Source organism: Saccostrea echinata, unplaced genomic scaffold, assembly GCF_033153115.1.
Source record: "Saccostrea echinata isolate AGI-Se365-2 ecotype Australia unplaced genomic scaffold, CSIRO_AGI_Sech_v1 ptg000056l, whole genome shotgun sequence".
In the NCBI taxonomy this organism is placed as follows: domain Eukaryota; kingdom Metazoa; phylum Mollusca; class Bivalvia; order Ostreida; family Ostreidae; genus Saccostrea; species Saccostrea echinata.
The window spans coordinates 4,250,715-4,322,803 of record NW_026889805.1 but is presented as its reverse complement, the minus strand read 5'-3'; the positions used below and the strand labels follow the sequence as shown (position 1 = coordinate 4,322,803).

The following is a 72,089-nucleotide window of genomic DNA, read 5'->3' as shown; positions in this document are numbered from 1 at the left end:
GAAGAAAATTGAGCTTAAGGACATACGCAACATAGTTTGAACTTTATTGTCTTTTTCCCTGGAGTTGAAGAGTTCCAATACTTAAAGGAATTGGGTGCTACATTTGTATGTCTATATATGCTGTTGTACACTTCTTCTAAAACAATTTTGGATAAACAAAACATCTAGAATATGTGTTTAGTAATTTTTGTGTATTTTTCTTTGAATTATACAAGAATTTTCATCAATTGATATTTTTTCAAAACCCCTGGTAATGCATGCTGATTTTTTGTCGACGAACATCTGATGGCACTGTAATCTTAGATTAAGAATATCTTGAAAAATTATCAGTAGGTAAGGTACGTTGCGTATGTCCTTAATATTTGTAATGAAATTATAAATTTACAGAGGATTAGAGTTCATCAAGGAATTCCTACAAGAAATAGTGAACAATCAACAGGACATGTCACTGGCTGCAGGAAACGCTTACAGTAAATCACTGAGGCCTTACCATGGCTGGGTTGTCAGGGGCGTGTTTGCTGTAAATATAGTTTATCATAATAAGGCTGCCATTTTAATACATGTAGTAAAAAGATATATTTTTTATTCACAGTAAGAAATGCCAAGGACAAAAAATTTTGATTTGTTATAAACACAATTCTTTATAGCTGATAAGCCTATAATTAAGAAATAAATAACAAGTTTAAAAACTTCAATGGGAATTGAAGTGGGTCGGTCACGTGATCAAATCTTGTGAAGGTCGAAGGCCTTCTCAGAAGATTTGATCACGTACCGAACCACTTCAATTCCCATTGAAGTTTTTAAACTTGTTATTTATTACTTATATATACATTTGAGACAGACAATCGAATGTAATCGAATATAAATATAGCACTAACTGTGCGTCGTAGATTTTGACAAATTACGCTAGGTGTAAATCGGCTTGAAAAGCGGTTACGCTTCAAATTCATCTGGCAAAGGATCCTGTTTTGAAGGGAATATTCTGTGAAAGGCTACTTGTGATCAATTATAGTTAGCAACTGAGCATATTGGTGTCTGGGAATTTTTGTATTCATGAGAACCCATATTCGATGTTAAAAAACACAAGAAACACGTCGGATGTTGGATAATAAAAAGGAGTGCGGGACGGTTCGCCCCGAAAGACCATTCGCGCTGAGACGTTTCGCCCCCAGACGGTTCGCGCCTCAGATCAATTATCTTGACATGGAGAGTCTCCAAATGATAATTATAACACTTAATTACAATACTGAATCAGACAATTATGATTGCTGAATAAACATAATTATATCTGCACATGGATAATTATACCTTTAATTATGGTATAAGCCTATTTTCAACAATTTAAACAGTCATGAAAGTTTTTTTAGTAACTTTAGAACTTTTTTTTAATAGAGTCAATATTAACCTTATATGTAAACATTTATCTTAAAACATATCGTATTTGTATCGTTATAGATTAAATTCGGTGCGAAACGTCTCGGCGCGAACCGTCAATAGGGGCGAAACGTCCCGTTACCATAAAAAGTTGGAGGAATTTCGGTCGGAAAGGGATGGATGGAGACACTTGTCCGGACCAGATAACTTGAAATCAAGTACAAAATTTGATCAAAAACATAAAATCTACGATTTCAGTAAGGCATATTTGTTAATTTATGATGTTGGGAGACACTGGCGACAGCTTACATTGTTAAGACAACGTCACAAAGATCTTGATGATGGAGGTGTGCCTACCGAACTTCCAAAGTGCAGTGTTTGTCAGCTGTTTGTGGCGTGATTGCATTACATTGATATTTTTCAACAGATTTTCAAATTTATTGTGAGTAAAGTTTAATGAAAAAAAATTTATAGCATTCAGAGGTCTGCGAGAAAAATAAGGGTAAACGTTGAGACAATGCAGCTAGACATGAAACTTATAACACGTAGTTTTCCATTCTCTATGTAAAATCGATCAAGAACTGTATTAAATACTCGTTTACATTGTAAATAAAATGATTATTATTTTACTTGCGTATTTTGTACATTTTTATGCATGAAAAACATGCTATATTGCTTAATATATACATTTGTGGTATCTCTCTATTATATAAACATGCAGAGAGCAAATATCTTCATACCTGTATGAAGTTTTTCGAAGGTCATAGGTCATTACGTGACCTAATCACACAGCACAGTAATATCTACATAAAAAGACTTACTCCACTAAGCAATATAGCATGTTTTTCATGCATAAAAATGTACAAAATACGCAAGTAAATTATAATAATCATTTTATTCACAATGTAAACGAGTATTTAATACAGTTTTTAATCGGTTTTACATAGAGAATAGAAAACTACATGTTACAAGTTCCATGTCTGAGCTGCATAGTCTCAACGTTTACCCTTATTTTTCTCGCAGACCTCTGAATGCTATAAATTTTTTTCATTAAACTTTACTCACAATAAATTTGAAAATCTGTTGAAAAATATCAATGTAATGCAATCACGCCACAAACAGCTGACAAACACTGCACTTTGGAAGTTCGGTAGGCACACCTCCATCATCGAGATCGTTGTGACGTTGTCTTAACAATGTAAGGCTAAAGCTGTCACCAGTGTCTCCATGTCAACATAATAAATTAATAAATATGCCTTACTGAAATCGTAGATTTTGTTTTTGATCAAATTTTGTACTTGATTTCAAGTTATCTGGTCCGGACAAGTGTCTCCATGATTCCATCCATCCCTTTCCGACCGAAATTCCTCCAACTTTTTATTATCAAACATCGGACGTGTTTCTTGTGTTTTTTAACATCGAATATGGGTTCTCATGAATACAAAAATTCCCAGACACCAATATGCTCACTATAATTGATCTCAAGTAGCCTTTCACAGAATATTCCCTTCAAAACAGAATCCTTTGCCAGATGAATTTGAAGCGTAACCGCTTTTCAAGCCGATTTACACCTAGCGTAATTTGTCAAAATCTACGACGTACAGTTAGTGCAATATTTATATTCGATTATATTCTATTGTCCGTCTCAAATGTATATATAAGTAATAAATAACAAGTTTAAAAACTTCAATGGGAATTGAAGTGGGTCGGTACGTGATCAAATCTTCTGAGAAGGCCTTCGGCCTTCACAGGATTTGATCACGTGACCGACCCACTTCAATTCCCATTGAAGTTTTTAAACTTGTTATTTATTTCTTAAGTGGAGTAAGTCTTTTTATGTAGATATTACTGCGCTGTGTGATTAGGTCACGTAATGACCTATGACCTTCGAAAAACTTCATACAGGTATGAAGATATTTGCTCTCTGCATGTTTATATAATAGAGAGATACCACAAATGTATATATTACATTATAAAACTACATGGTACGAAATTCACTGATGTAAGTGTGAATTCATTATAGGTGTATTTACTGTAACCAAGTTTTGCACTTTACTAAAAAAAAATAGCAGTTGAACTAGACTTAAATGTCCAAATATTTGACAGGTTGCAGTGAAAGCCTTACCCAGTCGTGATGTGTTCATCTCTCTACTAGCAGTCCCTGGAGAGGAAAATGAGGGGACAGACTTTATACATTCCTTGATGGTAGACATGGAGAATTACATCACTGCTGTTGGAGAAATCCTGCGCATTTTAAATGATTTCTATAAGGTGCATACCCTGGACAATGAGGAGCCAGTGTAATCCTGGGCTGCTGTTTTCCTGGACATTGAGGAGCCAGTATAAGCCCAGGCTGCTGTTTTCCTTTACAATGAGGAACAAGTGTAAGCCCGGGCTGCTGTTTTCCTGGACAATGAGGAGCCAGTGTAAGCCCGGGCTGCTGTTTCCCTGGACAATGAGGAGCCAGTGTAAGCCCGGGCTGCTGTTTCCCTGGACAATGAGGAGCCAGTGGGAGCCCAGGCTGCTCCTTTTTTTCTACTTATCATTTTTTACATTTCAAGTATATGACATGTAAATTAATGATTGTAAACTAATCAGACAAAGTAACTTATTATTTCAATCAAGATTTTCTTTTTAAATTAAAAAAAATATATTTGTTCAGGGCACAATGAACAGTTTATTGCAAACTCTTAATTTTGTTGATTCCATGAATCAGTACAAGAAGCCTAACAAATGCATATTGTATGTAGTCTTGTTTATTGCTGCCATTTTTATTTTGTCATTTAAATAATTAGTCTATGAAAAGAGAAATCTCCCTGGGGAACATGAAAATATGATAGAAGTAAAAGCAGCATATTTATTAAAAACTTGTGCCATTAGCCAGCTAAACAGCTAAGTATATAGTCCTGGAGACACTTAGCCTGTTGATTTTACTCTGTGGATGTTCAAAATGTATATTTCAGATTCAGGAATATAGTTCAAATCCTTATACTGTTTTGTCAAATTATCATGTGAATGAAATGTAAACTTAATATTCATATTGTATAACTTATTATAGAGGGAAATTATTTTATTTTTAAGTACAAGAAAGTTGGTTTAATGTGTACATACTGTCTGGCCCTGTGAGGGAGAACAATTCCTATGTATTGATTCTGTGTTAAGTTTATATAGAATTTCATTGCTGTTAAGATGTATAGATTTAGTTTAATTTATTTTGAATGATAATTGATTTGTATTTTTGGTACTGTATGCTAAACAGTGCAATATTGGTTATACAATTAAAGGTACAATATAAATTCATCTTGTATGTGTTTTTATTGCTTATGCATACTAGCATCAAGGATATTTTGCATTTGCGACATAGTCCCTCAAGCATGAAGACCGTTCACGGTAGCTCAGTCGGTAGAGCGCTCGCTCTGTGATTGGGAGGTCGTGAGTTCGAATCTCGGCCGCGACAGACCTAAGTCGATAAAAAATGGGTAGCAACAGTTCCTTCGCCATGTGTTCGGCACTTTGAAGTGAAAGTTGCGGGTCCTTTGGATGAGACCTTAAAAACCAAGGCCCCGTGTCACGGCAGGCGTTGGCACGATAAAGATCCCTCACTGCTCAATGGCCCTGAGTGCTGAGTAAAATTTGAAGCCCTTCACAGGTATATGGTGACGTCTCTATATGAGTGAAAAATTCTCGAATGGGACGTAAAACAGCATACAATCAATCAAGCATGAAGATGAAACACACACAGACTCACACCACATACAACAACCCTATATATATATATATATATATATATATATATATATATATATATATATATATATATATATATATATATATATATATATTCAACTCAAAATCTTCCTAACTAAAAATGCTTTTGTAAACTAATTAGATACACATCTAAAAAAATTTTTGCTACTAAACAACATCATCAGAATGCCAGGGGTCAGTATGGGGGTCCCATGGCAAGGTATTGACTCAGGACCCATGGCATTGCGAGGATGGCATTTATGGTTTGGGTTCAATTCCCAAGAAATCCTTTTTAGCTCACCTCAACGAAGTTGGGGTATCTTATGTAATACTGTCGGCATCCCAGGTTCAAGTTTTTGGAGCAGTTTTCTTTTCAAGTACTTCTATGCCCTATATTTATCAGAGATGCATGGAAGATGCTTCTAGTATGCTTCATTGTACCAGTCAAGGTTTAAGATGCTGCAATTTCAGCTAAAGAAATTGACCAGGTTAAAGTTTTTGGAGCATGTCTCATTTCTAAGTAACTTTAAGCTCTATATTGACCAAACTTGCATGGATGACGCATCTAAAGATACACACTACAGATCTTGCTTCAGATGCTGGATCTGACCTACATTTTCAGGATGAGTGACAAGGTTAATGTTTTTGAAGCAGGTCCATTCTTAAGTAACTATTCGCCCTACGTGCACCAAACTTGCGTGAGTGATACATCTAAGTGTGCACACTACTGGATTTGCTTCGGATGCTGGATCTGGCCTACATTTTCCAGATGAGTGACACGTTTAATGTTTTTGGAGTAGGTACATTCTAAAGTAACTATTCACGCTACCTGGACTTAACTTGCTTGGATGATACATCTAACGATGCACACTACCAGGCTTGCTTCGGATGCTGAATTTGACCTACATTTTCGAGACGAGCGATCAGATTAAACTTTTTGGAGCAGTTTCTTTCTAAAGTGATTATATGCCCTCTGCTAACCAACTTTGCACTGAAGATACATTTATTGATGCACACTACCGGGATTGCCATTAATGCAGGATTTGACCTACATTTTCCAGATGAGTGAACAGGTTAAAGTTTTTGGAAAACTATAAGGTCTATCTGAATCAAACTTTCATGAGGTGCACACTACTAGATTTTTAGTTTAGTTACTTTGCCTTACTTAAAGAAAACATTCGTTGAGGTGAGCTCTGTAATCTCCGATTACCTATATATGTTTTATTTTATTTAACCTTACAATTAATTTTGTCGAGATAGATTTTCCGGGACTGAAAAGTTCATCCCTTTCAATACATAGAACTTTGCTTTAAATACTTAGTTCATAAAATTTTGAATTTGATTTAAATTATACAGTTGAAGCTATAGGCAATTTACACGCCTTTTTCGTATCTTTGTACATTCATCGTTATGTTCATGACGCAAGTTCAATTTCAAGGGTGGGGCAGATATAAAGTTGATAAAAGCTTCAGAAATCTTTACAAATATATTACTGTGTAATTCAATAAATCTGACTCGTTTGCTGGATGAAATATATGGAGATAACGAGCAGTATTCAAGCTCAAAAGTCCATGAAACAATACAAAATAGGAGCAGAGCAAACACGTACCTCCAAAACATCAGAGGTGGGAACAGGTGCCATGGAGGAGTGAGCATTCTTTGCCGACCGGTCACACCCGCTGTGCTCCCTATCACTATCGGGAAATAACGGAAAAATCCGTCGACAATTCAGTGTGTAAATAACATGCAAAATTATACTTTACGATAATGACTTGAGTTACTAAAAATTAATAACTGAATGAAAATCCAGATATGGTCATTAAAACTTACAAAATCTAATAATGAATGCGTTTGTTTCTTATTTTTCCAAAGAAAATAATATAACAAATGATGCCCTTTGTTTCGGTCGATCTATAGAAATATCGACCTCACAGAAAAGCATAACGACTTCGCACTTCATGCTAGGTCGATATGTTTTTCTGTGAAGTCGATATATCTATGGATCGATCTCATAAATGGGCTATATTTGTATCATATCTAAACTGCAGATTCTTGCATTCTTAAAATCAGCAATTAACCACATGCTAAAATTATGAAATCATGTGTCCCTGGGTACGGGGTCAGGGCAAGTTCGTTTTGTACAAAAGCGAGTGTGTGTCTTTAAAAAGATCTTTAATCATAAACGTAATATATTTACACCACTAATGATTTTTCTCCTTTATTTCTTATGAAAACCACAGCAAACGCCAGTTAGAAAGATTTTCAAGCCACCTGTATAGATTTCCTATGCACTGAGTGTGCTTTTTATTTTATCAATGAAACGTACAAGACGCAAATTATAAAATATTTTTCTGCAAACAGCTGTACCATTAATTTCATACAAACAAAGAAAGCATTTTATTATTTATATTTATGTCTATACGAATACATAATTATATAAAGTAAGTTTAAGTACGTTTAATACTACGAGGGCCGTTCAAAAATTACGCGGACTCTGCTATTATTTACTCTTATAGACGTCATATAGAATTGAAATTTCACAGGAACATATTTCTTAAAGATTCCAATAAATCCTTGGTTAAATATTTTGATTTTATTTAATAACTCTTAAAATTATTGCTGTTTTGATGATGGTGATGTACGGAGCACGACAACAATGTTGAAATACAAAAATGCGGTATCCAATATTTTATTCATTTATTTTCCATATTTCACGATATTATTCAACAATTTTCTCTAAAATTTCTTTTTAATGTTGTATTATTAAGCATTTAGATTTCTGACGTAATATTTGAAGTACTAACAGAAATATTGCAATTTTTCTCCGATGTGCCCCTACGAAATCAATTTCAAAAATGACGTCTCGTAATTTGACGGAGCAGCGCACTTTTATCAAATCATGAATCGTGCTGGGAAAACGCCAACGGAGACCCAAAATAAGCTTGATGAAACATATAGTAAACCAGCGGAATTTCCGACACATCTCTACAAAATATAGAAAAGAATTTTAGACTGTTAGATCTTAGTCAAAAGACAGTCTGGGAGGGATGGAAGAAGTTCATCGACAAAACACTGATCTGGACTGTTAAGAATGTGATTGAGATCGACTGACGTCAAACTTTACTTCAGAAATATCTGCAGTTTTGTGGTTTAACACAAACTAGAACACACAATGCTAGTTTTATAGTTTTTAAGCTAGATCAGAAATGGTATGTGGATGTTTATTTTGAGTGGTTAAGGTAACCCAAACAAAACAGTATCATATACTAAGGGAAAATATTGAGAAAATGAAAACTCCCAATTTTTAAAATGCCCGTGACGTTGAAGGTTTTACTGCGCCGTGACTTCATGATATGTCCCGTTAAATCACCCGAAATTTATACTAATTTACAATATTTTTATATGAAATTTTGATGACCATATATAAAAAGATTCTTTTATATTATTTGTGACTTTTTGCTTGATTATGTCGTCAAATATATTTTCTGTGCAACAAGTCCGCGTAATTTTTGAACGGCCCTCGTATTTTATTGATATGTACATCATTGTATACTAGTATGTTTCATTATTCGATAGACATACTGCATAAGAAGTATTGTTTTTACACAGGCATAAAGAATCTGTTCTGTACCGAAATAGTAAAATTCAATCAGTTGTGGTCTCGTGGGAAAGAATATTTCTTGTGTGCTGAGAAACTTCTAATACTCGTGTGACGACCCACAGGCACTTGTTTCTGTAATAAATTTTTGACCCATAGTATAATAATAACACATGTACAAGGTATCCAACTACTTAGAGAGCCCCCCTCCCCCAGAATCGCACTCATTTACACTTTCAGAGGAAATGCACTGGCAAACTGTTTATACCCATGTCTACTACGATAATTTATCTACACAACCATATATGGCATGCTTGTCTTTATTTTCTTTTATCTCCGTGAACAGCGTCAAACTCTGCTTGCCGAGGTGAAAAGTCGAATTCAACCATGAAATGGTATGTGCTAATCCCGGGCAGAGAGCAAAATTAAAAAATGAGTGGGTTTAAAAATCCATACCAGTGTTTAAATATTGCAGTGAATAAATAAAATTTGTTTACCTCTCATTTTCCATAAAAAACACTGCGATATTTTTCCGATGTAATTTTAGAAACAGATTTTTAAGATCTCTGCCCGGGATTAGTACATACCATTCCATGGTTGAGTTCGACTTGTGTACTCGGCGAGCAGCGTTTTGACGCTGTTTATGGAGATACATGTAAAAGAAAATAAAGACAAGCATGCCATATATGGTTGTGTAGATAAATTATCGTAGAAGACAGTTTGCCAGTGCATTTCCTCTGAAAGTGTAAATGAGTGCGATTCTTGGGAAGGGGGTACTCCATGTAATTCGGAGTTGGACACCTTGTGTTATTATTATACTATGGGTCAAAAATTTATTACGGAATCAAGTGCCTGTGGATGGAACCCAGAGAAGGGTCTTGTCACAAGAAATACACGTGTGAAATATGAAGACCATAACTCCAACCAATCAAAAGTTATAGGCAAGGTTAAAGGTTTTGCGGACAAACAAAGTTAGACACACAGATGGACGGACAGGGCAAAAACTATATGCCTCCGAATCTTCGATTACGGGGATATAAAAACAAGATGTGTTTGTGAAACAATGATGTCCCCGTTTGGCAGCTCATGGCGAAGGTTTAACTTTCTCAAATGCAAGTTAAACTCCAAGGTCGAAAGATAAAAAATGTTGGTAACAAAATAAAGGTCTTGTTACAAGGAACACTTCTGTTTAATATGAAAGCTCTAATACCAAACGTTCAAAAGTTATGTTCAAGAATAAAGTTTTTAAAAGTACTATTAGGTCAAACTCAAAGGACGTAGGATCAAAATTAAATGTGCCTTAGGGAAGGTCTTGTCACAAGAAATATACACGTGAAATATATGAAAGCCCTAGCACCATGTATTCCAAAGTTATGGTTAAAGTTTTTTCAAAACTAGGCCGAACTCCAAGGTAGAGGAAAAAAGGAGGTAAAATGTGTTGTTTTGGTGCACAAGGGGAGGTCCTGTCGCAAGGAATACTTATATGAAATATGACAGCCCTAGTACCAACTGTTCAAAAGTTATGGCCATTGAAGTTTAAATTTTTTTCAAGAGTAGGTCAAACTCCAAGGTCAATGTCAAAGGGTAAAAAATTTTTGTTACACAGGGGGTATTGTCACAAGGAATACACTTGTGAAATATGCAAGTCCTCTTACTGAACATTCCAAAGTTATGGCCAAGGATAAAGTTTACAAAATTTAAAGTAGGTCTAAGTCAAATGTCAAGGTCAAAGGGTCAAAACAGTTGGTACACAAGGGAAGGTCTTGTCACAGGGAATACACATATTTAATATAAAAGCACTGTCTAGCTCCAACCATTCAAAAACTTATTGCCAAGGTTAGAGTTCTGGGAATCAGGTTTTTTTTCGACCACCGTTTGACTCCTAGCCTGAAAATAAAATGCATATATATCTACTGAGACAAGCAATCATCTTCCAAAATATAGTTTGGTTAACGCATAAAATTTAAGAGGAGTTCTGGGAACGAGGGTTTTTTCTTGTTTTTTTATTTGTAGAAAAAAAATTTTACGACTCCCTTTGACCCCTAGGGTGAAAATAAAAATTCCGAAACCGTATTGCACATCTACAGTATACCACAATTCATCTTCCAAAAGATGATTTGGCTACTGCATAAAATGTAAAAGGAGTTCTTGTAACCAGGTTTATGGTCATTTTCGACCCCCATTTGAACCCTAGGGTGAAAATGAAAAATCCGAAACATTATTGCACATCTACAGGACACCAGCAAGCCTACAAAATATGATTTGGCTACTGAATAAATGTATTTGGCTACTGCATAAAATGTAAGAGAAATTCTGGGAATCAGGGGTTTTTTTGCGACTCCCTTTGATCATTAGGGTGAAAAGAAAATTCCAAAACCTTATTGCACATCTACAGTACAACGCAATTCATTTTCCAAAAGATGATTTGACTACTGCATAAAATGTAAGAGAAGTTCTGGGAACCAGGTTTATGTAGAAAAACGTCATTTTCGGCCCCCATTTACAGGTGCTTAGACACAGATTTAAACTTAATATTTTCTCAAATTCTCTGTATAATATCACGACTTATATATTGCAATATAATTTCACACGAAAATATAATTAAAAACTTATTTCATCTGGAAATTATTGGAACTACGAATTCCGGGACGCGTTTGATTAACAAATCTTTGTACTTACACAGATTTTAACTTTATCCTTAATTTTTAAGAAAAGAAGCGATTTTGTTATGTATTAATGAAAAATATTACATCTATAATCCAGAAAATTCAGAGTAGAAATGTTCGAAAGCAAAACCAACTCACCAGTATTGTCAGTCCGTGCTCTGTGATGTGTTCAGAGTTTAACAAATTGAACACACCCGTGAAACGTAAACTGTTTTTGTAAACAGGGCACGAGCTATGTTATTGTTAATGTTTACGATTCACCGGGTGTGTTCAATTGTTAAACTCTGCACACACAACTGAGCACGGACTTACAATACTGTGAGTGGGTTTTGCTTTCTAACATTTCTACTCTGAATTTTCTTGGTTTATAGTTTTAATATTTTTCATTAATACACAACAAAATTGCCACTTTTCTTAAGTATTAAGAATAAAATTAAAATATGTGAAAGCGCAATGATGTGTCAATCCAACGCGTCCAGAAATTCCAAGTTTTAATAACTCCGAGATGAAATAAGATTTTTATTATATTTTAGTATGAAATGCTATAGCAACATATAAGTCATGAAATTATACAGAAAATTTTAACTTTAAATCTGTGTCCAAGCACCTTTAACCCCCAGGGTGAAAATAAAAATTACGAGACCTTATTGCATGTCCACAGGATACCACCGATCATCTTCAAGAGAAGAGTGATATGGCTACTGGGTTAAATGTTAGAGGAGTTCATGGAACCAGGTTTTTGTAGGGGAAAAAAAACATCATTTATGGCCCCCAGAGTAAAATTGAACATACCAAAACCTTATTGCGCATTTAAAGGACACCATCTATCCACAGGCACTTGTTTCTGTAATAAATTTTGGGTCAAAAATTTATTACAGAAACAAGTGCCTGTGCATCTATCATATTCCAAAAGAATAATTGACTACTGCTTAAAAAAAGGAGTAATTTGAGGAAGAAAGTGTGAAGGACAGACGGACCAGGGTAACAATAACATACCCGAACTTTCTTTAGAAAAGTGGTATAACAAACAGATTCTCGATCAACATTGACAGGATAAGCATGCCCCTTTAGCATCACAAAGTAAGAGGATTGGCGAACAAGGCGATCGAAATGCCTATGGTGCGACAAATTGATATTTAATCTAACATTAACGTATACTTTATGTAAAATCATACATGCACGCTACCACTACAAAACTTGCTTAGAATGCTGGATCTGACTTTCATATTCCGGGTGATTGAACAGTTAAAGTTTTTGGAGTAGTTTTTTGAATTCTTGGGAAGAAACCAAAGCGAACCTAATTAAGGCCATAAAAATTAATTAATAGTTTCTCAGGCCAAAAATCTCGAAATTCAATGCGGCAGGCAGTTTTTTTTTTTTTTTTTTTTTTTTTTTTTTTTTTTTTTTTTTTTTGAAGCAGATGTTATACCTTTTTTCATGTCAGTCGTTCACCAAAATGATGATATCAACTGATTCTTACTTTTTTTGTTCTCTCATTAATTATAATATGCATTCAACTTTAAATAATGTTATTCCAAACAAAGTTAATTTATAAAATACTGTATTAACAAGAAATGTATTGTTTATCTATTAAAAACGTCTACCTATTAAGCATTTATGAAAAGGGGAATGACTCAATTTTCTTTTTCAACTTGGAAAAATAGAAAATTGAGTTATTTCCCTTTTCAATATGTCAATAAAATTGATCAATGCAATAGTGTTTGACCTGATGCGGCGGTGTCTGAGAAACTATTGATTAATTTTTTGGCCTAATAATAAATTTTTTTTAGTAAGAACGTTACACTTTTAGTATCTTGTTATTTGTGCACATACTTTTTAGTATGGTGGTAACACAGGCACTTGTTTCTGTAATAAATTTTTGACCCATAGTATAATGATAACGCAAGGTATCCAACTCCGAATTACATGGAGTGGAAAAGTCGAATTCAACCATGAAATGGTATGTGCTAATCCCGGGCAGAGAGCAAAATTAGAAAATGAGTGGGTTTAAAAATTCAATACCAGTGTTTAAATATTGCAGTGAATAAATAAAATTTGTTTACCTCTCATTTTCCATAAAAACACTGCGATATTTTTCCGATGTAACTTTAGAAACAGATTTTTAGCCAATTAAAATCTCTGCCCGGGATTAGTACATACCAATCCATGGTTGAGTTTGACTTTTGCACCCGGCGAGCAGTTTTTTGACGCTGTTTACGGAGATAAAAGAAAACAAGAGCACCGCTAAGCGGAGCATCCCCTCGCGACAGGAACTTCACCTGTAATGGCAATGTCTCAATACGAGAGAAAAATTCTCAAGAGGGACGTTAAACAAGATACAATCATCTAGGCCTAGTAATCAAGGGTACCCAGTATTACTATATGAAGTTTAAAATAAGGTAAAGAAATTAAAATGTATTGCAACACTAATTGAATTTTTACAAAAGTCAAGGTGGATATCATGGGGGGGGGGGGGTGTCATAACAAGCATACGTGATTGGGCAGTTTCCCTTATTACTAGCAGAAACATATCACGTATGCTCTAAATTTCATTAATTTACCTATCTGAGTAAACCCCACCTGTAGTAGCACGCAATATGCATCAAATCTGAAAATACGCACGGAAGTAATATTTTTTTTGTAGCGAAAAAATGGCAATATACCGGTGTTGAGATGTCAATGCAACTTGTGAAACTTTATATTTATAGATTTCAAGAATTACGTTTCCCTCAAGGTTAAATTCCAAGGGCCCTATTGTAAACACACGCGTGTGGTAATTTGGTATCGAAACCGCGATGTTCATCAAATTATTTCAGTTACTCAGTGACATATATGACACTTTTAATTCTTTAATTCATACAAACTTTCTCAAGATACGCACAATAATGTGACAATACGCAAATACAAAGTAGAACTTACAGAAGCGGCTCTATCGAAACGACCCGAATTTTAACCTGTTACATTTACCGGAAGTGAGTATTGTCAACTCGTACATAAAATTGCAGGGTTTGAAGGTAGTAAAAACGCGATATTTTAAGAACTATTTCACCGATTAACTTGAAAATGAATAGGGTTCGTCCTTTTACAATGCTACTTAAGTAGGTAAAGGCTGAGAAATGATAGTGCAAAGGTTCTCTTTAAATCTTGCCCACAAGCTGTAACGGACACACTAACACACTAACACACACACATACGGTCAGTAGCGATGCTATATCCCCTCCGCAACTAGTTGCGCGAGGGGATAATAAAGACAAGCATGCCGTATATGGTTGTGTAGATAAATTATCGTAAAAGACATGGGTATAAACAGTTTGCCAGTGCATTTCCTTTGAAAGTGTAAATGAGTGCGATTCTGGGGGGAGGGGGTACTCCATGTAATTCGGAGTTGGACATCTTGTGTTATTATTATACTATGGGTCAAAAATCTATTACAGAAACAAGTGCCTGTGGTTCCATCGTATTTTTTTTCTTTTGACCTTGACCTTGAATTTTGACCCAGTTTTGCAAAATTTTACCGAACTTTAACCTTGGCCATAAATTTTGAACAGTTGATGATAGGGCTTTCGTACTTCACAAGTATAATCCTTGTGACAAGACCTTCCTTGGGATACCAACAACTTTAACCCTTTGATCGTGACCTAGGAGTTTGACCTACTTCTGAATAAATTTTAACCATCACCATTGTAACTTTTAAACGGTTGGCGCTATGGCTTTCATACTTCACATATGCAATCCTTGTGACAAGACCACCTTACTTTGGATACCAACAACTTTGACCTTGACCTTAGAATTGACCAACTTTTGAAAAATGGTTGCTGCCAGGGCTTTCATATTTCACAGGTATATTCCTCGAGACAATACCTTACTTTGGGTACCAATATATTTGATTTGCATTTGAGAAAGTTTAACCTTTTGTTCAAAATCTTATGCGTGAAAAGAAGGAAACACTTGCTGTGGCCTTCAACTTGACATTTAGATATATCGACGACGTATTGCCAATGTACATTGGTTATTTCTATTCTTATGTCGATATGATATATCCTGGTGAGCTTGAAATAAAAGATACCACAGAGTCTGACACATCTGTTTCATATTAGGATAATTTCACTAGAAAAAGACGTTAACGGTTATCTAACAACCAAGCTTTACAGTAAACGTGATGACTTTAACTTTACAATCATCAACTTCCATTACTTATGCAGCAATATACCTTCATCACCTGCATACGGGGTTTATACCTCTTAGTTGATTCGATACGCAAGAGCATGCTCTACGTATGAACAATTTCTAAAACGATGTAAGTTACTGACAAACAAGTTGATGAAACAAGAATATCAGCAGTCTCGTTTAAAGTCGTCATTTTGTAAGTTCTATGGTCGATACAATGTCCTTGTCAGCAAATACAATTCATCATTCAGTCAAATGCTGACTGACGTTTTTCATACATATTGTTAGGCAATTGTTTTCACACTGAATTGTCGACGTTTTTTTTTCCCTTATTTCCCGATCATGATAAGGAGCACACGGCGGGTGTGACCGGTCGGCGGGGGATGCTCACTCCTCCATGGCATATGATCCCATCTTTGATGTTTTAGAGGTCCGTGTTTGCTCTGATCCAAAATTTGTATTGTTTAATGGACTGTTGAGCTTGAATACTGTTCGTTATCTCCATACATTTCATATTTGTATTCTTTTGATTTCCGGAAATTTGAACAAAATGATTTCAGTAAGAAAACGTTTTATAGATGCATACATATACATTTAACTATATCTTCAAATTTTACAGATATAAAGTTAAAAATTTCAATCTTACTTACGAAGAACAACAGATTTTTTTTTCAACAAACACTTGAAATATAAATATATATATATATTAGACTTTCATCAAGCATCTTAATGATACAAATTAATAGGTTAATGGGTGTCTACAATAATGCATACCTCAGATATATAAGCAAATTATTTAAAAAAAAATAAACATTAAGGTATGTCATAGGGTGAGGTTTTGTTTGTTCTGAGGTAATACATTCTATATATCATGGAATCATTAACATAGAATCCCATCCTGTTGTCCTCCGGTGTGTTTGTATCTATTCCTTCCCCTGTTTTACATTGATCCAGAGTCCCGCATTCCCAGGCCTTAAACTTCTGATCGGAGAGGATGGATTCCGTGAAGAGTTCGTAAGCTCGAGAATGGCTACACGTAGCTGAAACTGGAGTAGATTATGACTAACAACAGAATGAACTTAAGATTATTAACAGATCGGATATATTAATTTGTTTAAGTAACTTACACAAGCATCCAGGCTGCTCTTGTCCACCGTTCGGATAAAAATCCAAATGACCCATCGCATTTAAATAACCAAATCCTAAAATTCAAACAGATTATCCTATGTTCACATCAAGAAGTACAAAATATAAATTAATATCTACATTTACTTATCAATGATTTAATGATTCACTTTCAAATATCTAGGTATCTGATAAAAACTTATCTTGAAGTGTAAGATAAAATCCAACTCTACGATTGTAACAAGTTTAATAAATATTATGAAAAAGAAATAGAATTTGCTGCTGTCATAATGTTTTAAGCTAGAAGGACCCTCTGGTAAGTATGTAATGGAGACCAATATATAGTCAGTTTATTCCAGAACAATATCAGACACAAACATTGACCTATATTTTCTTCTATCAATATTTCTGATAGATTTAATTATATATGACCTTAAATACTTGCACCCATTTTTTACAGTGAAAAATCGGGATATATCTATCTTCTTATAAACAAAACTGTACATTGTTAACGTCCCATTCGAGAATTTTTCACTCATATATAGACGTCACCGTATGCCGGTGAAGGGCTTCAAATTTAGACCTATACTCGACACTCAGGACATTGGGCAGTGAAGGTTATTTATCGTGTCACGCTTACCATGACACGGGACCTCGGTTTTTAATGTCTCATTTGAAAGACGCGCGACTTTCACATTTAGTACTGCGCAAAGGAACAGTTTACGTCTTAGATTTGACGCGGTGCATTGAACGAAAATCGAACCCGGGCCTCCCTATCACGAAGCGAGAGCCCTACCACTAGGTTACCGTGACCGGTTCTATTTTTGATGAAAATAAATGTTGGGAATTAAAAGAAAACGGTGAAATTTACAACAGAGGATCATTACCCCTGGAACTCTTAAATTCACTATTTGTTAGGAATAATTATGTTTTCCCCATGATTATGTAACAAGAGACCCCAGGGCCTTAACGGTCATATAAGTATAATACAATCCTGTAAAGGATCAGTAGAATGACAATAAATAACTAATAGTTACTATAAGGATGACGATATATTACTCATAAACGACAGAAATAGAATGGTTAAGTATTTGCAAAATAGTCTGGTAATCATCAACATCTATTTACTTGCCGGTATGTACCAGTGCATTGTTACTACTACAAAATTTAACAACACAATAGTGCCTGAGCATGAATAGTAAATCCAGCACAATCCCCATTCGACAGACCTTTCTTGGTATTTGAAAAACACTTAATGTACAAAACAAGGTATTTTTGTCTCATTTTTATTTATCTATTCTTAACATGTCTACCTGACCATTAATTTTTTTTTTTAATTATTACTTGTTTTCTACATTATATTTTCTGGCATAATTCTTTTATTCGATTGATATTTCGATTGCTTTTTACAGTGCTTTATTGCCATACGTGAATAAAAAAGGAATAACTTTTCTCGAAGTAGAGTATAAATTTCTATACATGATCAATGAAGCCCTGCCCAGCATCAGAAATATAGATCCAGTGGTCTAGAATTTCAAAAAAAAATCTGGTAAAAATACCCATTCCTTATTACAACTTTGTACTAAGCCTATTAAATTTCCCGGAGCAGAGAAGATTTTCAGAGAATTAGTGCATTTTCACTAAACCATCAATAGAGTCAGAGCCCCGCCCTAACCCCAGAACCCCATGAACCTGGGCTTATGCATTTCACAATTTTGGTAGAAGGCTCATTGCTTATTATGTATGCCAACAGTTTGATACTTGATGTCCAGGTATATATGAGGGGCTAGTTAGGGATGGCATAATCTATTGCCCTGCAATAGCACACATTCTTGTTATATATGAATTCTTTTTTTTTTTTTGCATTTTTTTTTTGCATTTTTTTTCAGAGAAAAATGTTTTATTTGCTAATGAAATGTCTTAGAATTTTATACTGTTAACAAATGCCTAATATGATTATCTAATAAAACATGTCAAGAAGGGTCGGAAAACATTTTAATTTTTATCTATTTTTTATACAGATAAACCTTCAATAACTACTTGTAGAAGTGACAAGAATACCCTCTACTTACATGCAAGTTTCAAATATGTGAAAGTCCAAGAGTGTTAAAATAACAATTAAGTGAAAATGATTCATAAATTTAAAAAAAAAAAAAAGAATGATACGCTCCTTTCATTTTCTGGAATGAATTGTCTATATCATAACACATTAGCGATGTGAAATAGTTATCACATAGAGGCAAAGTTATTTTTATACTTAAATTTAAAAATCTAAAGTCTCTTATTAGTTATTCATACTATGCTACAATGCATTTATTGACGATAAATTAAAAATTCTAAAGCATCTTATTTGCAAATAAAACTTATATTGTCTCTTGACAAATGCAATATAATGAAATAAACTCAGTATTTCAAAGAAAAAACCTTAGTTTAAAGCATTCCTCATTGTAATGTAATTTTAGAAAGACGATGCACTGAGTCTTGCCAAGAATCAGCACTAATTTATGACGAATGTCAGTTTTATAGAAACAATTCTTATGAAGTGCTGTTTTAAAAGCATACATACTAATATTTGTACACCTATTAAATATTTTAAATGATATGTATAGTCATCCTTCTTAGTTCAGTAAAAACGTGTAAAATTGGCTAAAATTTTCAGTAAATACATGAATTTCCTAGCCTAATCAGTAATTTCATGTATTTCCTAAACCATTCAGTAAATACTATATAATATACAATTATGGACTCTTTCGGTGGTGAATATGGTTTGTTATTCACCAGAAAAATATCAATATTGACCGAGGCGAAGCCGAGGTCAATATTGATATTTTTCTGGTGAATAACAAACCATATTCACCACCGAAAGAGTCTATAATTGTTTTATTATAGAGTCCGGATTTGAATAAATAAAACATTGAAGGCTGCATGATGATACCACTTCCATTTACGATCTTCTGTCGTGGAAAAATAAAAAAAATAATGTCCAGATTACAATTTATAACTTCCGTGTTTTCCTTTTGCTGTTTGTAAGACATCGAAATGTTTAGAAAATAGCAATAGGCTTGGCTAATGTTTTTTCCTGCTCAGAAACACAGCTGGCTCCGGCCGTTGCAACCATTGTTTACAACGTTGTTTGAGGTGTTGATTGTGACGTCACAATGCCGCTGCACGCGCACCGACCCTCCGGTGAATACGGCTTCAAAACCAGTGAATATGTAGTGTTATGAACCGTTTGCGTTTGTATAGATTATATAGGGACTATAAATAGTCTATTTATTATTTATTTATTAGTTTATTTTATAGACTATTTATAGTCTCTAAATAATCTATACAAACGCAAACAGTTCATAACACTACATATTCACTGGTTTTGAAGCCGTATTCACCGGAGGGTCGGTGCACGTGCAGCGGCACTGTGACGTCACAATCAACACCTCAAACAACGTTGTAAACAATGGTTGCAACGGCCGGAGCCAGCTGTGTTAATGAGCAGTAAAAAATTAGCCAAGTCTATCGCAGGATCATTTTCTAAACATTTCGATGTCTTACAAACAGCAAAAGGAAAACACGGAAGTTATAAATTGTAATCTGGACATTATTTTTTTATTTTTCCACGACAGAAGATCGTAAATGGAAGTGGTATCATCATGCAGCCTTCAATGTTTTATTTATTCAAATCCGGACTCTATAATAAAACAATTATGGACTCTTTCGGTGGTGAATATGGTTTGTTATTCACCAGAAAAATATCAATATTGACCTCGGCTTCGCCTCGGTCAATATTGATATTTTTCTGGTGAATAACAAACCATATTCACCACCGAAAGAGTCCATAATTGTATATTATATAGTATTTACTGAATGGTTTAGGAAATACATGAAATTACTGATTTCTTATATTTACTGTAACATATATATATATATATATATATATATATATATATATATATATATATATATATATATATATATATATATATATATATATATATATATATTTATTTATTTATTTATTTATTTACATTTGCAAATATTTTTCTTAGATGAACCTATTGAAAAGAAAATATGTTCAATTTTGTATGAACTTATTAGGGGGTCAGAGGTCAAGGCGTGACCGAATCACACAGCGAGATGATATCTTGTCTGCATATTTCTGTCCCGGTGACACTGGTTTCGGAACTTCTAAGCCGTTAAAGCGATGAAAAACTTAAAGATAAAATTATTGAAACATATATGTTTTTTTTCTTTCAACAAATGATCATTAGTTCTTTCTTCGGTGTGAAGAATGTTTTTAATTAGCCTAAAATCAGGCTTACCTTTTTAACCCGAAATTCCTTTGAAGGTATGTAAACTGAAGACGATACCACCGCATTTGACATCATATATAAAGAACTCATACAATAATAGTATGATTATTCTCAGTAGCGATCATTGTTTTTTTCATTATGAACAGATATTTCCTGAACTGGGCTGCTGAACATCAATGTAAGTATTCAAATGTTGGAGCGAGGCGAACTCTCAAGACCAAACAGCTTCTAGGTCATTGCGCGTCACAACATAGCAATACGGCGGGCCGTTCGTGTAATAAATGCAGTTCTTTTCAGAAAATTCGTCTCAAATGTAAATAAAAGTAATAAACAACAATGTTAAAAAGTTCACTAGGAAATGAACTTGGTTGGTACGTGATCAAATCTTCTGAGAAGCCCTTCGGGCTTCACAGGATTTGACCAACCAAGTTCATTTCCCACAGAACTTTTTAACATTATTGTTTATTTCTTTATTATATATATATATATATATATATATATATATATATATATATATATATATATATATATATATATATATATTCATGTGTTAACGCACGACAACGAACAAAAACGGAAAGCAATAGGTCACTTGAGTGACTCAGGTGAACTTAAAAACGTAATGAAACAAATAATTCTTATAATCCTCTGGAGATTTATTCATGGGTGGAGAGGTTCTCTAAAATTATAATGAATCTTCCATGCACAGCAAAGATACGAGTATGTACATGTCGACGTCTCTATGATTTCATAGGATATGTGGGTTCTGGTCTCGACCAAAAACCAAGAAGAGATTTAAGGCCATTTTTTGTAAGAATACCTTTTTTTCCCGTACATCTTTTAAAAATTCCAGGTTTGTATAGTCTTTAAATACAAACACGTGGGGAATGTTTTATTATATCGTAAATATGATTTCGAAATTTACATTGATCTGAAAATGTAGCCTGCTTGTTTGCAATTTATGGTCTTCAGACCTGAATCCCACCGCTGGTCCAAAAGTAATATATCACAGTGCTATAAAATCTTTAGTAATAGGAAGTTGTGAAATTCTGCTTCAGTTTATTTTGACTCATCTCAAAGATTCATTCAGATGTATAAATACTTTAAAATAATAATAAACACAGAGTTAAGTTGGATCGCGCCTTTTGCCGAACGACAACAACGTTTCAGGCGTCTTTAGGACGTTACTTTTAGGCACTCATTTTCAGTTCATTCACAAATTTATATTATATGAAACCTCTCACACGTGTTTTATTTGCACTACTTTTTAATAATCTTGACTGCCAGCTTACACTAAAGCAAAATCACTGCTTGGAATGATTAAACATAAGGAGTCAAAAATTAAGTGAAATAAACTTATAGATGTATATTCGCTACATAAAATTTCGTCACAAGTTTTGTCATTTTAAAATTTTGTTTTAAATGAATCAGCACCATAACCTATACATTTCAACAAAGTAAATCGGATCCACATTCGCAAAAAAAGCTTCGAGGTTAAGTTTATATAGGGGACCTACGGTATGAAAAAAGAAAACAGAAAACTGCATCCATGGGTTACTTACAAAATTAACACTGCATTGTGATAAAATATAAACACGTTAAAAACTGCATGAAAGCATCTTTTTGTCTCTTTAAAATTAGCCAATAATACAAAAGTCTATTGATTACAAAACCAAATAAACAAATAAAAAAAAAATTCACTTACCGCCACCGTCAGTATGAATCACGTCCACAAAATGGGCATCAGTTTCATCTAATCTCGCGTCACTTCCTTTTGTGTTGAAAAATGGTCCTGCAGGATCCATACCTACAATAGAAATGCTGAATGAGCTCTTTATTTCTTATAAATTCGAATATACATGTATTTTTCATTTATTGTCAGGTTCCTGCTTTTCTTTATATTGCTTTATGAATATTTGCATCTATTCCAAATATTGTGTTAAGGATGGAGTCTGATCCTGTGTACGTCATGTTTTCTTATATTACTTAGTATGCCAAATTAGTAAAACATCAAGTACAGAGTGATTGTTACACATGAAAATGAGCAAGAGGCTTAAATGCCTTAACATTCACCTGAGTAAAATAGAACAATGTTAGAAATATGACGAGATTTGGCAATTTCTGACAGAAGGGCTGTTCTTGTTATAGAAAATAACTTGCATGGCGAGAAATATAAGACTCGGAAAAATTTTTGGCTTCTGTGAACGGACCGCTACGGAGCATGTCACGTGAGCGCCTTGATCACGTGATTCGCGCATGGGCAGAACAATGGCAGATGTGCATTAAAATCGGTGAGGACTGCTTTAAAAAATAACAAACACTGAAACCTCATTTCATTTCTTTTAAGGAAATAATTCAATTAGTTCGCGAACTTTTTGATAACCCCTCGTAAAAACAACTAATTGAAAGAACAAGATATGTTACCCACTAGCAAGAGAAATATGATGATCAGGGATCAACAAAATAGATAATTTAGTACTCAGTTAAAACAAATATTAGCTTTCCTAAAAAGCTTGTCTGACTTGAGCAAATTTATTTTTAGGCGAAGAATCAAGAGAAAACAAGATGTGTTTGTGAAACATTGATGCCCCCGTATGGCAGCTTATGGCGAAGGTTAAAGTTTCTCAAATGCAAGTCAAAATCCAGGCCAAAAGATAAAAAATGTTGATACCCAAAGAAAGATCTTGTCTCGAGGAATACATCTGTGAAATTTGAAAGACCTAGATACAACTGTTCAAAAGTTATGGCGAAGGTTAAAGTTTTTTAAATAAAAGTCAAACGTCAAGGTCAAGGTCAAAGTGGTTGGTATCCAAAGGAAGATCTTGTCACAAGGATTACATATGTGAAGCGTGAAAGCCCTAGCACCAACCATTCAAAAGTTATGGCCAAGGTTAAAGTTTTTCAAAAGTAGGTCAAACTCCTAGGTAAAGGTCAAAGGGTCAAAGTGGTTGATATCCAAAGGAAGGTCTTGTCACAAGGATTACATATGTGAAGAATGAAAGCCCTAGCATCAATCATTCAAAAGTTATGGCCAAGGTTAAAGTTTTTCAAAAGTAGGTCAAACTCCTAGGTCAAGGTCAAAGGGTCAAAGTGGTTGATATCCAGAGGAAGGTCTTGTCACAAGGAATACACATCCTAAGCATCAACTGTTCAAAAGTTACGGCCAAGGTTAAAGTTTTTCAAAAGTAGGTCAAAGTCCAAGGTCAAGGTCAAAAGGTCAAAGTTGTTGGTATCCAAAGGAAGGTCTTGTCACAAAGAATACACATGTGAAGTTTGAAACCCCAAGCACCAACTGTTCAGAAGTTATGGCCAAGGTTAAAGTCTCATAAAATTTTGCAAAAGTGGGTCAAACTCCAAGGTCTAGGTCAAAAGGTCAAATATGATGGTACTCAAAGAAAGGTCTTGTCACAAGGAATACACATGTGAAATATGAAAGTCATAGCTCCAACCAATCAAAAGTTATGGGCAAGGTTAAAGTTGACAGACAAACAGACAAACGGACAAACAGACAAACAGACAAAGAAATAAACAGACAAACAGACAGACAGGACTAAAACAATATACCCCCGGGATCTTTCGATCCGGGGGCATAAAAATCTAGTGTAATCAACATGACTTTGAGTCATGAAATGAATTCTTTTGCTAAGAGACAAGAAAAGTTCAATTCAGTGACATCAACATAAAATAGAACTTGGACTTGAAATTATTCTATATAAACTAAATTACTTGTTATTTCTTTTTTCATGGACGTAGGGACCGGGAGAGGGGTGCCCCACTCAATAATTTTGCCGATTTATACATAGCTATTTCATGTTTGTATCCCCTAAATCATGTAAATATTAACTTCTGATAACTTTTTTTATGCTCTAGAAGGAATTTGATTTTCCTTGATAGTGTCCACCCTAAACTGAAAATTTCTGAAATTTCTTCCAATGGGCCTGTTCATGGATACAAAGATATAACCAATGCATTAGAAAGAAAAAGTTACAAACACATAAAATCTAAACATCAATTAGTGAACAATTTTGATAATTAAGAAATATTTTATTTAAAAAAAAGTGTTCCGAATGAGCTTACAACTTTGAGCAAATTTAAGCAAAAGAATATTCAATATCTATACTTCACTTTGTTTTTTTTTAACGAGGCTGAGTCATCAGACGTTTTTATTGAGGGGGCAAAGGCATATAGTATCTATGTTTTCATAGTAATCTATATATCGGCAAAATTATTGGGAGGCGGCGCCCCCCCCCCCCCCGGTTCCTACGGCCATGGACAGAGAATCAAAAGAAACATACCAAAAACAAGAGGCCCATGGGCCACAACGCTCACCTGAGTCAATATGGCCCTGCTGTTCTTCGTCAGCAGATTTCTTCTCCTAAATTTCTCCTATATATTCATATATAAAGCTTTGATCGCCTGTTCTAGGCATACCCTACCCCAAGGTGCCATATTTTGAATGAAATTGAATATAAACCTTCTGAGGATGCTTCTATCTTCATATAACTAATCATGATTTTGCTGTTCTTTAAAACAGAATTTTAAATATGTCTAACACCCTACCCTGGGGGGGGGGGGTGTCATGATTTGAACAAACTTGATTGTACACTACCTGAGGATGCTTCCATATCAATATGACTGATCATGGCTTTGTTGTTCTTGAGATTGAAGAAGATTTTTAAAGATATTTCCTGTATATGTTCTATTGTAAAACTTTGATCCCCCATTATGGCCCCACCCTACCACTGGAGGATGCCTTAAACTAGCTTGAATCTACAATATTTGGGGAAGATTCCATATCAATATGACTAATTGTGGCTTTGTTGTTCTTGAGAAGAAGATTTTTAAAGATTTTCCCTATATATTCCTATGTTAAACTTTGATCCCCCATTGTGGCCCCACCCTTCTCCTGGGGGTTATGATTTGAACAAATTTGAAGCTACACTACTTGAAGATGATTCCATATCAATATGACTAATTGTGGCTTTGTTGTTCTTAAGAAGAAGATTTTTAAAGATTTTCCCTATATATTTCTATGTAAAACTTTGATCCCCCATTGTGGCCCCACCCTACCCCCGGGGGTCATGATTTGAACAAACTTGAATCTACACTACTTGAGGATGATTCCATATCAATATGACTAATTGTGACTCTGTTGTTCTTGAGAAGAATATTTTTTTCTATATATTCCTATACAAAACTTTGATCCCTCATTGTGGCCCCACCCTACCCCCGGGGTTCATGATTTGAACAAATTTGAATCTACACTACCTGAGGATGATTCCATATCAATATGACTAATTGTGGCTCTGTTGTTCTTGAGAAGAAGATTTTTTAAGATTTTCCCTATATATTCCTATGTAAAACTTTGATCCCCATTGTGGCCCCGCCCTACCCCCGGGGGTCATGATTTGAACAAACTTAAATCTACACTACCTGAGGATGATTCCATATCAATATGACTAACTGTGGCTTTGTTGTTCTTGAGAAGAAGATTATTAAAGATTTTCCCTATATATTCCTATGTATAACTTTGATCCCCCATTGTGGCCCCACCACTACTTGAGGATGATTCCATATCAATATGACTAATTGTGACTCTGTTGTTCTTGAGAAGAAGATTTTTTTTCTATATATTCCTATACAAAACTTTGAACCCTCATTGTGGCCCCACCCTACCCCCGGGGGTCATGATTTGAACAAACTTGAATCTACACTACCTGAGGATAATTCCATATCAATATGACTAATTGTGGCTTTGTTGTTCTTGGGAAGAAGATTTTTAAAGAATTTTCCTTTATATTCCTATGTAAAAATTTGATCCCCCATTGTAGCCCCACCCTACCCCCAGGGGTCATGATTTGAACAAATTTGAATCTACACTACCTGAGGATGATTCCATATCAATATGACTAATTGTGGCTTTGTTGTTCTTGAGAAGAAGATTTTTAAAGATTTTCCCTATATACTCCTATGTAAAACTTTGATCCCCCATTGTTGCCCCACCCTTCTCCCGGGGGTCATGATTTGAACAAACTTAAATCTACACTACCTGAGGATGATTCCATATCAATATGACTAACTGTGGCTTTGTTGTTCTTGAGAAGAAGATTATTAAAGATTTTCCCTATATATTCCTATGTATAACTTTGATCCCCCATTGTGGCCCCACCCTACCCCCGGGGGTCATGATTTGAACAAACTTGAATCTACACTATGTAATGAAGGTTTCACATAAGTATAAACTTTTCTGGCTCAATGTTTCTTGAGAAGAAGATTTTTAAAAGATGACACCAAATTTTCACCAATTCTTAATTATCTCCCCTTGGAAGAGGGCGTGGCCTTTCATTTGAACAAACTTGAATCCCCTTCACTCAAGGATGCTTTGTGGCAAGTTTGGTTGAAATTGGCCCAGTGGTTCTGGAGAAGAAGTCGAAAATGTGTAAAGTTTACAGACGGACGGACAGACGGACAGACAGACAGACAGACAGACAGACGGACTACAGACAAAATGTGATCAGAAAAGCTCACTTGAGCTTTCAGCTCAGGTGAGCTAATTAAACATCGTTATTTTTTTTTACTAAAATAATTCATCTGCGCCGATAAATACAAAATGTATGCCGTAATATGGCAAATTTAGAGGTATTGGGCATTGGAAAAAATAAACTTTGTAATAATTCCTAGACCAAACCAGATGGTCAACTTTTTTGAAATTTCACAGTTTGGTGCCTTTTTACAATAACTTTTATGTATTTGACTGAAAAGGAAATCCCTAGGGCAGAAATACAAAAAATTTGGGGAAAATGTGATAATTTGGCGCTTTTCCAAAAAATTCCCATAGGGTCCATTAGTAAAAAAAACTGGGGGGATAAGCCGAGCCATATGCCTACATAACGATCGATAAAAAATCAATAAATTCATTTTACAAAAATTTCACTTTTTGTTGAATTAATGTAATGCTTATTACCATTTGCATACAAATTTGACAAAACCTGAATACTGTAACAGCGAAAATGATTCTGATTAACACAAAAAAATGGCATGACGCTCAATTTTCACAAAAACTGACATAAATTGGATGATATAACTACATTTTTTAAATAGAGTGGGTCATCGTACCATTTTTTTTGAGAACGATTAATGAAAGGCAATGGAAAGATGTTGCTTTTTACACTTGCAAATATTTGGTACGAAGACCCACTCTACAAAAAAAATTAAGTTAACTTACTTAAATTTTCACCGTGGTCTTAAAAAATTCCAAATACGCTTGCTAAATATAGAGAACTGTATGTTATTTAAATGGGTATGTATGTGTGACTCCGTGGTACAGTGGTTAGCGAGGAGCTCTTTAAAGGGACGTTTATTGAGGAAAGTGTTCGAGTCATGCTCTGATTTTTTGATTTTGTTTTTTGTTTTGTTTGTTTGTTTGTTTTTTTTTTTTTTGTTTGTTTTCTTTGGTTTTAATTTTTGTTTTACTTCATAAAAAAATGTCTATAGGAATAACATATTTAACATATTTTTCACTGGAAATAAAATATATACATGTAGTAATGAACTTATTTACAGTAAATTATCTAAAATGCCGGATAAAAATTATAATAGATATTTGAATACTTTTATTCCCGTTTTTATTTATTTTAAATAAAAGCGCTTCTAGATCACCATTATCATTATATACGATGTTAACATTTTTATAATATCTCCACAATAAGTGTAAACACTCAATATGCAGATTAATTAATAGAAGTCCTTACCCATGTTAGACATTTGTGACAGTAAATGAAAGTCAACTGTTTAGCTTGTTTAGAATATAAATATCATTTTGAAAACTACGGTAAACATTAAAATGCTTAAGTAAACTCGAACAATTGAGAGATTTTTTCCAATAAATGTTCTTGCATAGCCGAAAAATGGGCATGGGCACATGGCTCGTCTTATCCCCCCCAGATTCTTTGACAACTTTTGAGATGACCCCCTAAGAAATCGGGAGGGTAAACATTTGATTTTTATGCCCCGCCATGAATATGGCCGGGGCATATAGTGTTTGTCATGTCCGTCTTCCATCCTTCCGTCTGTCTTTCCGTCACGCTTTGCGTTCAGCTCTGTTCAAAGCTCAGTTTCAAAGAAACTATCCAAGATATTTTTATCAAACTTCATATGCTGATAGATATTGATGAGATCTATGCAACTGCATCAACATTTTTTTGACCTTGACCTTTCCTTTGACCTTGACCTCACTTTTCTTAAATTAGTGTTTAGCGCAGTTTTAAAGATACCATTCAAGGTAGTGTAATCAAACTTCATATGTTCATACATACTGATGTAAGCCATTCAACTGCATCAACATTTTTTACCTTGACCTTTCCTTTGACCTTGACCTCACTTTTCTTAAATTAGTGTTTAGCTCAGTTTTAAAGATACCAATCAAGATAGTGTAATCAAACTTCATATGTTCATACATACTGATGTAAGCTATTCAACTGCATCAACATTTTTTGACCTTGACACTTTCTTTTACCTTGACCTCACTTTTCCTAAATTAGTGTTTAGCTCAGTTTTAATGAAATCTTTCAAGATATTTTTATCAAACTTCATATGCTGATACATACTGATGAGAGCTATTCAAATGCATCAATATTTTATTACCTTGACATTTCCTTTGACCTTGTCCTCACTTTTCTTAATTTAGTGTTTAGCTCAGTTTTAAAGATAACATTCAATACAGTGTTATCAAACTTCATATGTTGATACATACTAGATGAGAGCTATTCAACTGCATCAACATGTTTTGACCTTGACCGTTCTTTTGACCTTGACCTCACTTTTCTCAATTTGTGTTAAACTCAGTTAAAGAAAACATTCATAATATTTTTCTCAAACTTCATATGCTAATACATACTGATGTAACCTTTTCAACTGCATCAACATTTTCTGACCTTGACCTTTCCTTTGACCTTAACTTCATTTATTATAAATTAGTTTTTAAGCTCAGTTTTGAATAAACCATTCAAAATATTTTTATCAAACTTAAATATGCTGATACGTATTAGTGAGAAGTATTCAACTGCATCAAAAACATTTGACCTTGAACTTTCTTGTGACCTTGACCTCACTTTTCTTAGATTTGCATTTTGCTTAATTTTAAAGAAACCATTTAAGATATATTTATGTAAGTTTATGCACTTATACATAATTTGGTGAGAATTTATCATCTATATCCAACTTTTTATATTTTAATTTTAAAGGAACTTTTCAAGATATTCTCATCAAATTTCATACACTAATACAAATTTTCATGTTGCATTACTAATATACCCTCGGCGAGGCATTCATGTCCTATGGACATATTTCTAGTTTTATCTTAAAATAATAAGTATAATAGTAAAAATTCATTTAAGAAATTTTATCAAAATATCTAGGGTAGAAGTAATTAGACTCGGCCTCGTTAAATCAAATGTTTTCAAGTTATGAATATGTATAGATTTATAAAAATTCTAAAGGTAGAGAGTTTAAGTATGCATTGAAAATAAACATCCATTTGTTGATCTGATAAAGATAATCGACAAGTGTTGACCTGACCAGCTTTATCCATTCCTTTTGTTTTGCTGGACATGAATGATGCATTCGGGAATGCATATTATTTTCCTACAGGTTGGGGAAAAATGATATAAATGATCTGACTTGTTGCGAAAAGTAAGCCGGAGACCTAATATCCGTGGCAGGATATTTGCGGGATGGCGTCGGTGTAAAAATGGTGATAATTTGACAGTTGATATGACGATTGCCTTTCGCAGCCTGCAAAGGCTTTATTGACATGGTAGTGAAAACAAATACGCAGCTGGAGATCATGGCCAAGTCTTTTTCGGGGATTCATTTTTGGTGCCACAGAGGTTTCTGGCAGGACTTGAGCTATCTTGGTCCAGATGGCGTACATCTTTGCTGCATTCCCTCGCACGACCAGCCCATACGGAAGTTTCTTCGAAGTATAAGGAATGCAGTGAATCAATCGTCTTACTTATTAAGGCCAGTATAACATTCTGTCTCATTATATATGTATTGTATAGTAGGGTTTTAGGTAGCAATTATTTACTAAGTATATGGACATGGTAACGGATTAATCAAAGTTTCCCATATTGTTTATTCTTGGTATTAAATGTAGGAAGCTATAGCACGGAGTATATATTCTACCTGTTTGTTTAAGACTGGTACCAAGTTAAGGCCTTATGTACTTATCGTGTGGAAGTAGACGTACAAAGTTTATTTATGAACCTACTTACGTTATTAACAATGGTACAGAGTTTAGGCCTTTTATGTACTTTTTGTGTGGGGGTATGGGTAAAAAGTGAATATGTGCCTACACATTTTTTAAGCAATGGTACAGAGTTAAGGCCTTATATGTACTTATTGTGTGGGAGTCTGGGTTCAGAGTTTTCATGTACCTATCCACGTATTAATGATAGTACAGAGTTTAGGCTTTATATGTACCAATTAAGCATTGAATCATTATTTTTTAGAAAGATATAGTCTCATAACTGCAACGGTGTGTGCAAACAAATTTTCATAACGCGCTAACGTTATGAAAATTTGTTTGCACACACCGTTGCAGTTATGAGACTATATCTTTCAAAAAATAATTATTTAATGCTTATATTTACATTTTTTAACTCTTTGCCTTGACTGCAAATGTGATTATATTTCAAAATCCCTGTATTATCCTTCGGGTAAGTTATAATTAATGGAAGAGCCGTTGCAACAGCTTCTGTTCACTGTGAGCGTGAATTTTGATTTTCGCTTATGACGTTGCACTTACACGGCGTTCAACGTTTGTGACGTCAAAATAAAACGCATACTTTAACCTTTTGACCCCTTGTCCGTGTTATGGTGTTTTGAATGCCGAAGCTTTCCTTACACTTTCTAAGCAAAATACATGTTGAATGTAAATATTTGTACATGGATTTTTCTAATTTGAGTTTATCAAGTTATATTTACTGTGTTTATATGAATGTACATGTACTTTACCTATGGAGCAATTGAGGTACTAATAATACATGTAGGTTATATTATGTACTGGCTTGTTATTGTTAATGATTGTGTTGAGAAAGTTTTATTTGCTGCTGCATTGTTTGCTTTAATTAAGTAGATGTAGATACATAACCCAGTAGTGAAGTTAAATCAAAGTTCTCATATATTCGCGCACATCGTAAGGTGACAAAATATATAATAAAAGTGAATGCTGGGTATTCTTTTAATGATTTGCCAATCATAATACCAGGTAAATATTATAGAATACAATTACCATTCTGGCATGTTTTACACGATTTAGGTATGTTTCCGGAACAATGCCTCCCACACAAGCTGGAAAAAAACGAGGAAAAAGAGGAGGATTCAGTCCCCGGGGAACACAGTGATAGAACCAAATACATATGTACCAACCCTGCCTTAGAATAACAGCACAGCAGAACCATCTGATGAAGCTCAAGGAGTCACACATCAACCTACAAGTCTAGAACCTCAGCCTGCTGTCACTCTGTTGTCAAATATGCTGTTTTTATCCGTCGTCGTTTGTCGTCAATCGGTTGAAAACTTTTGAACATTTTTAGCTTCTTCTCTGGAACCATTGAACCAGTATCATCCAGATTTGACATCTATGTGTGAAGGGGAGTGAAAGGGATTTATCTGCTAAATACCTTGGAGCGAAGATTTTCAAAGAATTAATGCAATTTCAATATATAAACAGAGCCCCGACTGTCAAAACACATCCTTTTTCTGAGTTTCCTCCTTTATGCCTTACATTGAAAGAAACCGATTTCATGTCAAAAAAGCCATTGGAATCTGTATGTCGGTAGGACATGCCTCATTGACCATCCATACATTTTTTTGCGTCTAAGTAGGTAACATAGTTGCTTGGTTGGCTCTGATCGTAATCTTCTACTTATGGATTATTTGCTTTTGCATATATATCTGTGATATCATGGAGATGTAATAGAGAGGAATATTAGATGTTTTAATAAGTCGATCATAAGTTTGATTGTCTCATAATGGTTGAAGACTTTTATCCAACGGAAATGTTATTTATTTCCAGTGGAAATAATAAAGTGAATGGGATAAACAGTTCCTTTTTCCTACCCAAACTCATAAAATGAGATTTCATTTAGGGTTCCAAACTTTGCAATCTCTTTCATCTGTACTGGAAATTGTATCTCTTTAAAATCCAGTTCATCAACGATTTTTTTTTTTAAACTCTATGTGGATTCTTTGCTTCAGGATGCAATGCAGCTCTACCCATTGAACAATTTCTGGTCATATTCTGCACATTAAGGACTACATTTTGGACCTTAATTTGATTGACAAAGGATTAAATCTAGATTCTTTTAAAGGTTGATACCTTGTGACATTTAGTGTCAACCTAATCACTTTTTCAAGTGTCCAGTTGCTTCCTTCTCTTTGGTATTCTATATTATTTTGTTGTTTTCTTGCAAGTTTTGTTTTAGGTCTTCAAGCTTCAAGGCCACATGACACCTCCCATAGAAATGATGTTCTTCAATTTCAGTTGCATCTTCGTTTCTTTGGTATGGAAGGCCATCGGAAGGCTCTCCTGTATTAACATTTTGGGAGGCTACTGTGCTCAATTTCTGGATTCCCCTACTCTTAAGGGGGCTCTCTACAACGTCATAACATGGCGTACTTCCGTTTGAAACGTCATTTTGGTCCGAAGTGAACTGATTCTGTCCTAAACAAATTCACAGAACACCGATAAATCACCGAGTATAACACAACTTGCGAGATGTATACTAGCTCTATTTTGAATGGAATCTGAGACTATCCCATCGAGGCGATGAGAGCGGTCAATTTAGCCTTTCATTAAACATGAATTGTTTGTCAATATATTCAGTTTCAACTTTTTTTTTAATAAACAATATAATTTAGAATAAAATATGATTTTAAGTAATAAAAAGTTAATATGATAAACCAAAGCCTTGTCACCATGATATTTGATTTTTGCGTGTCAAACCCACTCGTATGTTTCCATAAAGTCCTAATTGGTGCTTCTTTCCAAAAGCATATGCTTTCCAGCGAAATTTAGATGGTTTTCCATCGAGGTGATTTAAGCAAGAGTTATTTCGCCATGGCCGCCATACTGTAGGTCAACATCCTCAGATCCCTTCATTATTCAACCAAGTTCATTTTGTTATACTGGGCACTCAGGTGAAGATAACACTGTTTTTCGTATAAATATACGTTTGTTATAGCTTCTTTTAATTCATAATTTCAATACTGTAAATATTTTTTCCCATATATTTCTGGCATGCATGTTTAAATTTGGTTGCTCAAAGAGGAAAATTCACTACTTTGACCTACAAGATGGCGGCCAAGGGGAATAACTCAGAGGCAAAATACATCATAGGAAAACTATCTAAATCCAAATATGAAAATTTAAACAGATAAAGCATATGTATCACCTTCCCATCGCCTAGAGGAGACACCCTATTCCCAACACGTATACACCCCGCATGTGTGGTTATACCCGCTGAAACTGAAACTTTTCGTGAAATCACCAAAACGCTTCTATAATATAAGTGGAATTATATTAACTCAAACGTTTGATCAACATCGATTATTAGCTGTTTTGTATCGAAAACGTGCAGATTTGAAACAAAGTAGGAATTCGTTATACGAATTTCTTTAACCCGCTTTTGACCATTTACGTGTCATGTAATCCGTAGCACATGATAATATGTACATACAAGTTGGATGAAAACGGTAAGTAAATCTACCTTTCTCAATACTATGGTCGCCCGCGTGGCACAGTGGTTAGAGCGTCTGCTCTAGAGTCGCGAAGTAAGGAGTTGATCCTTACGTCGCGGGTTCGAATCCCACTGTGGGACGTAGAGACCGGTCCTTCGGATGAGACCGTATAAACCGAGGTCCCGTGTCGCAGTAGGTGCTGGCACGAAGAAGATCCCTCACTGCTCAATGGCCGTAAGTGCCGAGTATAGGACAAAATATGCAGCTCTCCACCGGCAATTGGTGGCGTCTCCATATGAGTGAAAAATTCTCGAGAGGGACGTTAAACAACATACAAACAAACAAAACAATACTATGGACTCCCTTTACATGTTTTGACTAGAAACGTGTAAATCTTCGCTTAAATTCATTCAAAAACAATACAATATGAACTTCTTTCGATGTCCTAGTTTGGCATGTACCTATTAATTCCTTTTTTCAATACCTGTGCAAGTTTTAGAAGAATTAGATTAAATATATTAGAACCCAAGATATTTGAGCCCACTCTCTAAACGGATCTTTGACACCTAAATTTTTGTGATGGTTAAAATTTTCGTCAATTTTTCAATTTCATTCAATTTCTTTTTTTTTTCATCCTTTTAACCCTTTGATATTATATTTATTTTAAGATTTTTCAGGAAATCCGAACAGTTCTTCTCATGAAAATGCTGTTTTAGTTTTTCTTTTATCTATTATTGTAAATTCAAATAAAAATTATGTAGATTTCATTTATAACTTTGTTGGTTTTCATTTCAAGATTTTATAAAATTAAACTTTGAATAGAAAATTAAAGCATAAGGCTTTTAAAAATAAAAAAAATCAAGAGGTTTCTACAAAATAAATTAAATATTTTAAATATTTCCAAAAAATAAAGTCAAATAGTTTGGAGCTTTATTTTTTTTGGATATTGAGTGTATTATTAGAAACAAATGCCTGAAACAAAAATCATTTATACTTCGTAGGTGTAGAGATCCTCCTTAAATCAACAAACAGTGTTCTATTCTAAAATATAGTTCCTTACAATTCAAAAGGATTATTGAAATTTCAAAACCTGATTTAGCTTAAAAACTCAAAACCCAAGGACATATATAGTCATGCTCTTTTTCCTCAGTTAACTCTTATCAACATCTCCGTCTTGCATGTTAAGCTACACGTTCACAGCAAATGAATTGTCAATTGTTACGTGACATACATTATTAACATCATATTTCTAATTTTTCCGCTAAATTTAATGTATCTGATTTTTGTTTTGGAAATTATCAACATTTTGTTTCTCCTGTGCATCGCTGCCCTTAGCTATCTACATGCATTTCGGATGTAATGTATGGAATACTTGATAAATCGATTTTTATGATAAATATCCAATTTAAAATGTATTAAGTACAAAATGGCCGACTAAATAAAATGTAGTTTTTATACAGTAAATTGTTTTTTTTTCTATCTCTATTATACACTAGACAAAATTGCTAACGCTCCACTTATTATTCTTATTTGTGAATTTCCTGATTGGTACTAGTATATAAAATATGCCATCTTTTCCAAAACAGTTGAATTGACAATTGTCTTGGTGTCACGTAAAGACCCTTAAAGGACCTTCTTGTCCGAAAACCGATTTCCCGACATGCACTGTGCACCGTTTTTGCCAAGATATGAAGTTGGTGATTACCGATGGTGGTCCGTGACGTTGCGACGGGAGCAGCCTCCCACTTAAAAATCAAATGATATACTCTTATTGACTACCATGTCGCTTAGTAGTCATCCAGTGCCTTGGTGTCCTTACCAAATCCACCCAACTTCCGGTTGCCCCAATTTTGAGGAACAATCTTGAAGTTATTGTGTGGTGCTTACTTAATGCCGTTGATATATGTTGTAAACATTTTTATGATCGTTAATTCATTTTCAACAATTTTTCACCAGAGAAATGCATAATCTTTTAATTGTTTTAATTTTTCACAAATTTCTTCAAAGGGACCCCATACAGACACCTTGCCTTAGGACGCTCTTCTAGAGTCAAACGCCGCATACGGTGTAACTTTTTTCTGAGTTTTTAATTAGTACAAACATTAAGAACACAACCACAAAGAAAAAAGTAGAAATTTATTCCACCAAAAAACTATGGATATGATTTTAATTTTTTCTATGAAGTGGTTACGCTTCACTAAACATTGTTGTTATTTATCAGTTAAAACATTTAAATGTCTCATTTTTTCTTAAAGTAACATAATTATATATCAAAAACATCATAAACAAGTTTTGAAAAGAAAAATGTTAATTTATTTAGGTGGTGCGTTAGCAATTTTGTCTAGTGTGTATATATATATATATGAAGAGTGCATACTGCCGCATTGGTGATTATGACCTTTTGACGACAACACAATGCGCATGCGTGACTTTTTTCATAGAAGTATTGTTTAAGTAATGAAGTCAGAAAGACGGACAGGTAGTAAAGACAGACTAATAGATATGGTGAGTTATTATACTCCAACAGTTATGTTGCTTTGTGTGCCTTCACTTCTAAATGAAAATAAATAAGAAAGATGAATGGTGTGTTTTTCAGAAAAGAAAGTAGATTTAACTCTTGCCATCAATAATAATATTCCTCTCTCGTTTTACCTGTGATCCTTTGATATCTTGTTTCCTTATGGGCACTTCCTGCGAATCCTGCAACATGGGCCCCTAGACTGTGTCCAATGATGTGGATATGTGATTTTTTGGCGCCCTGGTGGTCTTCTAGATTTCTTACAAGTAGAGCGAGAATGGTTCCAACCACCTCAGTATTCACAGCAGCCTGTTCATAATGTTCAAGATGATCGGCGCCTTTTTCCCAATCCACCACTATCACGTTTGCGTCCACCTGTGAAAAAATTCCGAGTCTTGTTTGTGTGAGAAAGAAACTTATTACTTATATTTACGAGTTGATACTGCGAACGAATAATTGACTTAAGTGTACTTAAAGTTTTTTAATGATCTCTAACATACGACAAACCTCAGATAGAATATTTTGGCGCATATCAGAAATCCAAGACTCTTCCTTATTATTTAGGAATCCATGAACAATTATGTAAGTTTTCTTGGAAGGGTCGAAATGGCTGAAACTTGATACATCTGAGAATCTGAGTTGTATATCATTTTTATTTACGGAATAAAAATAAAATCTTGGGTCTATATCGTCAGGGGTGTCAGGTAGGACTCCTTGTCTGTACGAATGAATGAGCAGTAGAGAACGAATACAACCAATCCATAAAGGAAAACACAAAATGACAGCTCCTACAATAAAAATTCAAACCAACCTTTTCTTAAGTAATACATATTCATTATCAAAAATAATTTTACGAAAATTTCGGAAGAAAAACAAATACTTATAATTTGACAGCATAACGAACTTCTCTTTGATATTCAGAAAGAATAAAGTTAATATGAAATCAAAATCCATGCAAGTTATCACAAATAATAAAAGTTATTCAGAACATAAGCTGTAGGAGTCGGCGTACCCATCGATTTTATCTTTTTTTTAACTGAATATAAATGTTTTATATTTTCATTATAGGCATCATTTTCACTGAGTTAATAAAACATAATTATGTGGATTGCTGATAGTCTCCTACATCTTCATTGTATGCCTCAAATAGTCTATCGATGGAATATCTACATTAAAGTATTTGAATCTTAATTTAAACTTATCTATTAGTTGTTCTGATTTAAACTTAAACTAATGAAACAAATTATAGAACGATGTTTTTGTTCAAGCTAGATGAACTCCTGGCGAGGTTGCTAGTATTTTTTATGCTCAGAAATATGTCGTACAGAAACAAATGGAAGAAATCAAAGAAGACAAGAGGCCCAAGGGCTTTAACGGTCACCTGAGTATAATACAACAATTTAGAAGTTTAATACACTGATAGATGAAGCTTTGTTGCCCTAAAGCAAGAGAAGTAGGAAGATCAGGATCAACAAAATAATAAGTCTAGTATTCAGTATCAACTCATAAATTAAGTTCTAATCTGTCCTCCACTTAACACTATCACCATGCAGACTATAAACAAACTGTTAGTGCTTCTGTACTATTTTTAAACCCATATTAAGACCTCTAGCATTGACCTCTCTTATGGTCTTTGAAGAACTTTTAATAAGATAAGTTATTTTTCTCTCATTTTTATTTATCTATTACTTACAGGTCTACCTGATTATTAAAACTAAGAAAGTACTTTTTGAATTATATACGATAAACATTCTTGCATAATTATCTTATTCTATTAACCTTTCAAATACATTATTTACAGTGATTAATTATCAAAGGTGAATGGAAAAGGGGAACAACTTCTCTCAGTAGAATACAAATTAATAGAGCCCTGCCCAGGACCAGAATGCTTAGACAAATGGTCCAGATGTTCAAAAATCTGGTAGAAATACGCTTACTTATATCATTTAAACTTTTACTCAGTTTGCTTCCGATATGCCCAGAAGCAGAGAAGAATTGCACAGGTACAATGCATTTTCACTACAGATTCAACAAAGCCTTACCCTAACACCAGAACCCAAGACCAAGGGTCAAGAAATTTACAAATTTGGAAAAGTTACCCTCATCATCTTCAAAGAATTAACACTTTTCCACTATATTATCAAAAGCCCCCCCCCCCCCTCGTTATGCCAGAACCCCTGATCCTAGGACCACAAGATTTAAAAATTCTGTTTAAAGCTCCCATTTTCATCATAGCTAAGCAATTTATTTATCAGCTCAACACTAAGGAGCAGACAGGATTAATTAATGATTAATTAATAGAATTAATGCTATTTCACTATATAATCAATAGAGCCCCCCCCCCTCCTCAAGAACCCCAAAAACTGAGGCCATATATTTAAATATTTTGGAAGAGGCATCCTTGCCTATCATAATCATGCACTTAGTTTGTTTAAATAATCTCCAGTAGCAGAGAAGAAGATTTTAAAGAATCAATGCATTTTCACTATATAATCAATAGAGCCCCGCCCTAACACCAGAACCCCTGACCCAGGGGCCATGGCTTTCACAATTCTGGAAGAGGCCCACCTCCTCATCATAACTATGTACTTAGTTTATCACCTTAATGCCTAGGAGCAGAGGAGAAGATTTTCAAAGAATTAATGCATTTTCTCTATATAGTCGATAGAGCCCCGCCCTAACACTAGAACCCTTACCCTGGGGCCATAAAATTAACAATTTTGGAAGAAGTACTCTTGCTCATCATAACTATGTACTTAGTTACTTTATTAAATATCCAGGAGCAGAGAAGAAGATTTTCAAAGAATTAATGCATTTTCACTATATAATCAATAGAGCCCCGCCCTAACACCAGAACCTCTGACCCTGGGGCCATGAAATTCACAATTTTTAAAAAGGCACTTTTGCTCATCATAACTATGTACTTACTGACTTTATTTAATACCCAGGAGCAGAGAAGAAGATTTTCAAAGAATTAATGCTTTTTCACTATATAATCAATACAGCCCCGCCCTAAAACCAGAACCCCTGACCCAGGGGCCATGGCTTTCACAATTCTGGAAGAGGCCCACCTCCTCATCATAACTATGTACTTAGTTTATCACCTTAATGCCCAGGGGCAGAGGAGAAGATTTTCAAAGAATTAATGCATTTTCACTATATAATCTATAGCGTCCCGCCTTTACACCAGAACCCCTGACCCTGGGGCCATGAATTTCACAATTTTGGAAGAGGCACTCTTGCTCTTCATAACTATGTACTTTGTCACTTTATTTAACACCCAGGAGCAGAGAAGAAGATTTTCAAAGAAATAATGCACTTTCACTATATTATCTATATAGCCCCACCCTGGGGCCAGAACCCCTGACCCAGGGGCCATGAATTTCGCAATTTTGTTAGAGGGCTCAATGCTTATTACAATGATGCCAACAGTTTGACTACTTGATGTCCAGGAGTAAAGAAGAAGATTTTTAAAGATTGCATTAGTTTTGGTGGTTTTAGCCCCACCCCTCAGGCCCCAGGGGGGCAAGGACCATGATATTCACAATTTTTGTTCCCCTTCACCCATAGATGCTATATGCCAAATTTGGTTGAAATTGGTTAAGCGGTTTCAGAGAAGAAACTAAAAATGTTCAAATGTTAACACACGACGCACGCCGCACGCCGACGGACGAGAACGGATAGCAATAGGTTAGGCCTACCTGAGTGACTCAGGTGACCTAAAAAGGGAAATAAAAACATATAGGATTTTGTAATTTGGTGTGATACTTCATCCAATGAGCTATGTGTTTTCTATCCCAGCTCTTGGCATTTATCCACTAGAAAAAGGAATGTATATATACGAGATAAATTGAAACAATGCATCTACTAAAAACACTACCTGCTGTTACCGCTAACAAACCGATTGCTCTTTTTGCCCGAAGTGATTTATCTATGCTTAGAACTGTCAGTGCATTATTTTTTAACCCATTTGTTATCGAGATATTGAGGGATTCTAAGAAATCTGCGTCATATTCAGTATCCAAACTCTTTCGTAGGTGAGGTTCATTTGCACTTCTTCTGGATCGTTCAACCAAGTTTACTTGTTTTTTACTGACAAATATTCCTACGATCTGATACCCTTTAAGTTTATTAACTTCTCTTTTCTTTCTAGAATTAGTCATCTTGTCCACGTCCCAGTCAATGCCGTGTGAGGAAAAATCAAATTGTGCTACTAAACTTGTGGCAAATTCGTTTTCGTCGATGATTTCCTCAGAATCCTTCTCAACGTAAAACATGAACTTTCTTTGGTGTCCATAAACATCATTTCGAAGACAGGATCGAAATTTAGCCATACCTTCATCGAATTTTTCACTGAATGCATGTTCATAGACCTGTTTTATGCTCCAGTAAATTTTTTGTTGGTCAGTGCCAAAGAGGTTGCAGAACTTAGCATTGCTGTTTTGGAAGTAACAATCAGAATGTACCAGGTACGCACGATCTCGAATATTTCTGCAATCTTCAGTGCTATTTGGCATTAACACCGACCTTAACCTATCCTCGATACATTTCTGCGATGATCTGACCCAATTCTTTCCCTCCTCTGAAAATGAATTATATTCCTGCCAAAAGATAGAACATATAGCTTTTCCGTATGAAATGGCGTAATTAGAATCACTTCCTTCGCATGAAGAGTGGGCCTCCAGACATTTCGAATACCATTGACAATTGCTGTCCAGGGCCGGTATGTAGCAATTAGGAGTTACTTTGATCCTTGCTTCACGTCCTTCTTCTTCCAGGGATCTCTTTCTCCTTTCGTTTTCAGTTGGATCACACACACATTCTTTTGCTATATGTCCTTCTCTGATTTCAGGGTATACACTCTGAGTACATGGTAACCAACAATATGCGGATCCTCTACAACCCATATGTCTTTCTGTGTGTTTCTTCAAAGACTGGGACGACAGACAGACGGCCCATTGATAACCATTATATTTGGGTATTCGAACACAGTCATATACTCCCTCAGTCCCATGATTTGGATCACATGTATCGCAGAGTATTAGATTCACGAAGGTAAAAAATATCACAGTTTTTAAAAATCCTACCATTTTTGAACGTACACACGGGCACTGAGCAGGAATATCTTGTTGGTATCTTTATTTAACTTCCTTGTCATTACCAGATCATGTCACTGACATTTAAATGTTTTTTATTATACTTCTTTCTCAAACTGGTTTAGTCTGTATTTAAAAGCACTGTTTGCTCAATAAATGCACCCAATTTTAAAACGTTCAATTCACCCTCCCCCCCCCAAAAAAAATCAGTTTACAAGTGGGAAGGACAACGTTTAAAATGAATTTGTTCAAAGCATGAATTGAATTGTAATTATAAGTTCCCGTCATGTATACAGCAAACGTTTTAAAAACCAAAACTTCAGTATACCCTTGTTGTTTGCACTATTTAATAAAAGCTTTGACGATGGCTTTGATCTAAAAGTTCATAACATTATTTTCTTATATTACAGTTCTATTATCGTATTTGTACTCATTTGTATAATCATTGTATTGAAATATTATGTGTCTTTTTAAAACAAAAACAGGTCAACATCTTTAAAAAGTCACAATCATGCTATACAATCTAGTATAATGCATTGCGTACTTGATCCTTCTGATTACAAAATAATGTATTGATAGTTTTTCTTCTGTTCATATTCTAATAATACTGAATTCAAAGGTATATAACAAAAGTTTTCAAAACAAAATATACCAGTCTAACATACGAAGACACTTTAATTCATTCGACTTTTCACAGTTTTATTCAATCGTCTATTTATGCCTTTGTTACTTTTAATGTTTACATATGATGTATCTGTTTTTAATGGTAACAGGTGCTCGTAATGAACTTGACATTCGTAATTTGTGCTGACTTTTTAAAATACTCGTCATTTCAATACTTCGTTCAAATTTGTTATTTAAGTGTATGATCATTAATCTATACTGTCATTTTTTTCTCAAAACAAAATTAAAACTTAACTTGTTCTCGCAAAGTTGATTGTCACAATTTTTATTAATTGACTACGGAATGTTCCGTCTATCTGATATATGTATAAAGGGCTCACGGATTATTGAGATCGATCACCGTTTGTTATCTTCAAACTTTCATTTACTTCTATAAATAAAGTTTAAAGTTAAATTGCGTCATATATTTGTTGCCACAATATTTTCACAGCTTTCAATAGTCCGTAATATCTGACGTTTTCCTGGCTTTTTTACTATTTTTATATTTTACGTGCCAGGAAAACTTGAAATTTTGCCGTCTCCAATCGGAGTTGATTTTCGAAACCTCGGAATCGAATTAAATGCCGTTTTCACAATTTATCAATAGCACAATGCTTCTTGTACTCACCAATATCAATGAAAAGAAAACATCACTCATCATTTCGAGACAGGACTTGAAAGATTTTAAAATGCACGAAATGAAAACAAATCTCGACAGTCAGATAAAATGTTTTCATCGGATTATATATTTTATAAACAAACCATAAAAACGATGTTGGTGAGTACTAAATGCATTGTACTATTGATAAATTGTGAGTTTGACATTTCATTTGCTTTGCAAGTATCGAAAATCAACCCGATAATGCCGCCTGTGGTTGGAGGCGGCAATTCCCAGTTTTCGTAATGGCGCCGGTTCTAACGTTTTCCTGGCATGCACTTAAAATATCAAAATCGTGAAAAAAGGTCTGAAAAACGTCAGATATTTCGGACTAAGTTTTCAAATGACATATTATTATTCTTGTACATGTATACCGGTCTTGTAGAATAGATTTTCCCCTTTAAAATCTTTCCTCCATGAAAACTGGCACTAGAGTAGGATTTCCTACCCACCCACCACCATCCCACTAGAGTACAAACTCTGGGGGGTGGGGGGGGGGGAAACTTAAATTACTATGGGAGAAATCCCACTCTACAACACCGGTATAAGGCCCAAATGATTGTATGTCTTTCTTGTAACTATTATAGGTTGCCTTTGACAGGCTATTAGGGGTAATAAAGAGTAAGACTATAAATATCCACCGTTGTGACGTCGCAATGGTTTTTGCGTGAATTTGTTCAAGTCAAATACTGTGAAATTACATAATATAAAAGAATGAAAACATATACATGTAATAAAAAAATATACCATGGTTTGTGATTTTATATTAAGATTTTATATCAAATTCTTTGTGTGTTTTCATCCCCTTGCCATGAGGCTTTTAGCCTTGATGGAAAATTTCTGGAACATCAGATGGCATCAAACCCAATGTTGAAAAGAATCAAAGTACTGAAAGTACTGATGGGAGTTGATTTCAATGACGATTTCAATCAAATTTTATGTTTGTAACCTTGTTTATAACTTTTCAAATTATGCACAGCATTAATGCTCGAAATTTGGTATACGAGAATCAAATGACCAAGAAAATGAAAGTCAAAGAGGTACTAAGGCTTGTTTTGATTTGACCATAACTTTTGAATGATATACGAAAACGTGTAAGATTTCTTCACTGCTCAAAATTTGTCAGTAGTTTAAGGTATTTTCCTGACCAAAAGTTTGTTTGAAAGTGCTATAGCAACTTAGCTTTTCGTCAGAATGTGATACAAGTTGTGAATTCCACGCCTATATATAAAATCTTTGAATAAATTTTACGTGTACGTTTGAGTTTACATATAGAGAAATGGTGCACATTTTGCTAATTTGCATTGCCGCCACATAGTTTCAATATGGCAGATTTTTGTTCAATGCATTATATAAGGAAAAAACAGATTAAAAAATATTATCAATTCGGAATAATTTCTTCCTCATTTGGTTCTGTCTTTTATTGTGTCCTGGATCAGAATGCAACCTTTCGTTTATAAATGACGCAAAGTTGGTAGTTCCTTTCGAGTTTAAAAATCTAAAGTGTACCTTCATTACAATGATATTCATGTAGTAAAAATGAGGTGAAAGAGCTTAAAAGGATCTTGATCAAGTAAATTTGTAAAAAAAAAAAAAATAAAAAAAAAAAGATATTTGCCATTTTCTGATTACGTCCTCATCTTGCATGAAAGTGTGGAGCTTGCACTTTTAGTTTCTAAGATACGTCTAATAAGGTGTTTTTTAGACTTGAATATTATTAAGCTGAAAATCACCTTTAAGACAGAATTCAGAAAAACTGAACAACAACACTCTCAGTGGGGGAAATGCAGATTTTGTTTGTTTGTTTTGTTTGTTTGTTTTTTTTTTTGTTTTGTTTTTTTGTTTGTTTTTTTTTTGTTTTTTTTTTGTTTTTTGTTTTTTGTTTTTTGTATCTGTTTTGTTTGTTTTTACCTGAGGAGATATTGAACATCATTATTGTCATATGATGAGGGATATGGTAAAAAAAAAAAATTTCATATATTAAAAAGATTAGGGATGTTAAATCGGTCAATTTTTGATAATCGGTTACTCGCACGCTTTTCCGATCGAGTACCCGGGTACTCGGTAAAATCAGGGAACTATATACTAACGGGACAGGCAACTCTCGCAAGTCTCGCGATAGCTCGTAAGTTGCAGGATTTCGTTAGTCACTTTCAATTAAATTTATTTCTTTTGCTATCGAATAATTCATAATAAAATCTTAATTTATCTATCAAAAAATTATTCAAGATTTGTTATTAGCACTGTTTTTATTCCTTATCTTAGTAGTAATTACGTTTATTTAAAAATCAGTACGTGCCCCTGATCGGCCGTATTTCCGAGAAATCGCTGATTTTGGTAGTTGTTTACTTAATATCTAATTTATTTTATAATATGTGCTTTAAAATGTATTAAATATCCATTCTGATACACAAAAAGAACAGATTACATTAATCAGAAAACAAGCTTTTTACTGGGAAAAAATGTAGTTTGAAAAACTTGCAGTGTTGTGTGTGCAGTTTTGGGTAAATAAACATGGCGCTGAAGGAGTTGCCTATCCCGTTAGTATATATAGGTCCCTGGTAAAATGTAAATACAAGTGTATTAGTTAATTTTCTTGAGCACCATTAAACCCCAAAGCTGTTTTTATAACGTTTATAATTGTGTGTATATATATATATATATATATATATATATATATATATATATATATATATATATATATATATATATATATATATATATATATATATATATATATATATATATAAACATCGATTCCAAAGTGGATGATTTTTGGTAGTAAATTTATTTATCAAACAAACACAAAAGGCATAATTATTACATCAAAAATTACAAATGGTTTACAGTTCTTGTTTAGGATCTATTTTATCAAAAGGAGGACAATCTGTTAAGCAAGTTTGTGATGATTAGACTAGCGAAAGAGAAGGAACGGACGTTGTTGGGATCGCTATAGTCTAATATTATTTCATTTGTTGATTTTACCCCGTATACACTAAACTTACTACGCAAACCGACTTTTAACATTTTTTTTTATCTTTAGTTAGTGGCATTTCTATGCATGTCCGAATTCGCTGCCGTATATTAAATAACTAAATAATTTAAAAATGATTTGAAGATAATAGACCATCGATGTCCACTGAAAACAATCATTGAAGCCATCCAAAAATTAAGGACAACAATAGGTGAGAACAGCTGTGTACCAGGTGATAGGTAACTAATTACTGTATATACACAGCCACAGGCGATAATGGGTGTTTTTCAGGTGTAGATGACGACACGCTGTAATTACCGTATGCATATTTAAGTTAGTTTTTGATAAGTTTTTGATAAAAATATGTACATTGAAATAAGGAAAAATACACATCCGAGTAACCGAGTACCATTTTTAGTATTCGATACTCGGATGTTCGATCGAGTACCCGGTTAACCGGGTACTCGTTGACATCCCTAAAAAAGATTGATAATTTAAATTTTTTTCCCGAAAAATAGGACAAAAACAACACTCCTAGTGGGGAAAATCAGAACTTCATTATTGTCATATATAATGAGGGATATGATCAAATAATTATTAATGTTTCATATAAAAAGATTGATAATTTTTTTTTTTTTGAAAAATATTACAAAAATAATGAATATTCATTAACAACGGTCAAGTTGTCAATAATACAACATTTAACCAAGTAATATACCCTGACCAAAGTTAAATCACGACAAATACAATCTATATTGGTGATGAAAAAATTAATGGAGCAACGTGATTACCAGGAATAACAATTCTTCTCAAATTTATGTCATCTTTACACTGAGATTTGTATCGTTTTTATAGATTTTTTTTAAAGATCAATCACTGTTCGTTATCTTCACCTTTTTCATAGTGATTTGGATTCACAATATCTAGTAAAAGTGAAAAAGACTTACAGATTTTCAAGTCTACACCAATATAATAGATTATCTTTGATCTTATATATAATGTCGAAGTGTAGGGAAATCTACCAAACTCAGATAGTACAGCAAAATTTGTTGCATATTTATGTACACCAAGTATTAATTTGCAAAATTTCAGTTTATCACAGAATAATTTGGATTACACCTTGTCTATTGTCCAGCCAAGGATGTTATTTTTTTTTAGTGTATGTGTTTAAAAAAAAAAAACAAATTTCACATGCATACAATAAAATAGGGTTCAAAGTTGTGAAAAGTGGTTTTAATGTCTAACTTTATTGAAATGATTTTTTTCCCTTATTTATTTATCTTGATAAAGTTAATATACTTTGGAGCAAAAGAAAAGGGCATGATAATTGTTACACATATATAGGTATTTGTATTTAGAACACTTTATGACATAATTGCAGTGTATTTACATGTAAATAATTTCATTTGTTTATAAATTAAGCCTTATTCTGTGGCATAATTCATTTTTAAATGTATCTTTTTATTTATTTATTTATTTATTTTTACTTTTCACTAGAATCTAAATATGATTGCAGCCAGATGAAATATTTCATTACAGGTATATTAAACCACAAAGCAACATATTTGGTCTTTGTTTGCAAAATGTATACGAATCACACGATTTTGTTTTAGAAGGAAAAGGGCTACTTCAACACCCCTCTCCACTCCAAAAATACTCAGTGTGCCCCAAATTAAATTACAAAATTTTGGATCAACTCAAAACTGGTTAAAACTGTCATTTAAATTCAACCTTTCTTCCATTTTTACAACATACTGCATATAATCAAGGACACCCCCTTGGCGACTGTTTGTCATTTGTATGTATTAATGCGCCCCTGACGCGCTGACTATGAGGAGTGTATAAAATCAACTCCCCCCACCCCCACCCCAAAAAAACGAGCGATCATCACTACATGAATATAAAATTTAAAAAAGAATTATTCGAATGGGCATGATTCCGAAATTATGGTAAAGCAATTGATAACACTTTAAGTTGTGAATTTATTTATATATCGAAAGACTATTATTAATTTGTACTAAAAATGTACATCTTCGCCACTGACGGCATAATTATATCGATCCCGAAGTTAAACGTGCGTATAGTAATAAACTTGCTATAGGTAAAATGTCTATTTAATAATGAAAATGGTATTTTCAAACATATGAAGTAAATGGAATATTCTGAGTTTTAATTCGCATTTTACTATGGCTGTTAAAATTTGTGCTTTCATAATCAATTTCAGTGGGTTTTTTCTGCGTACAGTATATTACTATAGGCCTACACATAAAGTGTGAAATGCTAATTTTCACAAAAAGAATGCTGACAAATTCAGTAAAATGTGCACATTTGCTTCTTTTACCTTTGATGGAAATCGAAAGTACAGTATGTATAACAGGTTTCAAGATAAGTTTCTAACATGTAAACAGAAAAAGTCTATTATTTATTTAAACTGTTATGTTTCAAGTTTTAAAAAAACACAAAGAAAGTGGGCGTATATTTACTTCTGCTCCTAAACAACATAAAACTGAGGGATTTTGACAATTTTTTTTTTTGCTGTACAAGCCTGTTATTAACTGTCTGTAAAAACTGTTATATATTGTTGGAAATGTTCCTTCAGCATTGGTAAAATTCAATTCCCCTCGCTTGCGCGTGATTACATCTAGTTCCATAAAAAATCATAATTGTTCTCGATGTTTAAAATTTATAACTTAATCATATTGCATCATTTCAGCAAAGCCACATGTTCATTTAAAAATTAGTTACATTTGCAAATATTTTTCTTAAGGTAGAACCTATGTCGGAAAAGTCTTTGTCACAAGATTTTCAAACTTTTCAAAATGATAAATTAGCACTCGTTTATCAATCAGTTAAAAATATGTGGTATGTTTCCTTGTTACTAAATGTAGTGCAGACTGTGCAACTTGGAATGATAATTTTACACTGCGACTACATATTTTCAGCCATTTTTAGGGGCACTGATCATAAAGAGAATATAGAAAATCACAAAAATAAATTTATACATCGTTGTTTATAGACTTTATTAACTGAACAGTATTAAGCAATATTATTCAAGAATAAATTCTTTTTTTTATTATTCAATTGTCATAAAAGATTAAGTCCACATTTCAACGAATATAGGAAAATGTGCTCAATATTTTTTGAGTCAATTTACCACATAAATTTGTAAATATTTTTCAAAAGTCTTTGTCAGAATGTTTTCAATCTTTAATATGAAGAAGAATATACCCAAATAATTACAAAAAGTGATTAAAATATATACTTTTCCCGACAATCGAATGAGAGACACTCTATTAATACTTCTTTTGTTGACCTTTTTGCACTTACACAGGATTTAATTATTAAATGACTGTTTTGGGGTTACGTTCAGATTTACAATGTGAATATATATTAAAAATATGTAATTTTTTTTATTTAAAAAGATACTAGTAATATTTTAGGGAAACATAATTATTATTATACATCAACTATTATGAATACTTAACAAATATTTATGAAAGGAAATGCATGTCATTTCATGATAGACAATACAAAATTTACCCACAATTTTTTAGAAGATCTTTGACTCAGACACATTTCATGTACTATTTAGATTTCTTAGGATTTTTTATTTCCTTCAAAATAGTTGCATGTCATTCACATTATCACAGATGTGTAACTTCATTACAAGATATAGTCTTGGAGAAAGTACGGGAAAAGGTAACATTAGATTAATTATGACATCATAATGAATCTAGCACCAAAAAGACGATCTAAACTCATTTACTTGATATGACGTCATACGACGTAGGTTCTACGTTAAATGAACCTATTGAAGAGAAATTATGTTCAATTCTGTGTGAATGTATTAGGGGGTCAGAGGTCATGGCGTGACCGAATCACACAGCGAGATGATATCTTGTCTACAAATTTCTGTTACCAGCTGGTTACGGTGACACTGGTTTCGGAACTTCTAAGCCGTTAAAGCGATGAAAAAGATAAAGTTATTGAAACATATATTTTTTTCGTTCAACAAATGATCATTAGATCTCTCTTCGGTGTGAAGAATGCTTTTAATTAGCCTAAAATCACGCTTACCTTTTTAACCCGAAATTCCTTTGAAGGTATGTAAACTGAAGACCGACGATACCGCCGCTTTTGACTTCATATATAAAGAACTCATACAATATACGTAAGATTATTCTCAGTAGCGATCATTATTTTTTTCATAATGAACAGAAATTTCCTGAACTGGACTGCTGAACATCAATGTAAGTATTCAAATGTTGGAGCGAGGCGAACTCTCAAGACCAAACAGCTTCTAGGTCATTGCGCGTCACAACATAGCTTCACAGGATTTAATCACGTGACCAACCAAGTTCATTTCCCAGAGAACTTTTTTAATATTGTTGTTTATTTCTTAAATAAAAACAAAGTGAAAAGAACTTGGCTGGTCACGTGATCAAATCCTGTGAAACCCGAAGGCCAACTAAGTTTATTTCCCAGTGAACTTTTTCACTTTGTTAACTATTACTAATGTTTACTTTTGAGATGAAAAATTCGAAGAGAAATAGTACACGTACAGTCCACCGTTGAAGTGCACATGTACGCAATTACCTAGACGTTAAATTATGTCACAAAAGTTTGCCTAGCTCAATCATTTGATTGTTTACACTGATGTTGCAATAACAAATTCTGGAAACCTAAATACATTTTATAGTGATTGATACTGAGGATGATCTTACTTTTTTAGATTCCTTCATAGTATGAAGTCGAAGCGGAGGAATTTCAGCCAGAAACGTTTGTTTTAGTTAACATAGGAAATTCGGGTTAAAAAATTTAAGCGAGATTTTTGGTGACTTAATGCTTTTATTTAAATCATTTATCTCCAAAGGAATATTAAATAGGCATCTGTTGATTGAAAAAAAAATTGATATGTTTCTGTTATTTTTCTCCGTTATATGCTCTCAAATTCGGAGTTCCGTATGCAAGGTATCATCGCGCCGTGTGATTTGGTCACGCTATGACCTCTGATTCCCTAATAAATTTATACAGAATGTAACATATTTCTCTTGAATAGGTTCATCTAAGAACAATATTTGCAAATGCAAATATTTCATTATACGGATGAGAAAGTATTTGTTTTGCGGCAACATCAAAATTTGACTTTTAATTAGCCTATATGAAAATTCGTGTGAAAAGCTGTTGTGATATTGAGATAATATAAGTGTAGCTCAAATATGGGACAATGTATCCAAAAAAATAGTTCTGTAAATAGTTTCAAGCTTCTTCTCGATTAAAAAAATACACAAAAAGTAACGTAAATCTGTTATTCTTTGAAATGTTATGTTCCTGAACACACGGTACATTATTTTTAATTTAATATTATAGAGACTACACTCAGCGACAGTAAATTCTTTGAGATGTCAAAATATCAATGTAAAATTTGGCGCTTTTTTCATTTTATTCGAATAATTTTTACTTCTACAGAATCATTAATGCACAGTTAGATCAAAGCTGGCTTCATGATTCTTGTTTGCTTTACACGTGTATCTCCCAGCATCACTCAGTCGTACTTCCGGTATTCGGAGTTCACTCAACCCGTAGTCATCTTCGTTGTCATTGAAAAGCTCCGTAATGGTGTTTCTGCTGGACTTCGTAACAAGACGTCCGTTGTGGAACCAAATCATCTTTCTCGTCTGGACATCGTAATCTCTTGCAATACACTGTAGACGGGCTTCTGATCCCAAGGAAACACGTTCACTCCCTCGAATGAGTATCTCTATCAACATTATACCATAGATAAAAGTTACTTGAGATTTTTACAAAAATCTTCAATCTCTGTCAAGCAAGTTAACGTTAGAAGATCTATAGTCTTGAAGATCAAAAATTTCAAGATTTTGCATTGTTATTTGATTTGTCAGGTGACAAGTTTATTCTTTCCACGTGACTAGTCTTAGTAAAAACATGACATATAAATCATTACTTTTATCAAAAAAGAAAGTCCATTCCTATCTTGTACATATATACATGCAGTATACATACAGCATAACAGATTACAGAATTAGTAAAATGTACTACAAACTCGTCATTAATTATCTGATATTTTTTCTTACGTCTTTTGATATGACCAAAAAAAAAATGAGATAACATCTTTTTGAAACCATTCTATCAAAATTCTATCAAAATAAACGCTTCTATCAAAACTTAACATTTTTCTCATGCACAATAAAAAATACTGCTTTTTAAATTCAAAACGTAAAATTCCACCAAATAAGTACCAATTCTCTGATTTTGTAAATGTGAGGCATTTTAATTTTCTTTTTTTTCAATCATTTTTTTCATTGAACTCAAGGTTGACATAACTAAGATTCTACTGTAAAGGAATCAGGTGCCTAGGAGGAGTAAGCACCCCCTGTTTAGCGGTCACACCCGCCTTGAGCCCTGTGTATAGATCAGGTGTACAGAACATTCCGTAGTCATTCAATAATAATAAAAAAAAAACCAAAAGTCTAACAATTGGTATGAAACACGTCAGACAACATACGACCCAAAGACAGGTTATATTTGCTAACAAGGTCATTATAACAACCATAGAATTTATGAAATGCTGACTTTCAAAGAGGTTTTCGAAATCCCTGTATCATCAAATTATCTGTCAGTAGCCTGCCTTGGTTTAACAAATGATCGTACTCGGAGCATGCTCGTGAATATTGAATAAGTTGGGAGATGTAAACACCACATGCAGGTGAATGTGGGATATTACTACATAAATTACTCATTGAGAGAATGTGTAATTTCAATACAAATGAAGATTCTTTGGCACTCTAGGAAGCATGTTCATCAAAAAGTAAATATAATAATTTATATATATACCATTTCAGTAGTAAAGAATGTTGCTTTCTATCAATATGTTTTATTGTTTAAGTACTTTAATATAAGTTAGTATTACTCAATACTTGTTTAAATAAATAAAAAAGTACACGTGTCATTGGGCAAAAAAAACGTGTTTATATGGTCACGTTAATTATTTCTACTTCCCTGTGTCTAATGAATCAACTTCTAGTAGCCATGTCGGTACGGTACTGTCGGTAGAGTCTTATTTAATATGAACGCCCATCAATGCTAAATAAATGTGACATAATCTGCATATGTATACGAACGCTAATCGTAATCATCCAAAGCGAGATCGTATTAACGATTGTGTAATTTTGAAAGTGATTTTATAAATGTCATCAAATCATAGAATGCGTTTCGCGCACAAAATACTGTGCATAAAAAAAAAACTCCGATGTCATGTCTATAAATACATTAAACCATGTTACGACTGTATTCGAACAGTAAAAGAAATATATTTGCCAACTACGAAAAAATTATCATAGACTTATAAAATTATTTTCCTTGATTAATACGTATCAAAACTATGTTAGAGAAGCGAGAGTCTTGAGCGTAGCTATCGACCTACAATTAACCTTGCCGCAAGCCATTGATAACAGGTCGCAGGTGATCATCTTTAAAAACAAACAGCCAGACCAGTGTTTTTACAACAATTAACACCCAGATCAAGAAGTTTGAGCAGACTTGACGGACCAGTGAAAAAAATTATCGTCCGGATAAATGAACCAAAATATAACGTAATAATTCATTTTGTGGTGAAAAAAGACCGTCCGGATACGGAACGCGGAATTCCGGTTAAACGAGACAAAATAACGTTAAAAAATTTCGTTCCCATTAAAAATCGTCCGGAAACTGAAGCGTCCGGATATCTGGCGTCCGGATATCTGAAGGTCCACTGTATATATATATATATATATATATATATATATATATATATATATATATTAGGGATGTCAACGAGTACCCGGTTAACCGGGTACTCGATCGAACGTTCGAGTATCGAATACTAAAATCGGTACTCGGTTACTCGGATGTATATTTTTTCATATTTCAAAGTGCATATTTTTATTAAAAAAAGTATCAAAAAATGTGATTTAAATATTTATTGTCCATGTCTATAGTAATTCCAGTTAATGCCCGTTATCGCCTTTGGCTATGTACTTGATTGTGTATACAGTAATAACCGTGACCAATCACTGGACATCGTACACAGGTGGTCTCAACTCTTGTGACCCTAATCTTTAAATGGCTTTAATTATTTGTTTTCAATGAACATCTTTTAATTATGATCTATTAATTATCCTTAGATTAATTAATTAGCATACGGTAGCGAAATCGTACATACATAGAAATATCAGCGTATACGGGGTGAAACAACCATTATTTAAGGAATCGCTGTCTAGTTTGTTGGGTATTCTAGAGCATCAACTGCAGTTGGAAATGTGGGGATAATTAATGCATAACGGGTGAAGTTGAGAAATCAACATAATTAACTTTCAGAGTTATCAAGAGAAAACTTGGAAATGTAAATAATATACAGTACATGTACGACTCACGATCATGACAACGTCCATTCCCAAAGAAAATAAGACATTATTCTCTTTCGCTACAAAGACATGATTCTCTTTCGCAAGTCTAATCATTACAAAGTAATGATTCTCTTCCGTTGATCAAATTGTCTTCCTAAAAAAGAACTGTAAATCATTTGTAATTGATGGTGTAATAATTGATCATGTCTTTTGTGTTTGTTTGATACATAAATTAAGTACCAAAAAATCGTTTTCGTTGGGCTCGATGTTTATGTACATGCATTATAAACGAAAGAAAACATCGATGGGGTAAACAGGTCTCAATTAAATCAACAAACTTTTCATTTATACCGCTTTTTCCGAGTACCCGGGTACTCGATCGGAAACTCGTCCGAGTAACCGGTTATCAAATATTGACCGATTTGACATCCCTAATATATATATATATACATATGCATTTTAAATTTCTTTTCAAAAATTTCAAGAAATTGATAAAATCAACCAATCAATTTTTTTGTTTACAAATGATATTCACCCAACTTACATATTGATTAATCCATGAAAATCGACAAAATCTTACCTGCATTTGTGTATGCTACAAAAAACACCAGTAACTTGAATACCAGTAGACTTTTGACTTCCATACTCTATAGGCTATTGTTCACGGGCTTTGTTTCAGTGCGTCCATGTAATCTGAATGTGCCACATGTTCTCAGAAAATTGGATGAATTATTAGGACATGTCTTTACAAATGTCACAGCTGTTATTTCAACCATTATCATCTATTTTATAACCAATTGACCTGCTATGATTTGATTCAAATATATCTCTCGTGTTTGTCAAAAATTATTTCCGTTTAATGTTTATTTATAACGGTTTATTTTATGAGTTATGGCAATCAAATGAGTTGTAATAGAAAATAATAATAACAAACATAAATTGACTGCATGCTTTAGTCCAGTATAACAAGAACCATAACATTCGAATCAGATAGTTATCCTCTAATCACTAATGTATGCATGAAATATGAAGATAAAGATCAGTAATAAAGCTCAAAAATCCATTGAAACAATACATATTTGGAGAAGAGCAAACACGGAACTCTAAAAACATCATATCAGGTGCCATGGAGGAGTAAGCATCCCCTTTCGATCGGACACATCCGCCGTATGCTTCTTATTAATTGTCATGATCGGACAAACGGAAAAATCTGTAGGCAATTCAGTGTGAAAATTATGAACTTACAATTTGTAAGAGAAACTTCAGTCAACATTCGGCTTAATGATGGATTGTTTTTGCTGACAAGGTCACTGTATCGATCATAGAATTTGCGAAAATGACTCTAAAGGATATTGTTGATATTCTTGTTTCATGTTGCATGTGAGTATATAATATAAGTTCATTTAAGACAGAAAGACAAGGTTATGTTACAGAAAGTATAGAATATTTAGCTTTCATGTTTTACAAAAGACATGAATACAAAACACACACATATGTTGAATAAACACAAGTGCCCCAAGTTTGGCCATTTCTAATCAAAAGGAAATAATATGAAGTGATTTCAACAAATATTGATATAAATCAAAAGAGGTCTGATCGAAGACAGTGACACCTTTGTCTATCTTGAAACAACTATGAGTAAAGAAGGATGGACGGAGAGGGAGATACAGAGAAGTCTGGAGTCATGCCAGAGTAGTCGGTAACAGACTCTACAAGATATGGTCAAACAGTCAACTTTCTAGAATAACCAAATTGAAGATCTTCAAGTCAAACGTAATATCTGTTTTGTTGTATGGCGCTGAAACATGGAAGATAAACAAAGGAAATGAAAAACTCCTTAACTCCTTACTCCATAAATGTTTGAGAAAGACAATGAGGACATTGAAAATCACCAATAAAAGAGTAAGAGAACTAGCAAACGTGGATAACATCAGAAAAATTATAAGAACCAGGAGATAGGAATGGATAGGGCATGTGCAGAGAATGAGAACAGATAGTCATACCAGAATATCATTGGACACCAGAGCAGGAGAAGAGGAAGACCAAAGGACACAGAACCGTAGAAAGGGAAAGGAAATGCTAAGTAACTTGTATTTATATGGTGGCCATGGAGTCATGCTATCGTCAAAGCCAAAGATAGATCAGAATGGAGAGGGTTCATCCATGGCCTGATTCTCCACAGGGAAGTATGGAATAAAGTCAACAATATATATATATATATATATATATATATATATATATATATATATATATATATATATATATATATATATATATATATATATATATATATATATATAACAAATAAGTAGAACTGTAAAAATGGATAAGCCTACTGCATATGTGTTTTGGCAGTTTCCCTTATATTTCTTTTTAAACCTTTTTTTTTTTTTACAGTAAATAAACTTTTTCGATATTAGAATAATATTTTTTCTGTAAATATGGGTGATATAACATTGTTTTAGCCGCCATGTTTCAATCTATATTTTTTTATTCGCCGTCTATAGAAATATAGGCGGCGGGCCTATTATCCAATGACAGATCGTCATTCTATTCAGAGGCAAAACAATTCTGTGCATCTTTCAATTTGTGTAATTTTGTTTATAGCTTTGTACATGTATAAATTTTTGTAATAAAAATATGTATACATTTTCCGCTTTAAAAATCTTGCGCTTTCCTTGGGCTCTTTATTTGATATATTTTTTAACTTAAAATATTAAATATTTTTGGCCGATTTGACGCTTTGCATCAATCTCAACTTTTTATGAATTGTCCTTCCCGTAATATTATGAATTCCATGATGCACAAAATATAGCCATTTACAACCACAATTAACGACAGGCATTTGAAACATGGATCGACTAACCCCCCCCCCCCCCACACACACACACACACACCTTACTTAATTAAAAAAAAGTAGTAAGAGCTTATAAAATCTCAAAAATCACATCAATATGTCGTTTTATGCAAGCATGCAGATAGAACGTTTTATCACACAGTACATGGCGAATCTCTGAACCTGTGAAAAAGTACAAATTTTAAATGAATCTGTTTGTATAGAACAAAATATGGATGTGATTAGAAATCTCATAATTTTGAGAAATTCTGGGCCCTTGCTATATTATTTTTTATTAATTGAGTGTGGGTAGGTGTAGGGATTGTATCCACACTTCCGGTGTCTGTGCTATTAACATATAACTACTCGTTCAATGTTATTCATAATTACTGTATTAAATATGAAGATAACGAGCAGTAATCAATCTCAAAAGTCTAATGAAACAATACAAATCTGGAGCAGAGCAAACACGGACCTCTAAAAACGTTAGAGGTGGGATCAGGTGCCATGTAGGAGTGACCATCCCTTGCTGACCGGTCACACAGCTTTCATTGCCGAGATCCTATTTTGTACAGAATTTCTGTGACCATGCTCAACACTTTACCAACAAATTACATGAAGAATGGCCTAGCTTGCTCTCCACATTAATAGCATGGCTGCATAGAAAAGGAATTTTGATGCTTAAGAATTTGTATATGAGTACTGTAGAGCCTGAGAAGTGAAGCGGTACCACGGTTAGACAAGTGGATGCCATCTCTCCACAAGAAAGGTGAACTCTAGTGTTTGAATGACTTGCTGGATTCAATTAACTGTTTACTCCTCACAAACATATCTAATGCACTTATTCACTTCTGTTACATTTGTATCCCGTCTTGGAATCAAATCGAGAAAAAAACCCCAATGATTTGATTTCTTCTCTTCAAATCAGCAACTATTTCTGCAAAGTCATTCTCAATTTCATCAATGTTGCGGAAATAAGCGACATCATTACCCCCCCCTGCCTAGATAATAACATATGGATGGAGGACACATCAAACCTCTGTTGTTTTGAACGAATATGTGCAATACGGGCACCTCGATTTGTACCTTCTTTCACACTTGGATCTAGGCTACGGGTTTTTATTCTTTGAAGAATTAATTATATTCCCTTGATACTGAGGATTTCTTGTAAAGTTGCATTATGTGTAGGGGATTGATATATTCTGACTAGCTCTGGAGATGTATAAATCTGGCATTTTCTTAATCATTGAAATGTTGTTTTTTTGTTTTTTGTGGGCTGGGGTTTTTTTTTCACACGGAACTGCGACTGATATCTGCATCTGTTGAAGTACTGGAGGTTCTTTTCTCAATAATAAAAGTACATTGGATGTGCCTTGAAATTCCACTTATTACTGGAAGTCCCTCGGTCGAATTTCCTTCTGTTTCATTTTCCCCCCAGAAATTTATGTAGAAGCATTAGAACATGGCTTGCTTGTTCTGCTTCTATTAGCTGCTTCTTCAGGATTTCAACTTCTTTGGTGTTAAGCATTTTCACAGTCTCGGAAAGATGTTTTAAATTTCCGCGCTTTTTACATTGGTCGCATCCCATCTCAATATTTGATTCGTTCGTTCTCTTAGAGGGCCTTGGGGTCGAGGTACAGTTCGGCTGATCAGAGTCGCTGTGGCCATTAATAAGGTTGACTATTATATATAGTATTTCATTCAGAACTTAAGTCATTCCTGTACCATTAAAAAGCACCAGCTCCTTGAATTAGAATCCTATTTGTGCTTCTGTAAATCGTTACAGTTACTAAGACGCACAAAAATTTGTACATGCATCATTTCTCTTATTATTCCCATGAAATGAAAGCATTTTATGAAGCACAGATAAAACAAATTCATTCTGCTGGCCATCATTTTCTTTTTCTTTGTTAATCTCAACCTGAAGAAAGTCGGGTATACTCACTGATCGGGTAAGGTCCAGTTCATTATTTGTGACATTAAATGATTGTGATAATCCCCTAAATGGGTTTAGAATTGATTTTAAGAGACTAGAATTTACATTAAGGTCCATCATTTTTTTAATCATTTTAACTTAAAATAAAAATCCTCCTTTAACAACACATGCAGTCTCCAAACAATATTATTCTATTCATATAACACCAATCCTTACCCATACATATTTCAATTTTCTTTTTTTTTAATTTCGTCTTCAGAAAAATGGACGAGTTGAAATTTTGATAGAAATATTAAAGCGTTCATATATGTCTAAAACTCTACAAAAAAGTTTCCAAGTTCTGCGGTTCAAAGGTCATTAGAAAGGTTAAAGTTTATGACAGAGACAAAGAATGACAGATGGTCAGAAGGAGAAAAACAATATATTCCCGATTTGTGATCTCGGGGCATAAAAAACTCCGTGTTAAATTATGCTGTGAAACTGTATTGTTTCTACGTTGTCTTTAAAGTATATTCTCTAGTTACCAGTACTGTTTCAAATACAATGCAATTAAAATACAATTTTATAATGGAAAACAGCTTATATAGGACAAAGAAAACTTAAATCTATATTCTTGAAACAAAAAGGTACTAAAAAGATATAAGTTTTTTTTTTCTGAAAACGATGGCAATTTTGAATTCATACTGTCTGCTTCGACTTTCTTTTCTTTTTTATGTCAAGTTTGGAACGACTGGTCTTGTTGGAAGTCGGTTTGGGTTGAACACTTTTTCCTTTTCGTAAGCATTTTCCATACACTAAGATACATATAATTGATACAAGTTATATAAAAATCATATCCAATACGGTTATTATCATCAGAAATATTTCATACCCTTCTATGTCTTCTGTGTCAGAAATCACAAGTGGGTGTACAAAGATGAACAGGGCATTAATGAAGGACGTTAATTTGAATACAATAAAAATTCTCATCCAGTAGCGATTAACACTGACGTTACAGCAGAATTCCATCAACGACACAACGCTGGCAAATATCAGCACAGCGATGACGTACACTCCAAAGAGCACCTGTCCGAACCAGTGATCAAGGTGAAGGCCATTTGTGTTGATACTCATGATGCTGAGTTCTACGGCGTCAATAATGTATCCTATCCAAATCCTAGCCAGGAAGCAAGTTTTCTTTTCAAACTTATGACATGCATTAGCAAGACTTTTCAAAATAATAAAAGTGATATCCAAAATATCTATGACGTCTGAACTTCCGCTCTCCAAGTCCACGCTGTCCAAACAAGGCAAATTCACTTCTAATTTGCAACATCCTTTAAGTGGCATGGTACTGGAACAGCAACGAGTGAAATTTGAGCAATGAAAGAGGAAAGTTACGAACAGGTGTCTTTACCTTACCCGGGGATTAAATGCAGGAGACAAGATTCGGTCTTCGTGGGTATTTAACAAAAATACTTATCATTACCTGTTAACATTAATACTTACTAAAATAGATAATATTGGTATTGAGAATTTTTATTTACACAATAGTTGTCTTTATTTTAAATAGATATCGTTTTGCAGATTTAAGTCGGCTTATTTGTTATACAAACAGGCTATAGAATTGAAGATTATGTTTATTTTTGAAATTATCAGAGTATTTTGACTTAAGCGGTTTGAAAATTTATTTATATGAATTTATTCTGATATTGATGGGTTTTTTTTTTTTCTTTTTATCTTCCATGAAGACCAGGGCAAACATGCATGGCAGATTTGAGTAAAGATTTATTCTTTCTTCATAGGAAAATAGTCACGGAAAAAAATGTTTTAACCTCAAACTTTATTTCAAAAGACAGTGACGCAAAAACGGTTGACAATAGAATCGTTGCATAAACCGTGCAAATTTTGTTTTACCTTTTTTGAGGTCGGTCACTGTTCGTTATCTTCGCCTTTTTCATTTATGGAGAAAAAATCATTTTCGTCTGCCGCAAAACGAAAATATTGCTTCACTTCTTTCTCTTACTGTACGCGTGCGCAGAAAAGTTGAAGAAACCACCCCAAAAAATGAATGAATTGACCTTGACATGCACGATAATAACGATAAATATTCCATAAGCCCGATCAAGACAAAAGGGCTCACAGCAGGTATGGCTTTCAGCGGTGGATGCCGATTCCTCCATGGCACCTGATCGCAACTCAGAGGACCGTGCTTGCTGTTTGATCCCCGCGAAATGTAATGTAATGTAATGTATAATTAGACTAATATAATTAGACTTTTTAGAATGATTACTGTTATTCGTTATCTTTACATTTCATGGGTATATTTATGTACAGAGAGAAATTACCACACAATTAAAATTATTTTTTTTACAATAAGTGCATAATTCCAGGCCCGTAGCAACGTTCCAAAGGGGGAGGGGGGCAACTTCAAAAAATCTGACAAGCAAAAAAAGAATGATAATAAAAAAAAAAAATGAAAAACCTATTTGCTGTCCAAATCCGGGAATTTGTCTGTGCTCAACCTTACAACATCAAAAAGTGTGTGTATATGGGGGAGGGGGGGGGGGCAACCAGCATCTCGAGGAATATTTACTACAGTTATAGCTATACTCCGAAAAAAGTGTCTCTCCACTTTTTATTATGCACGGGTCTGTGTTCTACATCTTTTTAAGTACTTCGAGTACTTTGATTCCTGTTTTTTTTTTTTTTTTTTTTTTTTTTTTTTTTTTTTTTTTTACAACTAAGAGATAATCGTTCGTCATGTGATACGTATTATTAGGTTTTAAAAAGCCTCATAAGTAAATAAACAAGAGCGTTAACTAGGTAAGTCTTGATTTCAACTTTTCACCTTAATCTCAATTAAAATTGTCGCAATTTTAGTTGCATTTCTGATTATCTTCTTCAATGTAACTTTTATTTTGAAAAAAAAGGGTCCATAAAGAAGCAGTGATCGGAGGGTGTACATCAGCAGGAAAGTGTTTTTCTTCCCTAACTGACGAAGTAATGTAAACAAAGGCCCTGAGTGCCACTGACATTTTATCTTCAGTATCCACTTGATCTATGAACAATTTGTATAATGTATATGATAAAGTTACATATCATATATTCGTAATTATACGTATTTAAAGAATCTCTGCATATAATTTTTATTGTAGGACCTCAGCGACGAAAAGTTATGGATCGACATTCAGGTAGGATTTTTTTTTCTCCAAAAATTTATCCTTGATAAAATGTGTCAAAATTCATGTGTAATTTGAAGTGATGAAACTCGATTTATTTGGAAAACTTATTTTAAAAGTTAATATTCGACGTTATGAAATGGACCATTTTGGCAATATTTTGTAATATATGTCATTTGTTTCTTCATTTGTATTTCATTAAGATATGTTTTTACAGAGTACGAATACACCGACAATTTTAAGCTTTCCGAGCAGGCGAAAAGGGACTTTGAAGAATATGGATATATCCTTATCCGGTGAGATTAGATAATTTATTCAGATACATGCCAGATCATACCCACACTCATGATAAAGAATATATTGATATACCGTAGAACCTTGATGCATATTGATAAAGATCCGATTTTTGTAATATGTATGCTCTGTATGTATTTACATGTAAGGAATGTTTTTTTAAAAGTTCTATGTGAGTTATTTGGTGTGTAAATCACACAGACTTGTCACATAGGCATATTTCATGAAGCGCGCTAGCATTCCTTATATTTACATTTTACATGCTTAAATGCACCAAAAATACTCAATGTTTGAATTTCTCGCTGCACTATATCGTCATATTTTTATTAACGTCTCTGTAGCCTCATTGTGACGTCACTTTAGCCCGAGTTTCTCCTTGTATATTTCTACGCGTGAGTATACACAAAAATGGCTTTCAAATCAATTTCACAGTTGGCTTAGTAGAAAAACACAGCAAATGTAAACATATACATGTATATGTAATCATTTTAATGTGATAAATTACACCCTAGCTGTGTATACCTCAGTTTACCGGTCTAACTATGAGTAGTGACCCCAGTGGAAAGATGACCAGATGGTCCAGGCACCAGCTTAACAGAAAATCAGTGTGTGATGCTCTAGTAACGTATCTACATGTTTTATTTGTTTGTTGTTTAACGTCCCTCTCTCGAGTTTTTACTCATATGGAGACGCCACCACTTGCCGGTGGATGGCTACAAATTTTGACCTATACTTGGCACTCAAGGCCATTGAGCAGTGAGGGATCTTTTTCATGCCAGCACCTACTGCGACACGGGACCTCGGTTTATACGGTCTCATCCGAAGGACCGGTCTCCACGTCCCGCAGTGGGATTCGAACCCCCGACGTAAGGATAAACTCCATACTCCACGACTCTAGAGCAGACGCTCTAACCATAGAGCAGACTCTCTAACCACTGCGCCACGCGGGCGACTATCTATATGTAGTATACTCTTCAAAAAAAATAAAGAAAAAAAAAGAAACGAAAGGTAATGTCGATTGATACTGTCCTTAGAAATGGAAGTAATCCTTATAGCATAACAAGAGTTTATTGTTAATATTCAAACAATTTAAATAATTGAAACATATGACAGCAGCAAAATTTAAATATAGATCTACAAAGTGCACTTTTTCTGGGATATAGTGATTAATTCGATACTTGAAAATTTAAAAAAGAAAATAACATCTAATCTTAGGGGTTTACTTGACAAAGAAGAGGTTAAAAGAGTACTGAAAGTACTGGAGGGCAGTGACGCAATGATGAAAGAAAACTATGAGGTAATTTACTTAAAAAACCAAAAACAACATATTTTTCTATTACTAAATCAAATCAATTATTAAAAAAAAAAATAATTATATAAAAATACAAGTATTTAACTAAACATTACATAGGTTGAAGAAGTAAATAAGGCAAAGAAGACGCAACGAATTATTTGGTCGCACCCTGGTTCTGACGTCACAGGAATGGTAGCTCGCAGCGAAAAAGTTGCAGGAACATGCGAACAGGTACACTATATAAATGCATATCTTTAAAATGAACTTGTACTTGTATTAATTAAGTAATGTGTTTAGTTAATGATTTTACAAAGGTGTTTCTAGTTAATCTTTAATTTCTCTCATTAGAGATTCTTTAAAAATAATGAACACTGTTTAACTCATTCTTTATATGTTGCTACATTTTTAGTGTAAAACCAATTACTGTGTTCAAAGAATACGTGCCGCCTAAGGATACTTCATTGTAGTATCGGAAAAGATAAATTATTCTTATAGGATTCAATTTAAAAAATCTTTTATTATCTATATGAAACCCATCAGGAAAAAAAATCCTGAAAGCTGAAAACTAATTATAGAAATACAATGTACATTGATCATAAAATATACTCATTCACTTGATACTATGCACAATCTGTAGTTTTCTGTTCAGTTTATGAACTTTAATTTTATTTGAAATATTTATTTGTCTTGCTAATAACTTACAAATTGCTTTAGTAATTTATGCATAATTACATTTATCCCTGTAATCCAGGAAAATATGTTTATATAATCCGTTTTATGCCTCGATATACGAACATTCTTTATTGAAGAAATATTCAATTGACGAAGCGATCCCGACGGATTCGTAAATTTTGAAAACTTTGCTGTTAATTTATTTATCTTTAAACCATGAACAAAATGAAATCTCTAGCAGTTAGTTTACATCAATCTATTGACTGATATGTTTTACTTATATATGTAAATTGCCCAATTATAAGGCTAATAATCATGCCAGGATCCGTGCATTCAGAAAGATCCCGAGACATTGTTAAATGTTGTTAAATAATGTTAAATACTGCACATATTTGTCAAAAGGACGAACTTGAATGTACCATTACAACTCTACGTCATGATTATCTCTAAACTAAAATATACATGTATCATTTAAAGGAGATGAAATTTGAAATTGAGTAAGAGGCTTTCATTTAATATGTGACTTTTCTGGACAGACAACCAGACAAACGGAGAGACACAGGACAAAATGATTCCTATGTGTCCGCCATGCCAAGTAGACGACACAAAAATATACGTATCTAAAGAAGTACTAAAATAAAACAAGAAGAATATTTTGTATGAAGTACTTTATTTTAGCTTTTAGGAGGAGAGGTGTATCATTATCATGGGAAGATGATACTGAAAGGGGCACAGAAGGGAGCCCAGCACCTGTGGCACCAAGATTATGGGTAAATATCAAACATTCATTCAGTTATTGAAGTATTGCTATTCTAAGATTACAGGTAAGTAATTATATTACAGGTCAGCATCTAATTTTTAAAGTTTGCAATGCTTGCTTTAAGATTGTCTTCTATACTAAGAGTACACGAAAGTACTAAATTTTAATAACCAAATTAGATACCAAGATGGTGAGAAGATATCAAATCTTATACCAAAAATAAAGGGTCCGTTAGTTTCAAAGTTTGCTGTTAAATTATGCAAAAAATCATGCCACGATTTAAGGGTAACTAGGGAATGTACAATGTAGATAAAGAATAAGAATAGATATCGTATTTTAAAACAAGTTCACTGATAAAATCAAGAATACAGATAAGTATAGGATGTTTAGTACCGTAGTTTACAGTAAGAATATGGGAAATTAAAAAAGGAGAAGATGGTGACAGGAATATTTGTTTCTTTTTTTCTTTTGAGGATTGGATTTGCTGAAGCACTTGTTTATTCTAAATATGCATCCACGTTTATAAGTGCTACTCATTACCCAGAGATCTATTTTACAGCATACGAATGTATTCTTATATTGCTTTAGATATTGGTACAACAACGGTTGCCTGTTCCCTGATATGATGACGGTTTTTATTCCATTGGATCCTTGCAGGAAAGAAAATGGCTGCTTACAGGTTACTCAAATCCCCCTCCCCCGCAAAAAAAACTTCCTTTAATTTATCACAAGCATTTATTGATATGGATTTCGAAACAAAGTACAGTAAATAATACACTGTAGAAATATGAAACAAGTGACTGAAACAAACATAATGTTTTTAAGATACTGGAGGGTTCTCATAAATGTGGCAGGATTGACCATCATCCTGTTCTGAAGCAGGCCGAGGCGGACCTATCACGGGTGGAAGAACTCAAGAAGACTTGTCCTCACATGTTTGTTGAAATGGATCCAGGTCTTAAAATAATACTCTAATCCATAACAAGTCAAATAATGCTCTAATCAATAGCGAAGTAAGATAATGCTCTAATCCATAACAGGTCAAACAATGCTCTAATCCATGACAAAGTAAAAAAAATGCTCTAAAACATAGTGAAGTAAAATAATGCTCTAATCTATAACGAGTAAAATATTGCTCAAATCCATAGGAGAGTAAAATAATGCTCTAATCCATAACAGGTCAAAAAATGCTCCAATCCATAACAGGTCCAATAATGCTCTAATCCATTACCAGTAAAACAAAGCTCTAATCCATTACAAAAAAAAATAATGTTCTAATCTATAACAAGTAAAATAATGCTCTAATCCATAACAAGTCAAATAATGCTCTAATCCATAACAAAGTAAAAAAAAATGCTTTAATACATAGTGAAGTAAAATAATGCTCTAATCTATAACGAGTAAAATATTGCTCTAATCCATAGCAGAGTAAAATAATGCCTTAATCCATAACAAGTCAAAAATGCTCTAATCCATAACAGGTCCAATAATGCTCTAATCCATTACCAGTAAAACAAAGCTCTAATCCATAACAAAAAAAATGTTCTAATCCATAACAAGTAAAATAATGCTCTTATCCATAAGAAGTAAAACATGAAACATGGTTTCAGGTCTTAAAATAATGCTGTAATCTATAACGAAGTCAAATAATGTTCTAATCTATAACAAGTAAAATAATTTTCTATTCCATAACAAGTAAAACAATACTCTATATCCATAACAAGTAAAATAATACTTAATCCATAACAAAGTAAATAATGTTCTAATCCATCCAGGCATCTCTTGTCATACCCGCTTTGTGCTTCTTTTCATGGAATCCGTAGAAATTATGGCCTTAGAATTTTGCATGCAAAAGGTCAGTCAATATTCAATATAATGATAGATTGTATATGCTAACAAGTCAATGTATCGACCATAGAATATGAGAAGTGTTGACTTAAAGCAAGATTGTTGATATCCTTGCATCATTGTCTTATCTGACAGTAGCCTGCTACCTTAAAAAAAATGTATGTTCTTGCATATCAAAACAAATTGTAGACATAAACACTTTATATAGGTGATAATAGCATATTGAAGTTGACGATAAAAAAGTCATCACGTTTATCATAAAGATTAGTTCTTAGTTTTCCATCAATATCTTTCTCTAGATCTAATAAAACATCCAAATATGAAACGGATGTGTCAGACTCTGTGATGTCTTTTATTTCGAGTTCAGTGGTATATATCGAATTAACGTACATGTAGGAATCAAACTGAATACTATTAATAATAAAACGTCGTCGATATTAAATCTCGAAAGTCATAGCAAGCTATATCTTCTATGTTTTCAGGTTGTTTTGAATAAATTCTTCTTCAAACAATGTCAAAAGTATTCAAAAACAGGTCTGCTAAATCACACAAGTAGAATTACGGGCCATTTCACTTAATTGAATTTTTGCAAAATAAGTGTCAAATAATACTTTATAGATTTAGAAAACAAATTGTTAAGTTTTAAATATTCTTTCTGAAGGTGATGCCCTGTTTTTCCATTGCAATGTGCTACATCATAGTTCTGATAACAACAGTGACATGCGCAGATGGGTGTACATCTGTACTTACAATAAAGCCAGCAATGACCCAGTCATTGAACATCATCACCCAAGATACACCCCACTTACCAAGGTCGGTATAGGTCAGGAATCCATTTGCATTGTGTCAGGAATCCATATCAATTGTGCAGAGAATTCAAATACGTCCTGTCAGGAATTCGTTTACAGCTTGTTCAAAAATGAAAGAATACTTCATTTTATTTTATTCAAAGTCTTCGTTACACAGCAATTCTCTCTTGTTCTTAATTTTTTTTTAATCTATAATGCAAATATGAAGAAGTTCATGATATTTGAAAACATTGTAAGACTTATACAAGGTAGATGTGAATTCAGTAAAATCAGACGTTATAGTGCTGATTAATTACAGTGAAAATGATAAAGTAGATCGTCAAGAGAAAAGCCCAAGTTTTAAAGTATAGCATGATGGACTTTAATAGAGAAATGTGGTAGAGTTTTAAGATGTTGGTATGTTCTTTACTGAATGACACTAAGAAATATTGCCTCACAGGTTCCCAACTCTGCAATCAAGGAGTGTACCAACTTCACGGACATGAGTGGAAAGGACTTCATCCGCCCTAACCGTAATGCAACACTGACGGAACACATAAAGTGATAACAAACGTTTAACTTCACTGTCTTGAGGATATACCCATATATTTACTCAAGTTTTTTTTTTAAGAGAAAGAAAAATAATGAAAATCTCTTGTTAAAATGGTTGTGAAGACTTTTGAAAATATTGATTAATTTTTTTGGTCAAAACTAGCCAAAATACGCATGTAAGCTTCAATAATGGGCATACAAGACTCTCTCTGTCTCTCTTATGTGTGTGGTGTGTTTTCTGTATATTTCGAGAGATACATACTTCTTTAGTGTCACTGGTGTATTACTACTGTAATTTTTCAATCTGTTCTAAAGTTAATATTAATCTAATAAAATAAATTATGAATTTACACAAAATTTATTGAGTTAACTAAAATGAATTCCGTAACAAACAACCGATCAGGATTTGGAATACAGAGTAGATGAATCGGGCAGTAAGCCCTGATTACATTTGTTAGAGGTACAGCAGAAATGACACGTGTAATCTCCACTGACTGGCACGTGACCATAGTTGGTACAGTGGTCCTGATCTGACGTCTGAGACAACCACTGGTTCCTGCATACAGTCTCGTTCACACACCTGCTCCAAGAAAAGAAATGGACAAATAGAGGATTATTAGAATATTCAACATACCCAGTATGTACTTTATGCAAGTAAGTAAGAGCCGTTATTGACCATTTTAACGATACCAAGAACATTATGAGCCCCCCAGCCCCCCCCCCCCCCCCCCCGCGTCACCACAACTGAGAATTAAGTCCAGAAACATAAAATGTTCATAATGAACAACAAAGTTTATAAATGCAATTGTACGTAAAAGGACGGATCAAATTTGGTCCTTGTTAGATACCTTCCCTTTTATTTCTAATGGTAAAGATATAAACATGCATTCAATGATTCTACACCCCCCCCCCCCCCACCCCCTCAATTAGGCCCTTCTCTCTAGAATACTTTCTGATCTTTTATAAATATCACCTTTATCGTTAAAACAGATAATATGCTAGTACAATTTTTCACCTTTTGAAGACCCTCACGTTACTATGGCTATGTACTATGTCCGTCATGCAGTAATTATTGTTTCCTGAACAAGAAACAGTGGGGCCAATGTATACACTCCGGGTATCACAAGGAATGTCTTTGTTATAGTCGCCACACACTTGACAGTGAATAGATGCTGTAAAAGTAATAATAACTAGAGCGAGCTCGTTGCAAAGCAACGAATAGGTCTTCCGTTGGAGCTGCGGAAGGAAGAAGTGACCTTGAGTCAAGGTCATGCAACATTCTAAAGTTATACATGTAAGCAATCTTGTAAGGGGAAGCAACTTAAAATATTTCGCTAGGAAAAACTGTAAAGGAATGTACGTGACCTTGAACATTCCAAATGACCAAATGACAAGCCATGTCACACTCTCGTCATAAAACCCAATCTGTGTGTTACCGACTTGAAAAGTTCACAGTGACACGCCATGTTCTTTTAGTCCATACATACAGTCAAAACATCTTATCCTTAGTGACCTTGAGTCAAGGCCATGTCACACTCTGCATGATACCAGCAATGTTTAACTAGTACAAATACGGTAGCGAAATTACAGTTTCTCTGTCAGTGACCTTGACTCGACCAAATGACCTTGCATCAAGACCATAACACACACTGGTTAAGAGCAATCCCAGTCTGAGTTTCTGAATGGATAAGTTCAGCCATGTTTTTTCAGACCATACAGCGAGTCGGAATAATTTGTTAGGTTCAACACAATGATTTAAAAATTCATTGAGAATGTTTTATGCTCAGTTTGGATAAGTAGTAAAACGTGGAGATCGGTCCTTTGGATGAGACCGTATAAGGTCTCGTGTCGGGGTAAGTGCTAGCATGAGTGATCTCATGCTATAAATTTTGAATTTACTGGGTGGCAGTAAATACAAAATTTACAACATGACATGTAAATTTTGAATTTACTGACAACAGGTAAGTTCAAAATTTACAACATGACAGATCCATGGCACTTAATTCTACCTCTGATTCCAAAAGATTTGCACTGTTCCTAATTTGTATATATTGTTTGAATGGTCTTTTAAGCTTGAATGTTGCACAGGTGCTTGTGGACAGGACCCCCCCCCCCCCAATATGCACCCAATACACACCCCGGGGTCCAAGAATATTTTTATTTGTCTTTTTCCATAAATTAATCTTTTAGTACACATTTACAATGTATTCCATATGAAAAATCAAAAATTACCGTAGAATTAACGTTTTATTCAAAAATCATACCCGCGGTATTATGAAATAGAGAAGGTAAGTCACTTCCATTTATTTTGTTAACACTGGACCTCTCTTGGATATCGGGCCTAAAATATCATATACCTACCACATGTCACCAAAATATGTTATTATATCTTGTTTCGGTAGATATTTTTTGTCTTTAATCGTGCTATTTAATTGCCTATGCATTCCACAATAATCCGAGTATTCATCGTCAAACGTAAGAAATGTAAGACTTGGAAATATCAAAGTAGAAATTACACGGAAGTGATGCAGAAACGACACCTAGCGGGTAACTCTCGAGTTCCGAGTGTTACAGAATTAAAGGGAAAAGCCAGAGGTCTACGGAAAAGTTCGGGAAAAATTTTGATAAAGAAGTCGAAATCGATTCATTAGAATTTTAAATTTTGCTGCAGATTTTCCAGATGAGTTAGGGTAGTCATCAATATTCTTTTTAAAGGATTTTATTACTCAAACCAAATAGCGTTTTAAAAACGCTTTCTAACTGCATTTAACCAGTTTGTACAATTTCCCTGTTGTTCTTCATACTCACATATGTTTATGACATGTCCGCAGAATGTAATTATTTGTATTGAGCAAATTACACCAATAGTTCAGAATTCGAAGTTTTCTTTGAACATACATTGGGCAT

At 33.8% G+C, this 72,089-nt stretch overlaps 4 protein-coding genes and 1 long non-coding RNA gene across 5 annotated transcripts in view; 2 read left to right on the top strand and 3 right to left on the bottom strand.

Annotated features, from left to right (window-relative positions):
* LOC133173142 (pleckstrin homology domain-containing family A member 8-like) overlaps window positions 1–4,674 on the top strand; it is a 13,698-nt gene extending 9,024 nt beyond the window's left edge. Inside the window, exons 10-11 of the mRNA XM_061308081.1 lie at window positions 388–520; window positions 3,481–4,674. Coding sequence (XP_061164065.1) covers window positions 388–520; window positions 3,481–3,678 — 331 coding nt within the window. The 3' untranslated portion in view covers window positions 3,679–4,674. The remainder of the gene's footprint in view (window positions 1–387; window positions 521–3,480) is intronic.
* An 11,531-nt stretch (window positions 4,675–16,205) lies between these two features.
* On the bottom strand, window positions 16,206–37,827 carry LOC133172993 (lipase member I-like). The gene is made up of 5 exons (XM_061307861.1): window positions 37,753–37,827; window positions 37,380–37,620; window positions 22,690–22,791; window positions 16,680–16,754; window positions 16,206–16,592 (listed from the first exon to the last, which is right to left on the bottom strand). Exons 1-5 carry the CDS (start codon window positions 37,774–37,776, stop codon window positions 16,366–16,368), a joined length of 669 nt encoding a protein of 222 aa, XP_061163845.1. The 5' UTR covers window positions 37,777–37,827; the 3' UTR covers window positions 16,206–16,365.
* Window positions 37,828–52,060: 14,233 nt separating this feature from the next.
* On the bottom strand, window positions 52,061–55,713 carry LOC133173441 (uncharacterized). Its single transcript, XM_061308429.1, has 2 exons — window positions 55,622–55,713; window positions 52,061–52,397 (listed from the first exon to the last, which is right to left on the bottom strand). Exons 1-2 carry the CDS (start codon window positions 55,683–55,685, stop codon window positions 52,111–52,113), a joined length of 351 nt encoding a protein of 116 aa, XP_061164413.1. The 5' UTR covers window positions 55,686–55,713; the 3' UTR covers window positions 52,061–52,110.
* A 7,019-nt stretch (window positions 55,714–62,732) lies between these two features.
* LOC133173021 (L-proline trans-4-hydroxylase-like) lies at window positions 62,733–69,539 on the top strand. The gene is made up of 10 exons (XM_061307901.1): window positions 62,733–62,795; window positions 62,951–62,986; window positions 63,192–63,270; window positions 64,484–64,565; window positions 64,680–64,793; window positions 65,913–66,004; window positions 66,583–66,673; window positions 66,820–66,949; window positions 68,504–68,655; window positions 69,091–69,539. The coding sequence occupies exons 2-10, from the start codon at window positions 62,971–62,973 to the stop codon at window positions 69,193–69,195; spliced, it is 861 nt and encodes a 286-aa protein (XP_061163885.1). The 5' UTR covers window positions 62,733–62,795; window positions 62,951–62,970; the 3' UTR covers window positions 69,196–69,539.
* Window positions 69,522–70,322, bottom strand: LOC133173022 (uncharacterized). Its single transcript, XR_009718987.1, has 2 exons — window positions 70,198–70,322; window positions 69,522–69,762 (listed from the first exon to the last, which is right to left on the bottom strand). It is a non-coding gene; the product is annotated as an uncharacterized LOC133173022 (long non-coding RNA).
* Window positions 70,323–72,089: the final 1,767 nt, after the last annotated feature.

Bases quoted from the DNA above. Each gene is read 5' to 3' on its own strand.
- LOC133172993 (XM_061307861.1), bottom strand. From the start codon at position 37,776: ATGCGCCAAAATATTCTATCTGAG. The intron at 22,792-37,379 runs GTAAAACGAGAG...TTTCTATTGTAG, and splicing joins AAGATATCAAAGGATCACAG to GTATGGATCCTGCAGGACCA. The intron at 16,755-22,689 runs GTAAGTGAATTT...TTTGAATTTTAG, and splicing joins GATTCATACTGACGGTGGCG to GATTTGGTTATTTAAATGCG.
- LOC133173441 (XM_061308429.1), bottom strand. From the start codon at position 55,685: ATGGAAGTCAAAAGTCTACTGGTATTCAAGTTACTGGTGTTTTTTGTA. The intron at 52,398-55,621 runs GTAAGATTTTGT...TAATGTTGATAG, and splicing joins TGTAGCATACACAAATGCAG to AGATACTCATTCGAGGGAGT.
- LOC133173021 (XM_061307901.1), top strand. The intron at 63,271-64,483 runs GTGAGATTAGAT...ATCTAATCTTAG, and splicing joins TATGGATATATCCTTATCCG to GGGTTTACTTGACAAAGAAG. The intron at 66,674-66,819 runs GTTACTCAAATC...AATGTTTTTAAG, and splicing joins AAGAAAATGGCTGCTTACAG to ATACTGGAGGGTTCTCATAA.